The following is a 60948-nucleotide window of genomic DNA, read 5'->3' as shown; positions in this document are numbered from 1 at the left end:
TTCTCATTGATGATTAATTGAAAATTGCACATTTGCATTATTCATACACATTTCATCCACTTTTTCTTTCTTCTCCACCATAGGTTAGCAGTGAGATGACCGATCCGCGATGCCGTTGATCAAGCGAGAGGTCGAGCCTGTCCTGGTCAGTCGTGTGGACATTGGCCAGGGCATCCAGAACGAGTTGGAATGTGTCACCAACTACACTCTATCAAGTATCATCCGTCAGCTCAGCAACCTTGGCAAGCATGCTGAGGACATCTTCGGGGAGCTGTACAGGGAGGCCATGGGACTGTCCGGGAGGGCGAACATCCTCCAGGACCGCATTGACAAGCTGTCAGATAAGGTCACCAAGTTGGATGCTACAAGGGACCAAGGTGAGTTTTAATCTAGGTCAGGTCATCCTCGAGATTATTATCACAAAACCTCTGAGGAAAAACTTAAATGTTGCCCTGAAGAACAAGTTTGTCTTGGTGAAACTAGTTTTCAATTGATGTCAGTCATGTCCTTCCTGTTGATCTTGACCTTTCACCATTGGTGTTCCCCAGGGATGTGCAGAAGTGTTTTTGGTTCTTTTTTATTTTGGAAAAAACATTGAAAGGAAATTCTGTTTATCAGAGAGGACTGTGGCCTGTGATTTGTTCTTCCTTACAAATTGTTTTTGGGCTTTATGGAACATACACAACCCTAGGTCCTGTACTCACAATCACAAATCTTAGCGATAGATTGTAGGGCTGCTTTTATGATTAATTGCATTGCTTCTTTAATACATCAATCAGTAATACAGAACAGCAGTACACAAAATTGCTATATACAGCTTTCTGTTCATGGCCAATGTCATTTTGTTCTGAAGTTTTTCAAGTGATAAATACAAATTGAAATTCAATCAAAATGCAAAACCGAATTTTAAAAGCACATTCTCACGAGGCTGTTGATAAAGACAATGAAACTGCGAAACTGGCTCTAAAGCAATTCTGAACCATGTTATTCTTTGTCTTGCTGGGAAGTGTTACATTCTGCTTGGTTCCTTGCCAGGTCAGGGATCTCTTTCTACGGAGCGATGGAGAATTCCAGGGGTATACATGTACAAGCACACGTAATTGCTTTGTATAGTAATGGGCAATCACAGAGTCTATGAACACTTCTATTCATGGTCAAAGTCATTTGGTTTTGAAGTTTCTGAAGGACTTACATACCTACTCAAAACATCTGTTTGGTATAAAGAATTCATACTAGGACAATAGAAAATGAACTTGCGATAGGTTTGTGAAAGCAGTCCCTTGTGGAAATCAGGTGACAGGTCAAGATATATATCAAGCAACACTGCTTAAAGTTTCAGCCCAACATGCCACATAAATCTGTCAGCATGAGAGTGTAACCACCCATTCTTGTGACCAACATTTTTTTACTGCCAATTTGCTAAAAGACAATTCACCTTCATTCATACTGAAAGTATGAATGTAGGCCCTACAGTGCTTTGTAGAAATGATGAGAGAAAGTACCAGCAAATACAAAAATTAAGATGTCATAATAAAGCGACTTTAATACATGTACCTTGGCTATTGGGAATTAATGTTGTAGATTTATTACAGCTTTACTACTCACCCTCAATTTTGAACAAGTAGGCCTACTGATTTTAATCATTCTAAAAATGGGCATACTGTATTGGAGTCATGAATATTTTGTGAAAGGTGTTGCAGGTTTTCTATACAGGGCTATTTCAAAGAGCTCTTCTCATCATTCCAAATTAACTTTTGTATTGAACCAATCAGTAATTCATTTGGTTAATTGCTACATGTATATGGGCTACATTGTCAATTGCCCTTAGTCCCTGCATAGTCTGCAGGCAGAGACACTGACTTCACAGTAGTATACCATAATAAAAAAGGTGGTTTCAAACTGCCTCTTTCACAAGAATCCCTGTTAAATTACGATAACTTTTTCAGGCTAAAAAATACCTGTTAATTATTCTCGCATTCACGACACCCTGAAACATACCCTTTGTAATATAGGTTCCTGAAGTTACGAGCATGTGCTGTATGGTCTGATATAAAGCAAGCAAGGCGCGAGATTCAAAGTCGCTAGCTCAGCAGCCACCCACGGTGCCTGCGCCCAACTACACACTGGGCTAAAAGTTCCCGTAATTTGCTTTCACACTGCCAAAACACCTGCGACCTTGGAAAAATCCCTTGCGAAAGTTCTCGTAATTTTGACAAGTACCTAGCAGGTATTTTCTTTCGGGGAGATTACGCGTAATTTGCTTTCACATTGCCAAAATACCTGGAACTGACAAACTTCGAAGCGGTCTGAAACCACCTAAAATTTTCTGCAATAGTGATTCTTTTAATATGAAATGGTCACCAGGAATGTGAGCTGTGAAAAATAAAACTGAAAACAAAGGCACATTGAAGTTTTATTTGAAGTTTGTAGCAATCATATTCCACTCACCATAAATAATATGCTCTATAATGATACATGTACATGTATGGATCTTTGTTTCAATTTGAGATCAGTGACTCTTCGGCTGTATCATGACTGAACTCACCATAAAAAATGAGAGTGACAGTAGCCTAATTTCATAAACTTATCATTGTCAAGTTACTTGTGGTTTCTCTCTGGAATGCAAACTTGGATGGGTTTCGAGCTGTAATGTGGATATCTCATGTCCTCAAACCTTTTTACTGAAAAATCACAGAAGAGGCAGTTTCATATTTCTAAAATATTTCTCCCTTTATCCATTCCATTGATTGCCTTACGGCTGCCCAGTGTGGTGCCACTTCAAGACTTCATAATTGGAAAGATAGTTCTGATTTTGCTATAAAATGCGAACATCTTTTTAGAATAGGGGATTCAGGGGAAAAGGTATTTTGTTAGAACAATCCTTTGTTGTTTTTTAGGAGGGGGGAGGGGATATCTAAAGGCAATTTGGGGGGCTATGAAGAAGAAAAAAACAGTAGTAGAGTACCTGTAGTTTTATTCCTGGTAATGTTTTATAGTATTTTCTAATAATCTTAATTTCTTAATCTTCAATAGATAAGGACCCATTTCATAAATGCCTTCAGTAATAAATAATAAATTCTGATGCAGCATATTTTACTTTGTCATTGCTATTCACCTTGCCCATCCAATTATATTGGCTTATACATAAAAGAAGTTAATGATGTTCAAGTCTTTGAATCCGGGAGAAGAAGGAGAACATGCTACCACTTATGTAATTTGAAGCTATAGGTTTGCGATTGCTTGAGGTCATTGACCTCATCTCAGATGCCTCTCTAGTCAGTCTTCAATAATGAAAACAAGGGGTGTTCTTTGCATTTTGGGGGCTGTGAACTTTCATAGGCAATCATGTGCAATGTTGTGTCATGTTGTAGGACATGAAGGCAGCATGTACAGTAATTGAGTCATTAATTACATTGATAATTACAACACGTTAATTACAGTATCTCCAAGTAAAGCTGCCTGCTAGTGCCAGTTCAAATGTATACTGTATATCTGAGGGGATTAATAGGGAATCAGAATGTACAAGTTCACTCCAAAAAAGGAATAATAAGATCAATAAAAAATAAGAATGATAATAATAATGATAATGAAGTAAATATACATGTATATATTAAAGTAAATGAGGAAATAAATAACTAAGAAATGAAAATAGGATATGAAAAGTAGAAAAGTAAAATATACATTTACACAAATGAATGATGATAAAGATGAGAAAAGATCAATGAATAGATATGAAATAAAAACCAAAAAAAATGAAAAAAAATGAAATAAAGGGATAAAAAATGTGGATGCTTCAGGAAAGCCTTTAATAATAATCAAATCAATTTTTCATCAGCACTTTGAACAAAATGCATGTACAATACATTGAACTGGAAGAAGATTCAAGTTGTATTAGAATAATTACTGAGATATTGTTTTCAGGCCGCGTTTGACAAAGTTCTACATGTACATGTATGATTTTATATAATTGCCTTTCAGAGGACATTATTCTCAAAGTGTTTAATAAAAAGATGTTAATTTTCATGACTGACAAAAATAGAATGCTTGAATGCAACATGGTTCCAATTGTATGCATTTGAAACTTTGTTTCTGTTATCAAAGAAAGAGCTGATTGAATGCAGTCTTTATATCAAAGATACCCTTGGAGTCTCTTCTTACAGAGTAGTTTAATTAAAACAAGGCAGATAGATTATAGTTTCAGGAGTTGATAAATGTCAAGACAGACATGTGAAAGGGTCATCTTACCATTATCCACAGGCATGGACTATCAATGTATGGGGGGGGGGGGGGAGTGGAAGGTGCAGACACCAGGGTTGGGCTCAATTACTTTCTTCAATTACAGTTACGTAATTGAATAAATGTTCAATTACATTCAATGAAATTTCATTTTTTTCAATTACAATTACCAATTAATTTTTTCAATTACAATTCAATTTCTTTCTATAAGTCATAAATCAGATCAATTTATTATTTGTTTGTAACGCCACCCATTTTGTGTACTTCTTTATAGCAATAGTGTCTCCTCTTTCCTCCCTATTATGAGAAAGGATACAGTTTCATGCAATAGATTAGAGCTCTACATGTATTACAAATACAATTTCTTTCCCTTTAATAATTTCAGTTACAAATTACAATTACAATTACTCAAAAAATGTAATTAATTAACGTAATTGATCAATTACTTTATAATCGAGTCCAACCCTTGCAGACACACCCAGTAAAATATGAAAGTAGAATTGCGCACCATGTAGAATGCCTTCACATTGCGCACCCTGTATTAAAAGATGAAATATCCTTCATTTGCATATGACATTTTTATTTTCTTGTCAATTTTTTAATACAAATTTGCACCTCGTAAATGTCTGGTTCTGGATCCACACCGGGGGAGCATTTCATGAGAGGACTTGTCGGACTATTTATCCGACAAGTCCTATTTCATCCGACAGTTACCACAGTAACATTGCTTCTCAGCCAATCAAAATCGAGGAAAGTTGTCAGATCTGACAACTTGTCGGACAAAATTGTTGATGAAATGCTCCCCTGATCCACCTCTGTGATATACTTGCAGACAAGATTTTGTGGATATTCTTCATCTTCACATTGAAAGAAAATGAGACTTTATGTCATGAGAAAAAGAAAGACAAAAGTTGGATATCAAAACTTTTTTGGGTCAAAATATGTACATGTAGCAAGACAAACCTTACTGCAAATTGTATTATTAATCTATATTTATAATATTAAATAAGGAGATATCAAATAGAGCCGTTAACTACTCTGTGGCCATCAAGTTAAAAAAATGACATATAAATATTTAAATATCCTAGTCAATCTGAAATGTGTGTTGAGAGCACAGAGCTGCCAACCAATATGTATAGCATATTCTGATATTGTTACTGCAAGAATATTCACAAAACCCCTTGAAGCTAGCCTAACAGTCAAGAGCAACTGAAGTTGCTCAATATCATTTTCGAAGGGGGTACACCCTTTTTATCAAGTTGTTTTTGAAAGCAGAGAAGAATATTCAAGAATAATATCACTTGAAAGTTCAATTGAAGTTGAAGTCTTCATGCGTTATTAAAAAAAGATACATTTCCATGTAAGAATGTTTGAGTTCATTATAATAAAATCACTCTTTACTACATGTACATGTACTTTGGGAATTGATGTGAAGTACTTCCTTTTTGCTTGTAATGCCACTCAATTTTTAGTATAATCAGTCAATTATATTTCAAGTAAATATTCATAACTTTTCACATTTTTTTTTACTTGGAAAAAAACTGGGAAAATACATGTAATGCTGTTTGAAACTTTAATCACTTTGTTTTATAAGCCTGTCACTCTAACAGCTATTGTTTGAACTTTTAAACAATAAAAACAACTTGTTTAAAAGTTCAAACAACAGTTTTTACAGTGACGGCTTAAAATATGTGCTTGAAATTTTAAACATCGAATTTGATTTTTACTGAGCAAATTCCTCATCTCACCAACATTTGGATGGTATTTAATATTCAGAAACAAAGCGCATTGTTGTACTTGGTCTGTGTGCAAATTTGAATGCAAAACACAATCATGAGAATCGCAAAAATAGATTTGTAACATAGTAGAGTAGTATCTGTTTTATTTGAGATAGAGACCTCTATTTATACAGGCACGTAGGAGAATAACAGAATCAATGAAATATTTTGTTCATTGATAAATTTCCCATGATCACTTCACAGTCCATTTCTCAAATTGCGGAACTGGGATTTTGTGGTTTTGATGATCTCATAATCCAATATCAAAACCTCTTTATCGGCCATTTGATTTTGAATTGTCACCCACGTGTTGATTTTTCTGCTTTTATCAAAATGACAATTTGGGATAATTTGTTGTATGGTATTCTGTAAAATTGTGTTGTAACAGGGGATTTGAAGCCCTGCTTTAGTAACAAACAAACTGGTTTATACACATTTATGCTACAGATTGAAATTGCCAATTTTTACTTCCCCGAGGTCATATTCTGGCGACAAAAAAATAGGGGACAGAATGTGTAAATAAATCCAGCGAAAAACTTGTTTAGGGGGTTATTTTGCACACAGAGAAAAAACTCATTTAGGGGGTGTTTGGAAATAATTTGGTCATGCATGTATACAGCAATACATTTGACTGCCCCCCCCCCCCCCCCCGGGTGCTGTATCAGGAATTTGTGCAAGATAGTGTTTAAGAATATTTACAGAAGTAACATAAACAAACAGTACCATACTGCATCCAAATACATGAGAACAAACAATCAGTCAAGCTAATATATAATATATAGAAGTAGATTACTCAGGAAAAAGTGTATTAAAAGGAAGTTTTGAAGGCAAGAATACTAAAAGGCTCTCTTTAATATTGAAAGAGGCCTTGTCTCTGCTGTACTCTTTCAAATATCAAAGATCCTGCTCTTATAAAGCCTTTCAATGACTTTAATTAGATTGGCACCAATCTTGGTCGTTGACAGTTGAGGAAGACATCGCTTATGGGTATTACAATACCTTTCTTTAGTCCAGGAAATCGAATCTCTTCTCCGGCTCTAGAGTACCGTTCTTATTTACACATGGCTGCACCATGAAGATTGAAAGCTCGAACGTATTTCCGGGTGACAAACTTTTGATCACTCGGATTCTAGGGTAATCATTTGTACCCTTCACTGTATGTAGTTTTATGTTAAGAAACAAGTATCCCTGTTTTTAGGCTGAATCACAGGCACATCAGCTACATGTACATGTATTTCACATCTTCATCTTCATGTAAAGTACATGTATATGTATGAGCAGGTTTATGGTGCACATGTACAAAACATGTAGGCTAACATGTAGGAAAACGAAAGTAATCATTTTAAACTTTGTAATATTAATAAATCTTACCTTAATTTGTCTAGTTTTTGTGCTATTGTTTGAAAGCCCTTTATTCTTTTATTAAGGGGAAAATGAATTATTTTTTTATATTATTGTCCCAATTAGTCTGAATTAATTTCCATGATTATTTGCCTGATCTGCACTTCAGGACTTGGTCTGGAGTCTCTGGACTATTTGTTCCTGTTCATGTTAATTTATGAAACAAAAAAATCTAGCTTTTTTTACCGTAGCAAATATCCTATCATTGCATTCAGTGCAATAGGTTTGGAAGTTTGATGTTAAAACTTTTGAGTTGCCAAGCAAAGTGACAAAATCACATGTAGGTGACATCATTTGCAAATATAATTTCCTGTTTTGGGGAACAAGGTCCAACTTTGCATTCAGAAACTTTGAATTTACGACAGATAAAGCCTAAAGAACAAGGTGGTTTTAAATGTATTGCCACATAAATTTGTTGTTTACTTTTGCATTTAGCTTGCAATTGCACACGTGTACATGTACAGTACATGTATTTAGGCCTTTATGTACTGACCATCTCATGCCATCAGTGTGAGAAAAATTAATATGGAAAATATTGAGGGGAGCAAATCTTTTAAAATAAAAAAATTTTATATCTAAAAATATTGATCAAAGTACATGTAGATGTATGTTTTTTGTTTTATTGTAAATTGAATATAGCAATTCAACTTTCCTGGGAGGCTTAAAACATTTTTTAATAGATTGATAATTTTTAATCTCTAAATATCATATTTAAAATGGATGTAGAGAAATGGGAAATTTATTGCCCATATTCTGAAGTCGGGTTGAACCTAGACCAGGCCTGGTGTAAACTCTGTGCTAAATTTATAGGAAGCCAGAAACATCAAGATTTTGCCTACAGTACCTTGTATACTCTTTCTTCTCTTTCCTTATTCCCTAAAAATGGTGGAGACAACTGTCTTTATATCTATCCAAGACAGAATTTAACAATAATTTGACAGTGATATGAGCTGATAAATTAATCTTTTTGCCTATCAATAATAGATCACAGTTTGGATTAAACCTGACTACAGAATATGGACCCCCATGTATATGTGTAGGCCTACTTGTATAATTTGATGCAAAAATTTGATCCCAATGAGAAGGTACAAATGTAAATTAATTTTCATTTGGAGTCTATGGCATCAGAAGGACACCAAGCTCTGACCAATACAGTTGAGCAACTTGAGTTCAAGAAGAATGGGAATTGTAGTCAAGGGGATGGGGGAGGGGGTAGGGTGGAGGAAGATGGAATGTTATATTCATACACTGTAATTGATAATGGAGTTGACATCAACTCATATTAGGGTTGAAATATCACTTAAATTATGAAAGCCCCCTCAAGACATTGTCTCTTTTTTCACGAAGTTGATATCCTCTTCAGATGTAGATTTACAAATGTCGTCTTCGGTGATTTTACAAACCTCGCCTGGCCTCCAAAACATGATTTTGAGATAATTGCATTCAAAGTGTGGATGTTTTTCAGATGCTCAAAACTTAACACTTTTCTATCCTTTTATGATATGCCAAATTTTTGTTTGCATATAAAAATTTATTCTTTTTTTCTTTATAATATGAATTTTGAGACAGTCTTTCACGAAGAAAAAGCATTTTTGAGAATTAAAAAAAGGTCTAAATGCCAGTTCATAGGCTTACATGTACACCTTTAAAGCTAAATGACAGTATTTGCAGTAAAATACTGATTTTGTGAGAAAGTCTGTAAAACCAAGGTTGAGTATTACTTTATCATCGTGGATCTAGATCTGGTACAGTTACATAAACTGAACTTTGTGAAATCATAATATCTAATACCCCTTTCATAAACCTATCCTCCAATTAGCCGCCTAATAGTAATGCGGATAATTCAATAAAAATTGCGTTCACAAACTCCGAAAATTATCCGCATTATTTTTACGAGCGCCCGTCCTGAAAAAGGCGGATAATCGTCATGACACCTGGACACGCCCCCTCCGATGCGGTTGTGTTGGAAAAGGGTGACCTTGTGACCGCACCATGGCAATTATCCGCATTATTTGGAAATACGTTCATAAACTAAAAATCTTGTCTCGATGCTGCTATTATGCGGATAATTGCAGCATCAAAATAATGCGGATAACTTTTGTCCTCCTCCGATTTTACAACCAAACTATGCTGCTATTAGCCGCATAATTGGGTTTATGAAAGGGGTATAAGCTAAAAAACGATCACACTGAAGATCGCCAACACAGATAGGCACACGTGGGACAGTGTATTATTATTGCTGGAATAAAGACCAGACGGAAGTGACAGAATCCGCGCTTATTTTGCTTATTTCTCAGCAATTACACAATTTCTTCCAGAATCCTTTGGCACATATTTTTTATTCATACAAACAGACACTTTGGTGATCATTATATTAAATTCCGTAAAAAGTTATTATGAGATCGTCCCCAAAACTGGAATTTATCTTTAATGTAGCATAAATGTAGCCCTAATTTATTGTCTGGAGTACTAGATTATCATGGGAAATATATAATGCGTATTGAATGAGTTGCCTGTGAACTTTGAGCCTTTCAGACAAGTGTTTTCAGTATTTTCATTCTGATGATGGATAGCTATCAATTGGTGTATACATGTTATGTTTTAAAGCGTAAACATACTGTTGAAGGGGCCTGGAAACTGAATCTGTATCAGGTGGTCCTTCTCTAAAGGTGGCCGCTGAATCAGTTTTGACTTTAATAGGCCTATGCAACCGATTCAGGGTTTTTCTATGTGTTTATTTGCTACAACTGGGCTTCTACATATGCCCCATTCACATTGCACGATTTTTCGTCCTAATGGAATGGGTTTAAAATTCCATGTGAAAACTCTCTTCATGTTCACGTCAGTGTACATGTCTGTTGGGACCAGAGAGCATTCATTTTATTTTTAATAGCTATCAGATATGGTTGAGGTTGCAAGGTGAAGAGATGGGATCTCCAAAACATCTGGCATCTGCCATGAAAATTGACATTTTCCACATCTGTTTAATTGATTGGTATTCCACTCAGTCCATGGTCTAATGCTATAGCGTGACGCACACAATGCACGCAGCACACAGGACACAAAGCGTAATCTACAATGTACATGTACATGTACATATTTTGGTTCCAACAATATTAAAGTTTGAGGAAACATGCTTAAGCGTCAATTTCGATCATTCCATGCGCTTAAAAAAAACCGCTTTTTTATTTTATTGATAATTTTGATAAACACTCATGTATGAAATGCTATTTCTTTCCAACTGTTGTACATGTATTAACAAAATCATCTCCCCTTTTTTTCTGTTTGGAAGGTTAGGAGGTATCCTCTATGCATGTTTTAATACTCTACAGGAAAGAAAGGAAGTGCTCAGAAGAAATATAGGGGCCTACTGATGAATTGTAGAATATTTCAATATTTGCAGATATGACAAATTTTTAATAAAATTGATTCAAATTTTATAATAGATTTGTGTAGGCCTACATAAATTGCCAAACAATAAAGTGGAAATTGAACATGGTCTGGTATAGGAATAAGAAAAAATATAAATATTTCATATACATAGTAAAAAAATAAAAGTGTTAAAAAGAAATAATGAAACATACATATAGTTCCCTCATTTGTATATCGACCAGGATCTGTGCAAATTTCAACCACATTTTAAAATCAAGCAAAACTCTAAAATAATAGATATTTCTTAATTTTAATACATCCAATGTAATGATTAATGAGATAAACCTTTTTGTTCAGTGTTATTCCTGTTAGATTTTTATTGTACATTCATTTCAACTTTTTGTTGGGATGGGCTTGGCCTTTGATTAGAGAAAAGATAATGAATGCAGCTTCTTTTAAATAGTGTATGAAAAGTGTGAAATACCTTCTAAACTGTAAACATTTTCCACCAATTGTGGAAGAAAAAGAGAAAGAGTTGTGAAGAAATAAAAACGTTTTGAAAAGTGAAAGCAAAATGATTTAATTTTGTGTATACATATAATGAAAGTAAAGAGTTTCATCCTTCCTGAGTATGAATGTCAAAGTCATGTTCTCATTTTTCTTGAAGAGGAGAACTGAAGATCTATATTCATTGAAACACTAACTATTAATATTCCTGCAACAATGTCTACTGCAGTGTACATGTGTATTTTCAGTTGCGCAGTGCACGTAGCTGTTTGGAGGTTGAAATTGGGAACATGGTATGCCATTTTTTCTTGCAGTGTCAATGCATCTTTGTACAATACATAGCAGTCTCTGACTCTCATTATAATATACACATGGGGCTAGTGGCCCCTGTCCCTCACCGCAGGGATAAAATCACATGGGCGGGGGGGGGGGGGATTTAGCCCCGAAATGCACAGAAGAGCACTGGAAACTCGAAAAGGTGCCCTGGATATTCCCATTTATTGCAATGATAGAGCTTATCCAATGTTGCTGATTTTGGCAGTAAATTGTTAAACATAGCCCCCCCCCAAAAAAAAAAAGGGGGGGGGAAATGCCTGCCTCACTCCAAAATTACCAAAATATTATTAAAAGCTGAACAAAATTAAAGCCCCTGTAAATAACCACTTGGGTCAATACAAACCAATTTGGAATGAAGAGAAAAAACAGAATCCTGTTTTCAGAAAGCATTTGTCTTTCCTGCAACATAATTTGATTTGTGACTGATAAGTTTGTTAAACTTTATTCCTTTTTATTGATTCAATTTCTCTCAACAGATTTGATTATCATTATGTCATGAGTTACTGTATAACCCAAATTTATCATTCTCATTGTTATTTATTCATTTCTTTGTCTTTAGGTTTCATATTAATGTTCTCTTTATTGCCATATTTATATTCAAATTGTTGATAACAATCCATAACATTGTCTTTCCTTTTCCAACTACAGGTGTATTTTTTCAAATTTGTAAATAATAATGATAAAAAAAGTGCAGCATTATTTTGAAGTATATAACTACCGACAAATGTTCATTGTTATCATTGCATCTCATTTCCTTCCATTGGAATGATTATCCATCGGGCTTTCTCTGAATTTACGATCTATCCAAAGATTATTTGGTTTTTGAGCTTTTCTGTATCTCAAATCACATTTTAAGTTTGTATTATTATTTTTTTGTTCCTTTTCTTTTCTTTTCTTTCCACGATATATTTCCATCTCTATCCATCAGTGTCCCTCCAAGACATTCATATGCGCAAAGCCTTCAAAAGTTCGTTGGCCCTGGAGACAGAGGTGGTCTCCTCCCCCACCATGCCGTCGGCGATGAGGGAGACGTACATGAGATGCGAGAAGCCGCCAAAGTTATCACTGCTCAACCAGTTCAGGTAGAGGGGGCTTTTCAATCTCATTTCAGAGTGGTTTATTTAAAATGAGAGTGGCATCGGTGGAAAATGTCCCCTTTTTTTTTTCGTGCTGCCTGCGGTTGTACAGTCAGCCTGCAGGGCCAGTTACCCAGGATTCATCACATATCTTCAGGGGGGTGGGGGGCTGGGGGGTGAGGCACCCCCTTTTTGGGGTCTGCTTTGTGCAACACAGCAATTTACAACACCAGGTGGGTGTTTCATAAAACTGTTTCTACATGTAAGTTAAGAACGACTGGTGAACCTTTCTTACGCACTAAACAATCACCAATGAACATTTAATAGTGAATATCATTTACCACAAGAAAGGATAACCAGTCGTTCTTAAAGTCACTCTTAACTTTAATACAAAATTTACGAACAGCTTTATGAAATGGCCCCTTTGCTGACTACAAGAATAGACATTTTATTAACCCTTTATTATGGTGAGCCATATAGATGTGTGCTAATAATTTCGCTTTTGGCAGATTGCAGAGTAAATTCTCAATTAACATTTCTTATTTAGTGGTAAGGGGTGAAAATTGAAGGCAAAAAGACAACAAACTCCATTTAGATAAATTATGTCTTAAGAACAAAATAAAAACTTAGCCCTTGGACTTATGATATCTGGCAGAGGTCTTGACCTTTGACCTGTCCAGTTTTGTGATATCGAAAATCATGATCAAATATTACAGTGGTTTGCACAAATTCTCAATTAACACCATTTCACATTAGTGGTAAGAGGTGAAAATTGAAGGCAAAAGGCATCAAACTCCATTTCAATAAATCTTGTGTAAAGAACAAACAAAAAAAACTTAGCCCTTGGACTTATGATATCTGGCAGAGGTCTTGACCTTTGACCTGTCCAGTTTTGTGATATCGAAAATCATGATCAAATATTACAGTGGTTTGCACAAATTGCTCATTTATTTTATGAAGCCTGAAATATATCTTCTACCGATTTATATACTGGCTCAATACATGTATTTTGGCCATAGGCATGTGGTTATAAACTAACATGAAAATAAATGTATGGTGCCACTCTCACTTTATATCCACTCTGTCGCATTGGGGGAGCTCTACACTGTTGCCACTTGAATCAGTGTTTTCCATATTTTATCGAAATACATGTAGATGTTGTGGTGGTAACATATTCTATAGACAGTTGTCTGATGGTTGTGCAATACTGCTTGCAATAATTGCTTGATATTGTCAGCTTTCGTAAGGTTATTTTGGTGATGGGCAGTCAGTTGGCATGCTTTATTAAAACACTTATTTACATACATGTGTATTAACAATGATGCATGTACATGTAAGGCTACTAATATACTTTTATTAGCAACAGCTGATAGTGAATTTGTCATAGAAATGTTGGATTTGTTATTGATAAACATGCTTTGTGAAAAGAAACCCTATTTGGGTGAATACCGGTACACTGTACATCTTAAAGAAGGGAAAAAAGGAAAGTTAATCCATATTCACATTCCTCAATCTGGACAAGTGGTCTGTAAATATCATCCAATAGAATCACGGGTTCGGTCAAGTGAAATGTAAATATGAAGGGGAGAGATAGTGATTGAATATTGGGCTCCTACTACCAGTCTACATAAACTTTTCACTGTAAAAAGAGGGTTTGGTGTAGAAAAGAGGATAAAAATCGTTTCCAAGCTTTCTTGTGTCTTTCCGTTGATTGCTAAAAAAAGGCTGCAGTTGAACTGCCAAACATACATGTACAAAAGAAAGAAATTTTTACTAGAGTTTGGTCACAAATTTGATCTTGTTTTTTAAAACTATGAGAAAATGAAACATTCAAAATATCTTTTAATGCTGCATGTCCAATCTAATATCAATTGAACAGATTTTTTTCATGACTTTGTATAGTTTATTAGTTTCTGTTCATTATTTTTGTTTCATTTTCCATTTTGGGCTAACAGCAGTTTTGATATTGGAATATTTTTGTGTACAACATAATACCAGTGTATGACTGCCACAAAAATCATAATATTCCCACGCTACATGTACACTTCATGTCGTTGCCAAGTATTCCTTTGTTAACAATCTTTTCTGGGTTTTGTTTCATTTTGCAATATGAGAAGGTGAACAAATAATTACAAATTCTTTTCGTGTCTGGTTAAGTTGGGTATATTAAATGTGGCATGAATACTCTGACATTTGCTATAGAATTGACCTCATTGAATAAAAGCACATGCTTAGCACATGCTTTCCACCAATGTAACATGCATGATACAGGTATCTTGAACTTGTACTGGTACTTCAGGGACACATTTTTCCAATCAAAAATTTCCTCAGTCACTCATTTCACATCAGCATCATGGTATCTTTGTTGTCAGCCATTAATGGATTCATAGTTTATTTGATTGATTTACATGACTAAGATATACCTTTAAAGAAAGTTATATCCCCAAATAATGAATCTAAAACAAACACATGCTTTACAATCCCACCGCTGCCACAAATAATATGGAATAGTTTTCCTGGATGAGGACCCTACGCCATACCAGTGTTCTCAGCAGCCAGACACTATGCTGCTTACACCAGAGACACGCCCTCCAGCCCTGGCCACCCTCTATCACCAAAGTGATCCAATCCCCGCTTTAGAAATGCTAAATGTGTTCAGGTAATCCTTGTCTTGGGATTAGAGGATGAAACTTGTTTGGATCGATACTTGTTAATAAAAGAGGAGAAAACTTGCACTTCAATTGATGACAACACTTTCGGTTGTACAACATTGACTTTCTGAGGTTTTGAAAATAGTTTATTGATTTGTGCATAATATACATGTGTGAATGATAAGGTCGATTTAAACAAAAGTTAATTGACCTACGAATATTCTTGAATTCATCCAAGAAGCGCTGCTTTATGCAAAATTTTAACTTTGAGACATGACCATAACTTTACTGATAAATGTTATTTCCTGAGAGTTTTACACAATACATTGACTTGAAATCTCTTTGCCTGAACATAATCCTCAGTCAAAAATCTTTCAGTTTCAAAGGATAGAACACTAATAAATGTACATGTAAGCCTTCAATACTCAAATACATTTACACAGCCAGCCTAGGACAGCTTGTTTTTCCATATACTCTAATTCTAAAACACATGGGTGAGAGAGAGCTTGGTGCTATTCAAATAATAAACAAAAGCGGTATGTCTAGTTGTAATACAACCCTGGAATACTACATATTTATAAATGGTGGTCTTGCATGAACTATGTATTGATAACTTTGTAGTTACATGTATCCATAACCAGCAAAGTAGTTAATAATGCACGGGAATGCCGAGTCTAAATATCGTATCTGAAAAAGATGATCACATCTAGATTGACGTCATGTCAATTTCCTCTACGCTTGATGTTAATACATGTTTGTTTTTCGTTCTCTTCATCGATTGCAGGGAGGATGGAAAAGACGGTCTCAAATTCTACACAGATCCCAAGTTCTTCTTCGAGAGATGGTGCAACGAACAACGGAAAGACATCGAGAATAACATTAGGAAAAAGAGGAGGAGAAGAGTATGTTTACTGTTCTTCTGTGGATATTTCTTTGGTGACAGTTGTTTCTTTGATAAATTGCCATCTTGGTCTAATTTGACCTAGTCTAATTCCCATTTGGTCTAATCAGACATGGTCCATTCTCCTTTCATTCATATCCAATATGTGTAATGCTTTGTGCTATTTCATCCAGTCCCTCTTACATTATTCCCATTTTGGTGATTACACCCTTGGTCAAACACATACACATGTTTGTGACATATTAAAGCAAAAGCAACTCCTATATTCTGCCCCCTATCCACCTACCGTAATTATTCATCTAAAGAACTATCCAAGTTCGGATTCGTTGAAATAGTATAATGGGATGGGTGGAATTAAAGATCTGCTAAAACGAAAATGTTCTCTTGAGTCATGTTATAGAACAATGACATGTCAGCCTTGGAAAGGTGGAAATGATGTCAACTGCCATATTACTTTTGTATTGATTTTGAATTTGAGATATACTGTAGATGAGGTTTAGTTTGCATTTTAAAGGTATTTAAATGAAAATGGGATCAGTCAACAAAATATATTTGTATTTTCTTCTTTTTTGAACAGCAAAAGAAGCCAGCAACAGACAAGGGTTCAGTGCCAAAGGTCCCTGTCAATACGAGGAAGAATCGTTATCAGATGTACGCAGACGGGGCAGAGTTTGCTAAACAACAGAGACCGCAGCAGAGTATAACAAACACCCATATATCATCGAACCAGGTCAACCAAGATCCAGCCAAACAACGGATATCACACTCCGACTCCATTATCTCCAGTACGCCATCCGATGACTCGGGCATCAACGGTCAGTCGATGCGAAGGAAACCGACACAGGGTCCACCGCCTCCTCCGGTATCGCAGGGTGGGGAGCCTCCCATGAATGGGGATGTGGTGTTGAGGCCGGTTAGACCGGCGCCAGCGCGCCCGCCCAGCCAGCAACAGCAACCACAACCACCACCCATGAACAACCACGCCCCGATGATGCCACCACCCCCGCCACCCGATGTGCCTCAACAGCAGAGCTACCTCAGCTCTGGGACGTCCGGTTACTCGAGCGCGAGCGAACTCCCACCTCCGCCACCGCCGCCGCAACCCGTCATGATGAATAACCATGCCCCCGCCCAGCCGCCGCAGCCAGTATTGTCGCAGCCACTTCCAAACAACATTCCCCCGCCACCTCCCCCTCCCCCCGTGGGCGGCCCTGCCCCGCCTCCTCCACCGCCCATCGGTGGGATCCAGGTTCAGAAGCCACCTGTCACCAACAACAATGTCCCTGCCGCACCCCCACCACCCCCTGATCAATTCAGGCTACCATCCATTCAACCAGATTCGGCTGCTAATCCCAACAATACTAGTCCTGTTGTCAACTCGCCCAACAAGCCGCCACCAGTACAAGCCAGTGATCCAAGAAGTGATCTATTAGCAGCAATCAAAGAAGGTTTGTATGGCTACTTTGGCTCTGTGAGATGTATCTGCTTTCCTAAAGTGGAAGTTCGCCCTACATTAGGGCAGAAAATTGAGAGAACATATGAATGAATCCTTTGCAATAATTCATGAATGTATAAGAGAGTTCAGCATTTAAAGTAAAGAATTTTGTGACATGTGAACTAGCAGCTCCTGAATATGTCGTCTAATTCTGATTAAAAAAAATCCTGAAAGTAATCTCTCCCACCCTCCCCTCCCCAACAAAAGTTAAAGATTTTACCTGTGCATTCAGTATATAATCACAAATGCTGTTTTTACACATTAAAAAAATACAATTAATTGAATTCTAATTTCATGATTTTATTGCATGTGGGTGAGCTGCTCGCATATAACGTCACAAAATTAAAACTTAACAGTTTATATCTCTTATTCTTTATACATTCATACATGTCTGTCTTTTTTCTGCTTGTATTAAAATCAAATTATAATCAGGATGAACTTTCCCTTTAAGAGAGAAAGAAAAAAATCATGGCATCACTGAGTACTGTAGAGATTTCTTTAAGAAATGAATAAAATTTGACTTTTCTTTTCCATTGTGTTGTGTGATCTGGCAAATTGATGATTTTTCCCTTTAGGAGAGAGAAAAAAAAATCATAACATCACTGAGTACTGTAGAGATTTCTTTAAGAAATGAATGAAATTTGACTTTACTTTTCCATGGTGTTGTGTGATCTGGCCAATTGAGTAATGTGCCACGTACTAAAATTCAACTTGGAATTGAATTTGTAATTTCAAAGATTAATACCTGTTGTGGTGACAATCTGAAAATGAGTTCGAACAGAATCCAATGAAATTACCAACAAAGTGTTTGTATGTTTAAATAAAAAATATGTGCCAAACAGCCTCTGGAAGAAAAAGGTAATTGCTGAGAAATGCGAAAATAAGCACTGAATTCCATCAAATGTTTGGTATTTTCGAGGCACTATTTATACACTGTTCAGATATGCTTTTCTGCGTTAGTATCATCAGAGTTATCAATTTTGGGCTAAGATTTCATGATTTTGCAAAGAGAAGTTGACATTATTGTACCTAAATCTAGATGTACATGTATGATAATATTTTGACAATTAACCTTGATTTAAAAGACTTTCTCATGAAATAATTGCTGCAACTACTGTCTTTTACCTGTAAGTCACACTTGATTCTATGTCAAAAACCCCCTGAAATGAGCGAGTACAGAAAATGTCATTAAAACAATTATTTCATCATGGAATTTTATTTTGGTTTCCTTTCAGGAATGAAACTTAGGAAAGTAGAGGTACAAGAAGAGAAGCAGAGACACAGCGAACCCGCACCAAACAGCGTAGAAGCCATCCTACGACGTCGTATAGCGGTCGAACTCAGCTCCGACGAGGACAGTCAAGTATCTAGCGATTATGAGGCAGAGTGGTCAGACGACGATTGAGCTCATTTTTTGTAAAACCGGAGACGTATCTTTTTCAGAGCATTTGCTATCGTAGGGTTTTGATGATCAATATTGCTGTTTAGCCTGAAAGATCACCAGGGCCCGGTTACATAAAGCTTATCAATTGATCGTGGGGCTGATCTCTACGATTAATTGCATTGATTATTGTGTATGATCAATCACAAATATCAGCCCTGTCATCATTTGCTATAAAGCTTTGTGTTACGGGGCTCAGGACTCTGTAACACAAAACTTTGCAATTGATCATCAAACTATTTTTATGATTGATTGCATTGAATCAGTGTACAATCAATCAGAAAAAACAATTGTAAGATCAGTCACTGAGCATTTTGATTTAGCGCCCGGGAATATGTATAGATATGAGGGAAACGTTCTTTTTATCACAGTCCAAGAAGACATCGTCTATCCTTGAAAGCTTTTGCCTGCAATGCTGTGAGCTTCATCACACTTTGGTTGTAGCTTAGGAGTAGGTCCGATGGAGCTTGCAGTGTCGCCGGAAAAATCTCACAAAAACGGTGAATTTTTCCAGCTTTGTGTTAAAAGACATTTTCATGTTTTGTCACACCAACTGGATGAACCTCCTCAGTGGTCATTAGGTTCAGACTAACAGCTTATTGCGACTGGATGTGGAACTAAGAAAACTTGCTTTTAATACATGTAAACAAAATGTGAATTTCTTGGAGAAACAATTTACAAATCGTACAAGAGGATGTTTTGCCAACCAAACGATCTTAGAATTGATTGTAAGATTGAGGAAAGCACCCGAAACCATGTTTAGGAAATCATTTGAGAAAACTTGGAATATAATTTCTAGACTTGGCAATGATGATGGTCCATGTTGCATGATCTAAAAATTGATTTTATAATTAATTTTAAGGTCGATAAAACATTCAACGAGCATGCCTAGCACTGTTGGAGGTTTGACAAGTACATTATTTAAGCATGTATCTTGCTGCTGATGATAATTTTCTTTTTGAGTTTGCGTTAGCTCCTGGAAAAGCCAAGCTGCTTGTATTGCAAAGCTTCCGTACTCTTGCATCATCGCAGTTTCATGGCTATGATGGAAAGCGGTGAAGTCTCTGGTTTTACAAATCGCTTTAAGTTTTTCTATTTGATATAACTGCATTATCAAGTTAGTAGTATGATGTTGTCATAAAGTTACAGTATCACATTGCAACCATATTTTATTATATTGCATTTAGATTGAAATTTATTTCAAACAATGCTCAAATGTGCCCTCATAACGTAATAATTTCCTCCATTGTTTGGGGGTTTTTTGCGAAGGGGGGTAGGAAGCTTAGGAGATTATTCAAATCAAAGTCAGAAAGTGTATTATTTCTATTTTTTATTATATTGTAAGCCACTTTTTTACAACATGCATGAAACTTGATATTTCATAATTGTAGATTTGAACCTTTGCCTCTCCTATTCTTAATATCACTTCATTTGGCCAAACACAATTGATTTTCAATAAAAGATGCATACATCCTTGTTCGTCAATTTTAAGGCAGTGCGAAAATACAAGTAACTGCAATAACTTATTTCCTCACCATAGATAGTAATCAATACATTCATATAATCAAATATTCTATTAAATCATCTTCACTTTCATAATAGGTATTCCTTTCAATCGTAGTTATAATAGATCATTAGAATCACTTCCTTTTTTGTGTGTGTATAGTAATCTTCAATAGTTTTGATAGTATTTTGAAATTGAAAAAGATTGTGGCCATACAAGAGTCAGGATCCTTCTGATTATATTACAGCTTAATATTCTTTCAACACTTTCAGGCACAAGTGTTGTTCTCAGCAGATGACTTTTTTTTTGCTGGCTTAAATTACTGATTGATATATATATTTCTATTTAATGATAGTCATGCAAGGTATTTTATTTACATTTGGCTTGGCCAGCTATGATTTATGACGTGTAATTATGCTATGTAAATTATGTGAGATAGCAGATATGTAATTTTGAGTATGAACTGTATTGTACATAGGAACATATATTTACATTTTTGGTGAAAAACTTTCAAAAGTGTCAAATTTTTTGTACATTGGGAATTTTCTATCACTGTCTCGTCCCAGAGTAAGGCTAATATGTGACACATCCTTAAGAATCATTGTCGACTTTGAAGTTCAGTTATCGCCCAGGCTTTGACAATGACAAACACAGCACGTTCTTCATTGAAAGTGCCAGTACCCTTGACAGACTCAATCTCTAATCCCACAGGGTAAACATTTTTTCAGCCTTTGCAGTGCAGCAGAATGCCTACCCCGAAGAAAAGTTCCAACCATCCAAATTCAGGAAAATTCATTGCATTGATATCAGCACAAAGTAATTAACAGAATTTGCGGAATAGAGGAGGCGTAATAACTTCGGTAGAGCAACGTGATGCACCAGTGCCCATTGGTAAGACATTAATCCACATTACCAGGTCCCTCGGAAAGGACCACAAGCCTTCGGTCCACTGGTTGCTTGCTTTTAAGCATTATGCTTTCTTAGCAATTTGGTAAAAAATAATCACGATCATTGCATGGTTATTTGCCACATACTTCCCTCGTAAGACACTTCTCCATTGAACAAGTTTGCTCAGACAGTGTTCGACAACCGCAAAATCACGTTCTCTTGCCATGGGTGATATCAAGAAAGATGACCATGGTCTGTTAATGTCTAAATATATGTCTATTGATTAGCCACAGAATGGAAAAGTCAAACGGACATGCAAATTTGTTTCTGAGATGTTATTGATAGATGACAATTTGCAGCAGGGCCCTGATATATTTTCGAGGATAACGTCAAGAAGTATGTGTGATGTATTAACGTGTACCAACATGATCTCCCCAAACTGACTAAATGAGGGCTCATAGAACATGCTCCTGATGCCAAAACCCATAGGCAAAGTCATTATAGAGTGCCCTACTAAATTTCCTAAATCTATACAATAATCAAATCAAAGGTAACCCATAACAAGAAGTATATGCTCATTTAGCTTAAATTGTCAAAAGGAATCTGGGATATCAAATTTTGGAACCTACTGGTAATTAATGTCGATTTGATCTTTCTCATTTAAAAGGTATCAATCTCACTTTTCCTTGCTTCCTGGGTATGTTTCAGTGGCGATATTTTGTTATCTTTGACCCATACTAGTGAGTCACTATTGTGACAGATGTTGACAACTAAAACTGCATACGTTGAGTGGATATATAGCACATACTTAAATACGTTATATAGTCTACAATATCACTTCTTATACGTGCATGCCGATTTTAATCCTCTATAATGATATATTTTGAGAGGAATTTTCACTTCCTGTCTTCGGAGTATGGGGCCCTGTCTTACGAACAGTCATGATTGATCTGATCATCTTAAACTATATGGAAATCCAACGACGTCATAATTTTTTCTTCAGGAAATTTACATGATTTTTTTTGTAAGCAAAGAGAAGCACACTGAGTTTTTAAGGAAACAATGAAATATGATTATACATCACGTCTAGAAAATATTTTGAACAAACATTCATTGATGTTGACGTTGCTTGCTTTCCATACATGTAGTTGTGGTTGGTTGGTTCAATCGTAACTCTTTGTAAGAGGGGGGGGGGGGAAGGGTCCATGTCGAATCTAAAATTAAAAAAAGGCTCAATGCATGTGATCACCCCAAGATGAACTTGACCCATTCATAACAGATAAATCAATCAATGAAGTTCTTTTTTACTTGTATTGTACATACAATGAATATATTAATAATGTTGTTAAGAGACAGAAAATAACTGTGCTGTATTTACAGATTAACTATGTAAATTTATTACTCTTATTTTCCAATGCAATTGGGAGGGGGTGTAATTACGCTCTATGTGCTCAAAGAAAGGCCAAGTGATTTCATTAATTAATTTGAATGTCTTATTTCATTGGAGCTACATGTATTGTTGATTTTGGGTTGGCAGCTCAAATACAGGGTGCCATAAAAAAATGTGATAAGAATTTGATTTGTGTCATTGTTACTCATTAACCTTTTTCAGGATTTTTTTTTCTTGGGGGGGTACAGGTGCCTCTTATACAGTGCGTATCAAAAAAAAGTTTACACTTTGAAAAAGCCCTGGGAATTAAAAAATATACATGTGGGTAATTTTTTCACATATAATCTTGGGTTTGGGTCTCATCTATCCTTTGAAAGTAAAAGTTTTGACAGAATGTTACACTTGAGTGAGCACTGTCCATGTTTGTAAAGCTCGCATAAATCTGTTTGCGCAGAAATGCTCGTTTTCACGCTGTGTCAAGGGGAAAGGGCGAAATCAAACTTCCCTGCGAAACATTTCTCATACATTTCCCTTGCACTTTTAGTCAATTATTGAAATAAAATGGATACATTCAAGCATTTTGGAACAATTTTGCCACCCAAATTGAAATTTCAACACTTAGTAAGCACAACCTTTACCCTTTTTTTGCCAGCTGGATCTGAGGACATACATGTAACTGAATCTGAAAAAAAAGTTTATATCGGACATCTCCAGCATTTTTTCACTAAGTTTTTATCGTTTAAAGTGGGTTTACATTTCATTTACTTGTTTCTCCACACTTTTCCCAAGCTTGACAATGATTAACAAAATGAAAATCAAGCCTAAGCCATTTCATGTAAATCACAGCTCAGTGTAAAGCAAATATCGTCACAATGGCATCAGTGAGTGGGGTGGGGCGCATTGCACTCTTCAAAGTGTTTTGGGCAAGGAAACAAGTTCAAAAAGGTAAAAGATATCTTCAAATCAATTTTACGAGCTAAATTCCATGTGTTCTTCATGATTAAGGTCTACTTTTATTCACATAACTATTTCAAAGTTCTGCGCAAATCATTTTTTCACTAACTTTTCAAAAGTAACTGGTGCTCACTCAAGCGGAAATATTTTTTGACAGTTATATCGTCATTTGCTTAAATGGATCTGTACCAAATTAAAATGTGGAAAAATCTTCAGGATATTACAAATGTATAATTTTACAGGATTTTTTCTTAGTGTAAACTTTTTTTTGATACGCACTGTATAAGGAGAAAAAGACAAGAAGTTGCTCATCAAAAAATTTCTGGAGGAATTTTCATAAAGTTTTGTTACAGGGCCCAGGAAACAATACAGGGCTGCATCTTACAAAGAGTTGCGATTGATCCGATCAAACGCAACTATGGGAAGCCAGCAAAGTCAACATATAAAATGCATGTTTGTTCGAACTTTGTTCTAGATATGAATGTATATCCATAAATTCATTGATTTCTTGACAATTTGGTGTGTTCTCTGTTGTTTACAAAGGACATTTCACAAATTTCCTGTTGAAAAAATTATGACACTGTTGGATTTCCAGTTTCGATTGATTGGATGGATCGATCGTAACTCTTTGTAAGATGGGGCCCTGCTATCCTAGACACATTGATGTGCAAATTTTTTTTTAGATACCCTGTAATTGCATGATTATTTTTTATTTTGAGAATAATATACTGTATGAATGAGAATGGCTTTGTAGCAACTTCCGTAACATCTGCTGTATCAAATTGGTAAATCGTTTGCATGTATAACTTTTTGAAAGAATGTATTTATCCACCTATGGATATCAATAAAGAAAAATTCTGACTTGTGATCTACATGAGGAAAAGAAACTTTAATAATTTATACCAATATGGATCATGGTGTCGTGTCCTTTTTTGAAAAGGAAAGATAGAGAGGGTCTCTGGGACAGTGATATTATAATGAAAATAATAATACAATAATGTCATACATGTATTTACCCAGGCTAGCTGCTTCAGTGCCGAAGTCTTCTCCCAGCGGGCTCTGCTTAACATAGTGTTATCATACTGGTACTTCATATTTTAGTTTCGGCGACCAAAGTCTGTTTGCATCCCGCATTGTTTTCATATGAAGTGTTCATTTTTGTTACCAATTATTTTGTTTTGAGCAATACAATGAATGATATTTTGAAATATTTACTTTTGTTTGGATTGCACTCTCATTTTTATAATTATTTACACTGTCCTATTGGACAATATTTGTTTTCTACCATGTAGGATTTTCATTCATTTATGTTTACTATATTTTGATTTCTTTTGATTTGAGTCATTCGTTTTATTTTCTAATGTATTATATGTGGTGGAAGGCTTAATCTATCTTTCTGTATGAGCAAAAAGGAGGGTTACACGGAAGTTCCTTAATGCTACAGCCACATTTATATAAGTTATCGGCCCGTATTCTGAGCTCCGGATTAATTAAAACTCTGGTTTAAGTTGTGGTTTAACCGTTTAACTATGGAAAACACATTGTGAAAAGAGTCTCTAACAGTAATGTTCAGTTCACCAGCACATTCGATGCCCAGTTCATTCAAATTATTCAAATAATTATTCAGATAAGAAGCATACAATGAAAACAAAATTTTGTCATTTTTGGCTTCCCATGATTTTAGCACCAAGTTATGGTCTTTAATAGTTAAATTGGATATTAGAATTTGGGCCATTGTCTTTATGATTGCTCCTATTGTCGTGTTGTAGGTTGCACATTGCGCACAAAAGCATGAACAGCTGTGGTAGGCATATCCTACTCACACGCACAGCATGAGGGCGTTACTTACTCATTCGCTCTTTGCTTTGTAAAAGCAGCATTTATTACCAACTTGCGAACTGAATTCATGATAATGTAACTTTCAAGTTCAAATTTGCGTCATGTAATTGGGATGTGGTTTTGTATTCATTAGAGCAGGAACACACAATATACATAAAAAATATGTGACTATAGCATTACATGCATAAACTCTGGATTAACAATGCATTTTTTCACTTATCAATAATCAAACCTCATTTTCATTCACAACCACAGAAGATTACCAGACCATATCAACTTAATTCCTACCCCCCCTCCCCTTGCAGAATGATAGAAATTTGATTCCCCCATTGAAATATTGATGAAATACACCACTATTAACAACTGTTAGTTGAGTGAATGCACTCATGCACATCGATCCAGACACCTTTTAAAGATATAAAGGTGAACTTGTATGAGACGACCCTTCCATAAGTTGAATGTTCGCCCAAATCGAAGTAAATGTTTAGACCCGATTCTTAAATAATGTTCTCTTCTTCTCTGTTGAACAGATTTCTTTGACCCTGGTAGATTTCATGAAGACAATTTTATCTGTACTTCAAAGAATAATTTTGGCCTAATGATATAAATGAATTAAAATTTGCTGCAATTTTATGTATTGTATTCTGCAACACTGTTAATGTGTGTTAAAGTCCATGTCTACAACTTGGCTGTCTTGGTCTCTCTCTCTATATATATATATATCTCTCTTTACATGCTCCTATAATGGTTTCTGTGATTATCATGATGGTTTGAATTTTTGAATTTCTTTGCTCGCTCATTTGTACTATTACTACTATCATGCTATTGTAATAAAAGAAAGACTAACATTGGGAAATATATATATCATGCTTTTTGAGCTGTTTCATTTTTTTTCCATCTGCATGGATGGGTTGGAAAGATGGTGGAAGGGAAGGGGATGAATAGTTATTCAAGTGCACACCTTGATTTTTTTTAAAAGGGAGAATGAAAGCTTTAGAACAAGTTGTGCCCTTGTGAAAACAGAACAATCAAAGAAAAAAATCAACAAAGATTGGAAAATATTAAGATAGTTTTGTGCATTTGAATGTCAAGAAGGCTAATCTAATGCTAAGGAAATCTGACCATTGGCAATGCGACCAAGATGTGTGATGTCACACACGAGCAACTCTCCCCTTTGGACTCTGAAGAAAATGCCCCCAAACATATCTTTTTGCTGCAAGTTCTTACTCTTCCTCTCTGATATATTTTTGGGAACCAGTATTACATTGTCCACCTGTAAAAAGAACACTTGATCTACGGATAGACATGAAAACAATTTAAGCGCAGTATGTTCAAGAGTAATGGAAATATTAATGTGCGACACGACACATCGTCGTTGCATGAGGATCTCCAGGGCATTAGTGATTTCAATATTCAAATGTTCATAACTTTCTTGATGATCTTTGAAGGTTAACACGGTTTTACAGATAACAGAGGAGGTTTACGCTTCACCATGTGGTTATTCTGAAAAGGACTGTTGGATGGTGGAGCATTAGAAGGGAGTTTTCGCTTGGGACATAGGGAGGGTTCGAGAGCAGAGAAAATATATTTTCAAATGCCCTTCATAACAAAAAACAACCAAGAAGTCTTTGTCGAAAATTGGTGAATCAAAACAGCAGTTTCGTCCTGGACTCTGGACAAACATCATATTTGCAATTTTTTGTCAGCTGCGAAACTTAGGACCTGCTGTTCCGGTTCACCAATTTCCAACAAAGACCTCCCAGCTGTTCATTGTCATTTGACAGGCATTTTCAATACATTTACTGTGTTCTGGAACCCTCTGTACGTCACGGAGTGAAAACTCCTTAGAGATGACAATTGAAATGCGAGAAAGAGAAAGACAAGAGTGAGAATGTATATTGATATGAAGTGTAGTAGTCCTTAAAAGGATTGTAAACTCGACAAGTTTTATGACTTTATAGATGGAGGCAGTAAATGGAAGCTTGGTTTAGATGAGTTGAGAAGTTCTGGCAGTGATAAGTAGATGCATTCGTGTACTGATGGAGAAATGGCCCCCCCCCCAAAAAAAAAAATAAATAAATAGATAAATAAATAAATAAAAAATATAAATGAAAGGGGGGGGGGTATTGATGTAAATTTATAAATTCTCATTTCAATCTTTACTATACCAGCCATTGCCTTCACGAAGCTTACAGAAGAGGGTAATAATAATAATAATATAGGTATATTTACCCAGGGAAGCCACTTCAGTTCTGAAAACTTCTCCCAGCGGGTCACAAAACATTTCCTGTCACAGTAACAATCTCTACAAAAGAATTGTCTTTATTCCGTGGTTATCAAAGCGAAATCACAATGTACATACTGTAAAATAAAAAAACATCACAAAAGTACAATAACTTGAGCATCTTTCAAGCTTCTTTCTCATACATGTTGCATGATGGATTCATAAATCCAAATAGGTCCAGCATTCCATAATGGTCTTCACAACTGGTATCTCTTCAGCTACTCAAAAAGCATTCCATAACCATTTTCTACACTTCCCCCCATAAAGCATCAATTTATCAAAGACTGCTTTGTGAATAAATCTGTGCATTTTTGCACATTTTTTCCTGTGTATACTATCAGACCTCGGAAACAAGATTTAGTGGAACAGAAATTCACTTTCTTCTAAACTGATTACACTGTATATGCACATCTCTTTGATTTAATTTGATGTACACTTAAATAGGCTGAGCCCCTAAGGGCAGCTATACTACAATGATTTTAATGCTCCTAACTATCACTATTGTGTAGGCTGAATGATGACATACTGGAGACAAGTATTAAACTTATTTACAACAAGGTGGTTTTATCGATACTGATTGCATATTGTAACACTAACAAAGCCTGACGTCGGCAAGCTGTTATGTACCTCCCCTTTTCTTTATATAGAAAGATGCAGTTCAATCTATAAAAGATTAGTCTACACATAGACACACAAATAGATAATCATACATGTACATGATTGCTTCATGTCTCTAAGAACCACAACGTGAGCACCAGCAAGAACTTATTTACGACTTTTGAAGTCAAAGATGTACATTACAACAAAAACAACAACAAACATTGTATCTACATTCCTATTGTCTAATACTGCTTCTACATGGAAGCATCAACATTCATGAAGCTTTAATGAATTATTAATCATAATTTTAGTTTAAAACAATCCCCAAATCTTCTTGAAGATAGATAAGCAAAAAAATATGTAAAAGTTACTTCTTCCAACATATTTTCTGTTTTCTCATGCAGTAGTATTTCAAACAATCCTAAAAATTGATGAAAATAGCAGTCACAGAGACAGCGGATAGGGATGCAAGATATGATATTAGAATATCACGACAGTGAAACTTCATGGTAGGGCTACATGTTTACCTTTGGCACAACAGCTAAATACATACAGCTACTCTAATGTTTGAAACATCTAAACTACTCATGTATACACATGTATGTACATATACTAATGGCCAGCACCATTCAATCAACAGTACATAATAAACTATTGATCAAAAGAGATTCATAACTACTGATTAATGATGATGATTTATTGCTTTTATTCTGAATAGTCTCCACAGCTAGTGATCCTTATAAAATGACATGCATTCTCACATCACAGACACTAATTCTGTGATGCTTATGGTTCAAAATCACATCAAAACCTCATGTGGAAATACTGATGAAAAAGGTACTTTTTGATCATATGGTAAACATTATTATGAATCATAGTGAACAAATATTTTCAGACATGATAAAAGGGATTGTGAAATCATGTAAACACTGGGGGAAATAACAAATGTTTAACAAAACTTATGGCAATACAGTGTGAGCTAATTTACCTGGGGGCCGTTTCATAAAGCTGTTCGTAAGTTAAGAGCGACTTTAAGAACGACTGGTGATCCTTTATAGTGGTAAATGGTATATTCATTGGCGATGGTTACGCGCGTAAGAAAGGTTCACCAGCCGTTCTTAAAGTCGCTCTTAACTTACGAGCAGCTTTATGAAACACCCACCCGGTCGCATCAGAAATGGTGTCTGAATAGCTAAAATGGCTGGATATGTAATTAATGTAATGGGATCTTATTTCAATGTAGAGTAGAGGAATCTATTGCTTTAGAATATGTATTTCCTCTACGTCATTCTAGATTACTGATTAAGTCATTTTGTTGGCAAAAGATGACAATGAAATGAAGCAAAACAGAAAATTTCAAGCACTTTTGGCTCTTCCGTAGAGGGAAGTAGTCCGGGAGAAATAGCCGTTTAGTCACTTCCAAACGTTTGTGTTCTGTCTGTTAATCACTGGATGCCAAGATAGAAAGCTCATTGAAAGGTTGCTGACAGGTCACCGATAGGGTCATCGAAGATTGTCATGCATGATTGCATCATGGATACACACAGGGGCCACGGAACTGGGGGGGGGTGCATGGTCAGCCACCCACCCACTTTCAAAACCGTTACGAAGACCCCTGAATGGCAGCATTGTCATTTGTCTATCAGTGAAAGGTCAATGGCAGGTTGCTTAAAGGACGGAGGGGTCATTGAAACGGGGAACCCTGCTTGATAGTTCTTGCTGTTGTTATTACTGTATATGGCCACACAGACATGTAGTGGTCACTTAATACAAACATTAGTATTCTGTCTATCATAAAAAAATTGGTTCTGCAAGGATAGGCTCAGTAAAAGATTGATGACAAGTTGCTGGAGGGTCATCGGGCAGAGGGGTCATCGAAAGTTCTTGTTATTGTGTGGCCACACAAACCACTTTATTGTAGTGGTCACTTACAAACATTAGTATTCTATCATAAAAATTTGGTTTTGCAAAGGATAGGCTCAGTATTAAGATTGATGATGGAGGGTCATACAAGGGGTCATGGAAGGTCACATGGCCATGTAGACCACCATGGGGCAGTGGTCACTACCGAACGTCTGCGTTCTCATCTGGTTATCGCACAGCTTTGGCACGAGCGACTTGGAAATCACACCGTAATCTAGCCTCCTACATAAAAAAAATAAAAATGAAAAAAGATTTATGGGGGAGGGTGGCACATACAGAAGTTACAAATTGGACTATGGCAAGCTAAATGTGTACCTATATCTCAGCCTCAATTAAAATCTACAAATGTATAAGTTTTGCCTCATTATAAATCAAATTATTTGAATAAGTCATAGTTTGTCAACTCGGTGAACGCGATTTGATCTTAAATAATGAAATACACAATTTCCATAGAACCTAGCCAAAGTTATCTCTGCTACGGGAACAACTCAAAGGGTCAATATTTTGTGAAAATCATGGGCTTCAGACATTTTGGCACTTTGCATCCCAGTAATCGGTAAAGCATAATCTTTAATAAACAAGTGTGAAAAAAAAATAAAATTGTTGTGACTTGTGAATGAACGTGTCTCTTGCCAAACAATTCTCCATAGTCATCTCCCCCCCCCCTCCCGAAAGAGAAGAACTCGACCTACCAGCCAACATTCTTTGCTCTGCAGTTTCCCATGTAGGTCCAGAACGAATAAGCATCTGCCTGCTCAGGGTACAGGTGACGGAAGGAATCCACAAAGCCTGTGTCAAGGAGCGCAGTGAAGCCCTCCCTCTCTTGGTCAGTGAAGCCAGGCGTCTTGTTGCGGTTGCTCTTCGGATTCTTCAGATCTGTTTATAAAAATGGAAAAGATGTCAAAAACGGTTCCACAACATTTGCTACGGCGACGATTCCTCCACTCTAAATTCCACATACTAATTGAATGACCAACTTGCTATATGACCGCTGTAGAGCAAATGCGACTGAGGTATTAGTTTAATGTCAAAATCTGCTTAAAATTTGAATTTCATTATAAAAAGGTCAAAATTTTTGCTTGCTTGCACCTTTTTTTAATGAAATTTTGCCAGATACACCATGTTGTGCTCCCTCAAGTTTTTCTTGGGGGGGGGGGGGGGGCTCATTAGGTCACTGGCCCTTGTAACTTACCTATCTCCTCATGGGCAACATTCATGTCACCACAGCATATGACAGGTTTCTTGGCGTCGAGCTTTTTGAGATAGGCCATGAAATCTTTGTCCCACTCTTGTCTGTAATCTAACCTGTACAGCGACCAAGATAAACAGCAAAGAAACATTGTTTAAAAGAAGCTTTTGGAGTGGACACAACGCATCATTCACTATCAATTCAGTTCTTGCATAGTGCATACCACGTCATAGTCTGTGCTTCCATAGGGAATAACTTACAAACTGATTGGTAAAACACCACCCATACAAAATATAATTTGCCAAAATGAAATAATGTCATCTGAAGATTGTCAGTCTTACATAGCATTTGCTCTTAGAATTCTATTTTCAATCCGACATGTATGTACAGTATAGGTGTTGTGGCTCAGTGGATAAGACTTTGAATCACAAGGAATGGGTTCGAATCCAACCGCAACACTTGCATTCTTTGGCAAGGCATTGATCTGCATTGCCACTCTCTATCCAGGTGTAGTAAATGGGTACCCGGAAGGAAGTAATTTCTTGAATGCTTGAGCCTCTGATCAGGGTAGCTGTGTTAAAGCTGGGGTAAGAGTATGCAGCACTTTAAACATTGTATTAAGCACTATACAAAAATATTATATATTATCATTATTATTTTTTAATTATTTCTTTTTTCATCCATAAACAAGTGTAATTTTATACGGCAATTTAAGCCATCATGAAAGGAAATATCAAGGAATATCTAATTACCTGACAAGGCCTCTGCTAGAGTTGGGAACATCTGTGTGGAAAATGAGGGAAATAAACTAGTAAGTTGTTTGATGGTATTCACTTCCTCTCACAATAGTACGTACGCACTGAAATAGCAGAGAGAGAGCTCAGGATGACTTATTAAACATGTTACTACTAATATTATCATTATCAACATTATAAAGCGTTGCAGTCATTGCTGCCACCATCATCATTATCATCATCATTATTCTCATTTATATTATCATCATTAAAATCAAACATAAAATATTGCACATACTGTAATGTACCTACTGATCAAACATTATTTATGCCGCAGTCACATTTTACTTACAGTGTCCGCATGGTGAGTCGAAAATTTCTATATGAACCGTATACAGGAGGCTGTACAAAGATGATAAAAACGGCTGTTTCAACTCACCGTACAGCCATCTTAGGCAAAATATGACTGTACCATTAGGCATGTACTGTATATATCAATCACATTGTAAACTAAATGCAAAGTGAACATATCAAAACACATACTGTGCATATGAATTAAATAAATAATCCAAGACATATCACAGGGAATTGTATGAATGAGACAATTAAGATAACACTCCCCCCCAACATAGAGAATAAAGGAGGAATACATCCATTATAAAGAATTACACAGGCCATAATTACTTTTAGTACAAATCACCCCCTCCCCCTTAAGAAATAGAAAATAAAAGGCGGGAATGCATTCATAATCAAGAAAGATAATTATTTTGGCACCTGAAGGAAATACTCTATTTTACAAGATAAACTATAAAGGAAATGCTCTCTTGAAAGAATTTCCAACTATGATGATATGAATCAAGGTTTCATTCAGCATATATGTTTTTTACAAGAAATGCCAAACTGTACGTGGCTTTATGTAAGCGAAGATAAATAAGAGATGGGGATGTCATCAAGAGGGATAGCTAATATAAACAAAATTCTTTAACGGTTTCCTTGCAAGAATATATTTGCTTTTGGTCAATGATAAATGAAAAAACAGAATTGTTTTGATAGTCCTTTAATAAGGTAAAAATAATTATTATACTAATAATGATAATTATTATAACAATAATAATAACAGCAACAACAATAATGATAACAAACAAGTGGAATGCCTCTGGCCGTCTCACCTGCATCACGCGATTCAATATAGCAGCAGTGCTGATTTTGAAAACTACTATAACTCGCACAAGATGTTCAGTGATACTTGGTTACTCTTATTTCCACGTTTTATGAACTAGACCAATACACTTATAGAGATATGATGGCAATTCAACAAATACCCCCAACGTGGCCAAAGTTCTTTGACCTTACATGACCTTTGACCTTGATCATGTGACCTGAAACTCGCACAGGATGTTCAGTGATACTTGATTACTATTATGTCCAAGTTTTATGAACTAGACCAACACACTTTCAAATTTATGGCTGTAATTCAACAAATACCCCAATTTGGCCAAAGTTCATTGACCCTAAATGACCTTTGACCTTGATCATGTGACCTGAAACTTGCACAGGATGTTCAGTAATACTTGATTACTATTATGTCCAAGTTTCATGAATCAGATCCATAAACTTTCAAAGTTATGATGGTAATTCAACAGATACCCCCAATGCGGCCAAAGTTCATTGACCCTAAATGACCTTTGACCTTGGTCATGTGATGTGAAACTCATGCAGGATGTTCAGTGATACTTGATTAACCTTATGTATAAGTTTCATGAACTAGGTCCATATATTTTCTAAGTTATGATGACATTTCAAAAACTTAACCTTAGGTTAAGATTTTGATGTTGATTCCCCCAACATGGTCTAAGTTCATTGACCCTAAATGACCTTTGACCTTGGTCATGTGACATGAAACTCAGGCAGGATGTTCAGTAATACTTGATTAACCTTATGGCCAAGTTTCATGAACTAGGTCCATATACTTTCTAAGTTATGCTGTCATTTCAAAAACTTAACCTCAGGTTAAGATTTGGTGTTGACGCCGCCGCCGCCGTCGCCGTCGCCGCCGCCGTCGGAAAAGCGGCGCCTATAGTCTCACTCTGCTATGCAGGTGAGACAAAAACAATTACAATAACAATGATAATGAGTTACATTGCACACAATTATCAATGATAATCCTCTCTGTTTATGAACATATTAGAATGACATGGTTTAAACCTCAAACCTCCCTAATTAATAAAGTGAACAGAACTGATAGTCTACTTACAGACTCCTACAAAATAGAATGAGTCATACTCTGCCGTGATCATACGCCCTTCTTTATCGTGCTCTTCAATACCTGTGTAACACGGAAATAAAGTCTGAACATAAGACTAATTGGGCATATTCGTTGTTGATTACAACAAAATTAAAATATGAAAAATTATAATAAGGCACATATATTCACATTTGAATGGTACAGGCCTCTAAACCCAAATCAACAACAACAACATCCAACCTAAACAACAGGAATAAGATAAAATGATATACTTGTTTGTTTCTATATTCCACATAAGAATGATTTTTGTCCAAATTGATTAAGCCATTCTTTAGCTATGGTAATTCCCCAAATACATCAATCACTATTCCAATTCATTACTGACATTTTATGAATGTGCATGCCCTAAAACTGTTATGATGTGGAGGAAGTGAAATGAAAAATTTGAATTTCTGATGGTTGAAAAATTTGAATTTCTGATGGTTGAAAAAAAAAATTAAATGGCCAATTTATGTATTGGAATGCCAGATGATACTGTGCTTGACCAAACTTAAGCCAGGTTATCATTATAAATCATATGATAAATTGTAGCTTTGCTAATCACTCACTGGCTGGTATTATGTGGTCATAAATTTCTCGATGAGTGATCACAAAACAATGAATGTATCACACATTCTGTACAATCACCAATAACAAATGTTGCTTTGAAAGCTTTGATACTTAGGATCACAAGGCTCATTACCAATATCTGATGTATGTGGAAAACTAAACTGAAAGTGTGTTGCATTGTGTACTAACTTGGATAAAAAGTATGTTGCACCGTGTATTACCTTCAACGACAGTTTTTCGCAACATGAAAAAATATCTTAATAGCCATAACTAAGCATATTAACCTTGTACTTGGAAAATTCAACCCTGACAGACTGGAGTAAAAATTAAAACAACTTTTTATGTGTCAGTGAAAGAAGAGTTTTTGTAGATTAGGATAATAACAATAAAAATTATCCTGATAATAATCTGCTTCAATATAGGGGTTAGTACAGTTGGACAATATGTCTCTCAGCGCTTTAATAGATATACATGTATTAATATCCCGGTCATCAGACTCTAGCTTGAATGCACACAAACACTTTCTCCTCTTCCTTGGGAGCACTCGCAACGAGAATTCCTACACTCAACTGCAAGGCATACTACATTCACTTCACATTTTCCAGGTACCTATTTAAAGGTCAAGTCCACCCCCAAAAAATGTTGATTTGAATAAATAGAGAAAAATCAAACTAGCATAATGCTGAAAATTTCATCAAAATCGGAGGTAAAATGTCATAACTTTCTTATTTTACATCTGATTTTCATGAAATGTTCAGTGTTGGGGTGGATTTGTCCTTTAAAACCTGGGTGGAGAGTGGCAAAGTGTGGAATGGAGGGTACACGAAGACTCACCCATGCCTTTGGTGACACTGATGGGCTTCTTCTTGGAGAACAGGGCCACACCCGAATACCCCTTCTTTTCCGCAGCGTTGTAGGTGATGTGGTAGTCGTCCAGAGCTGCCTCGGGAGGGGGCTTCGTTGCATCGACTTTGGTCTCTTGGGCAAGGAAGATATCAGGGGATTCCTTGGTGATGTAATCGATCCCTCCTTTCTAAATTAATGATAATAATAACAATAATGATACTAATACTACTATTAATAATATTGATAACAATAAAAATGATAACTATAATAATAATAATAATTATAGTTATATTTATATAGTACTTTCTACTTTGTATTTCTAAGCGCTTAACATGTACATGTATTATCATTGGATCCATCCAATGTTCCAGACATAAACTGAACCATCTCCACTCCCTGGGGAGTATCCTGGCCAGGCAACCGTCTATCGGTGCACACATGCCAATCTAATCACATTGACGTTCACATCCTACCGGGAAACCCATTTAACACCTGGGTGGAGAGTGACATAGATAGAGCATAGAATTGAAAGAGAATGAAGAGAAATGACAGAATGAGGACCACATTGATCTGGAGACAAGATTGCTGAGCAAGATAGGATGGAGGTCAGGGCCCCGTCTTACAAAGAGTTGCGATTGATCCGATCAATCGCAACTATGGAAAGCCAGCAAAGTCGACATATAAAATGCATGTTGGTTCAAATTTTTTTCTAGATATGAATGTATATCGATAAATTCATTGATTTCTTGACAATTTGGTGTGTTCTCCTTTGTTTACAAAGGACATTTTGCAAATTTCCTGTAGAAAAAATTATGGCACTGATGGATTTCCATAGACTAACAATTGATTGGATCAATCGTAACTCTATGTAAGACGGGGCCCAGATGTCCAGACAGTTACCCGGTAAGCATAAATATTGGCCTTTAATGTTTTTGTTCATATTTTGGGGCAAGCCAAACTACATCCTGGATAACAAATGTCGGTGTTCCCTCCAGCATGAACAAAAATGTGCCTATGTAGATATCAACTGATAGAGCAGACTTTTAGGCATCTGTCGATATCGACACATTTCCTTCATAATCGGAAACAAAAAAATTGAAAGATTTTCTAAGACTGAAAAGTTTTTATTGAGAGCTGGGAAAGTTTTGACCCAAGCATCATACCTTGATCCATGCTTTCATTCCTCCAATGTTCCATGCTGAGATTTTCAAGTTGTATGATCTGAAAATAAATGAGGATAATAAAAGCTGAAATACATGTCAATTCACACAAAATATAATGTAAAGCATTACTATAGACCTTTTCTCTCTCTGGGCCCAAAGGTGGGGGTGGGGAGGGGGGGGGGGTGGTGGTATGTAGAATTGAGAACTGAACTGCATCCTACAAAAGAAATTAGATAAAGAGGTGATTTTTCAGTATTAGGTAGGTTATCTGGATGGCCTGCTTAAGGTATCAAAAAATACTTTAAAAGAAATCCTTTTTTGAAAAGAAAAGAACACAGAAATCATGAATTAGCTTGCATCTGCTGAGCATGCATTGATTAACGTGATGGGAATTCAACTTCATTTATCTCCATTCCCCCCCCCCCCCCCCCCCGGTCTGTTAAGCCTGTCCCACACTATGCGATCCGGGGCGCGACACGATTTTTCAAGAAATCGCATTTTGCATTAAATTCAAGTCCAAAGAAGTAAAATTATTTTATTTAAAGTTCGGCATATGAAAACTAAAATCATATTTTACTTTGCGGCAAGCCCTATGGTCGGAGTAAAGTCCAAATCGGCTTCCGGTCGCAGCCGATGATGACGTCATAACGATTTGGAATTGAATTTGTTTTTATTCATTCAGGGAGGCTCTAACTGGACTGAATTTCCATTTCAGTAGTCCTACCACTATTCCGAACTCTGATTCGTAATATTTTATTAGTTGGAATATCCATATCAAATGTTATCACAATTAATTTGAAATTCGGATCATCGCAACGAATCACACAGAGTGAGACGGGCGTTACAGAAAGAGTTGCAATCTTACACAACCCTCAAAATCAAACACAACTTGATTGTCAGCCAATCAGAAGGATGCATTTGTGACATGTGACTGATCTGTTTTCAGTTGTGTCCTAATTCAACAGGACCAAGAGTAGTAATTCTCGATACTCACTTTCCCGACTCTGATTTCCTATCCGTGGTGTAGACCTCTTCCTTTGGCTCCGATTCCTATTGTTGAAAAAAGAACAATACAGATACTAATGATATGACTGATGATGATGATACTGATGATGGTGGTGATGATGATGATGATGATAATGATGATTATCATGATCCATGATGATAATGATGATGGAAAATACAATCACTGGTGATGATGGTGGTGGTGATGATGATGAAAAAGACAATCATTGACGATGATGATGATGATGATAATAACAATACATTGTAAGGTTGTAACAAGACCCTAAATTTTGAGTCAAGTCATTTAGGCGTTCAAAAAGAGTCACGTATAAAGTGGAGCCATTGAAAGTCAATGAGACCAGCCATTGAATGGGATACTGCTTGAGTCACTTCATAGTAGCGAGTCATGACTTGATTACAACTCTGACACATTGTTTTTATATACTACATGAAGATACAATAAAAAATATATAGTTCAAGAGGTGAATGTACATGTCACAGTGAGCCAGACTGGTTTGGGTGACTCGCCATTTTTTCGCCGTTTTTTCGCTCTTTTTTCTCCCTTTTTCCCCACAGGAAACGGCTAAAAAACGGCGACAAAAAAAGTGTACCTACTATGGAAAGCTAACTGTACGCAACAATAATTTTCATCAGAATAAAATGGCGAATACCTCCCTTGTGGAAAACGGCTACAAAACGGCTAATAAAGGGCGAATACCTCCCTCGTGGAAAACTGCTACAAAACGGCTAATAAATGGCGAATACCTTCCTTGTGGTAAACGGCTACAATACGGGTAATAAAGGGCGAATACCTCACTTGTGGAAAACGGCTACAAAATGGCTAAAGGGCTAATATCTCCCTTGCGGAAACGGTAAAACGGCTAATATAAGGGTGATACCTCCCTCGGGGAAAAAGCCTTCGAAACTGCTAATAAATGGCGAAAGGCACAAAAGTAATAATAAATAGGACTAAACAAGTACAAATTAGCAAATAATGTACCACACAAGCGAGTGAGTGTACAATTGTGACAACTTGGAATAACATTGATACTGCCGTAATGTATGGTGATATACACTGTATAATTCCGAACAATCTTCATTTTTTTTCAATCATATCAAACCTTTTCTTAAAATTCATCAAACTTCCACCATAAAGTAATCATAAATACCTACAAAATATGAAGATCTAAAAATGGCTGAAATCAATCGGCCTATATCTAAAAAAAAAACTTATCAGATTCCGATTGCGCCCCTCTTCGCATGTGACATGATTTTCACTTGTGGTTCGTATACCAAACATGTGTTTGGTATATTAACAAAAATCTATAATTAACTAATTTTTACCATATTTTGTTATTTTTAGAAAATAGATACTTCATAAATATGATTTTTTTCCATCATCTTTTTCTTTTGGAAAGATGTTGCAAAGTGCTAAATGTATGCAATATATACTGATACTGTACTGTATTATTTTCTTTATCTTCTTGGGCTTGTTACCACAAAAGACCACAAATAGTAGACAGGGATTTTATATTATGCCCCCCTTTCCAAAAAGTGAGGGACGCGTCCCCCTCGGGTTCCCGCCCATGAAGAAGGGAAAATAAGAGTAAAGAATAAAGTATTCAATGAAGTTTCAATCGAATTCAATTAAATTTTATTTTCTTCTGATTGACATTTTATCAAATTTCACATGAAATATAAAAAAATATTGAAATAAAACAATGAATGTAGGCCTATACAATATGTAAATTAGATTTATGAAAGAAGGCGTAACCCCCCCCCCCCCCACAGAAAGCAGGTATGTTATGCGCAGGGCCCGATGGGAGTATAGTAACGTTCATAAGAGCTGAAATGGCTACCCCGGGTAAAATAACAATATTTTTATCTGTATGAAATGAGAATTATTACTAAATATTCCCCATGAAAACGAGAGCTTATTTCCAAAAGGAGTTCTTAAGAAAGTCTTAAGTTTATAGAAATGTTGAAAATATATATTCTACGCTTTCTATAGTCGCTTTTTCCCATTTTATGGAATGCATATCACACATTTTCACAATTTTTTAGCCATTTTATGCAATGCACGTCGTACTACCCATTTGCCCTTTTCTTTTTTTTCTAACCCTTTTTTTCTCCGTTTCATGCTCTCCCCTCTTACTACCCATCCGCCCTTTCTGTTTTATTCGCCCTTTTCTCTCCATTTTATGCACTGCACGCCTTACTACCCATTCGCCCTTTTGTCTCCGTTTTCTCGCCCTTTTATCTCCGTTTTATGCAATGCACGCCTTACTACCCATTCGCCCTTTTGTCTCCGTTTTCTTGCCCTTTTCTCTCCGTTTATTAGCCGTTTTCTTTCAGTATCTTCACTCCTCTAACAGGATCCTTCGCCGTTTTCTCGCCGTTTTCATGGGGAAATAAATAGCTCCGCTTATATTGGACAATGATGGCACTTCATAATAATTCAATGTTTACGTAGGAAACCTAATGTAGCCGTTTTTTCTCCAAAAATTCTCCCTTTCATCGCCCTTTTCTAGCCGTTTTCAAAACGGCGAAAAAACTGCAACTTTGAATTTCCCATAGGTTATAACACACAAAACGGCTAAAAAAGGGCGAAAAAACTGCAGTGGCTCACTGTGTGTGTGCAGTGTCGAGGGGCCAGGCCCCACCCCCATTGGAGAAACAAAAGTATGAAAAAGTATGAAATTGAAAAAATAATGACAGAAGAAAAAGTGTACAAAACCATGTTGCTTCCTCCTACCCTCTCATTTGCAGGCTTTTTTTTCAGACAACTTTTCTAGAAAAGTGTGCCCAAAAATGAGCAAATTTTATCAAACAAAAAATGTTGCACAAATGTCTTTTCTTGTATGTTCAAGCAATGAATGATAACATTCTTTTGCTTCTCACTTGAAAATCAAAATTTCTCTCACAAAATGAAATGAAAAGCAAGTAATTACAATACCTCTACTTTGGTTTTCTTCTGATCGACATCTTTGTCATTGCTTGCTTTTGATTCTTGCTGAAAAAGAAAATAATAATTTGTTATTGCATTGCATGTCATATCCCTCAAAGCAGGAATCATGCTTTGGTAAATGTGACAAAAATAGAATAAAAGATATATATATAGGTTAAAAATGATAAAAATAAACTGGGTTACAAAAGAAACTGATAAAACTGTACAAAGGCACTGCACAAATTCTACTCAGTCAAAATGAACAATATTTTTACACAGACTGGCTTTAATAAGCACATATGTCAATTATTAAAGGAGAATGAAACCCTTGAAACCAGCTGAATCCATATCAAAGAGAAAAATCAAAGAAACATATTGTTGAAAGTTTGAGGAAGATTGAATGAATAATAAGAAAGTTATGAGCATTTGAATTTCGAGATCACTAATGCCATGTAGATCCCCCCATTGGCAATGCGACCAAGATCTGTGATGTCACACACGTACAACTCCCTCATTACTTTAGTACTTATTTCACTTATATTCTCACTTTTATAGTCTATCACAAGGTGAGGTGTTCTCTTTATGAGAGGACAAGTACAGAGGTTTCACAACATTATATCATTGATTAATCGTTTGTCATATGATTAGAATGAGCAAAAAGAGAGGTTTTGGGGTATATTTTCAGTGTCCAAAAGGGGAGAGTTGTTCATCTGTGACATCATAGATCTTGGTCGCATTGCCAATGGGAGGATCTCCATAGCATTAGTGATCTCGACATTCAAATGCTCATAACTCTTCTATTGCTAGTCCTATTTTACTCAAACTTTTGTTGATCTTATTCTTTGATTTTTCTGCTTTCACAAAAGCTAACTTGCTCCAAGAGTTTCATTCTCCTTTAAGAGATTGTTTCAATCACAGAGAGGCTATAGCCTCTCACATCAATTGGTTTCAGAATCCAAAGTCACAAATCAGTCTTTCTTTTGCCCTTTTGTGACTTTGGATTCTGAAACCAATTGAAGCGAGGGGCTATAGCCTCTCTGTGATTGAACCAATATCTTATAGTATACAAATGATGCACAGATTAGAGTGGGTCAGTAGGAACTGTGTGCACAAGGTAACTTTGGCATGGTTTAACCCATGAGGCGCATCCGAGTGGGTTTAGACCATAATGCCAAAGTTACCGCGTGCACACAGTTCCACTGACCCACGATAATAAGCTGTGCATCATATGTTTTATAGAATGGGGGCTTCTATTAAAAAAAAAAACTCAAAAAAAAGAAGGAAATTACCGGATTCAATTCAGAAGCCGCCCAGCCCCACTCGCAAGATCCTCGTTACGAGACATCTCAGTTCCCCAGCCCTGCCAAAATTGTCAAGAGTGAGCACCGCGTGCAAGAGATGCAAGTACGGTTTCGCAACTCTCTACATAACTACTAGCCGCTCCATGCATGGCTAGCGCTTGCAGTGCTATGGTGCAATGTACCTACAGTGCCGTGATCCCGTTCCATAGACCCTGTTTTTCACACCAGGCGGTATATATTTAGTTCCCAAGACCTTTTACTTTACCCTTTTAGTCAGTTCCTTAGACGCCATTTAAGAGTTTTGTGAGGCACACTCCCATCAAAAAATAATTTGAGTGCCCCCCCCCCCCCCCCCGGTTCGACCTTATAATTACCATCTTCATTACCAACCTGCATATACTCATGTATTCAAATGGATCATCATTCCTGATGACGACCAGAACACGCTGGTCGAAACGATAACAATTCTTTAAAGAGCTATCAAACAACCAAGAGAGATAAACAAACAGTCTTTTTCAGAACTACATGCATGGTGTTTACCTCAAAAGAACTTCCATTATTCTCTCCACCATGAAAACCTTTAAAGATCATCTTAGTCCCAACACCTTTTGAGAAAACTTTTCTATTCACCCCAACATAGACAGGGAATAATTTTCCTGGTATCGCATCGCAATTTGCTCCACATTTTTGAAAGACTGCTATGCTTCTTTTGTATAGCATACATGTATGTTTACATTGGTCTGGACATTACTAGTTTAGAGCTTTTCTCTTATGACCAAAAATTCTATTCAAATTTGTAAAGCAAAATTATTCCCTGATAAAGAACAGGATGTAAAATCCTCTCAAGTATCTTTTCAGGTCTAAACCACCTTTTGTTCATCATTTTCACACTCTTCATAGAATACTTGATATCAGTTTAAATCACTATTTACAAACAATTCACAAATAACCAGGGTGAGGGGTGGTTATAGGGACGTGCCACTCGAGCTGGGTTGCTTTCTTGCATTTAACATTTCTCAAAACTCTGGGGTTTTGTGTGCCAGAAGGTCCCCTAAATGGCGCAACGTTTGGAGTATAACCTACAAGTTGCTACAAAATATGGACATTCTTGATCTGAATAAGTATCCACTCATGTACATGTATTCTCTCTTATTGTCACAAAATATATCACAACTTTAAGCAAGTTCCTTTATTTTCTGTCAAATTGACCCTTAATGCAAATATGAAACAGGAGTCAAATCAAGTCCTCAACTACCCCTACCTGTGGCCTGTCAATCATCATAAAAGAGAAAAGAATACCACAATGTATAATCTATCATCAAAATCAAGCGTACGATCAATCGCTATTGTGTTACGGAACATTGGCCAGGCTTCTAATCCATATCATTCTCAGTAGTGGACTCTTGTAACATAAACCCACTTAATGGGGGTACTTCAGGCTGAAAATACTTATTTGAATTGAGTAGAATTCACCGAGCAGAATGCTGAAAATTTCATCAAAATTTGAAGAAAAATAAAATGTTGCCAATATTTTGTGAAAACAATTAAATGCATGCCTTCATGAATATTCATTAGGTGGGCTGATGTCATGTCCCCACTTGCCTTTTTCTTATGTTATTACTTAAAATCCTAATTATTCCATATTTCCTACATCTGTGTATGAAATATCTACCTTAGTTATAACAAAAGAAGTTGCAGCAATAATTATCTTACATATTGAATAAGATGTCAATCCGCTTTTTAAAATTTTTGGTGGACAAAGTTTGAAAATATATAATTTCATACAATAAAGTACAAGAATAAGTGGGGATATTGACATCAGTTTTATGTACTTACATGTATTGCATATTCAATGTGCATACATGTATAATAAATAATGCAAAAACTTTGTCATGACTTTGTTATTCCTTGTCCGACTTTGATGACATTTCAATGCTTTGTCTTCTTCTACTTCAACTGTTCAAATGGTGACAGGACATTTGCTCCTGCGACAATTGCTCGGGGCATAATTTTTGTCTAAGATATAGGGTTAGGGTTGCAATAGGGTTTTATGTTAACTTTAGGGTTACTAGGTTTAGGGCAGGGTAGTGTTAGACCCAGGGTCGAAGTTGGTAATTCGTTTAGAGTGTGGAATTTAGAGCGGAGCAATTGTCGCCGGAGCAAGTGTCATGGAACCGTTCAAATCATATTATTTTTAATAGCCTGGAGTACCCCTTTAAAACTGGGTATGAAGGACTATTAAATGGCACCCTCCCTCTGAAACAAATTATCTGTATGCCTCAGCAAAATAAATCAAATACCACTTGGAAAAAGTTATGACCACTTTATACCAATTATGACTTCCATATATATATCAAACTTTAAACTTTACAATATTGTGTTTGTACATGTTGGTGCAATGGGAAGTAGTATCTCATTTCATACATCATTTTCAGCTTCATGAAATACAGAAACAGATGGACATTTCAAATTGTATTGTTTCAATAAAAAACATTTTATTTAATATACAAAGTATATCGTTTTATGTACAAGATCAACGCCCCTTCAAGTAGCACTAAAGTATTTGACAAAATTTAATTACTGCTATGTACATAATGGTACATCTTATGAAATGTGTTCGAGTACAAGCCCTGTTTTATGTTTTCATGTGCTGAACTCTAACCAAATGTCACTCTAATAGCAGAGCTGCCAACCTAAACAAGAACATTTCAGTATTTTAAAGATGAAAATTCTTATTTTGGTGAGAAATCAGTACATGTATTTTCAAAGAAATACCATAGGACAACACGTAAAACTGAAACTTTAGAAATCAGTATTTTGCATGAAACCTTCAGTATTCTTCTCATTTTTCAGTACTAACCACGGAAAATCCGTACTACTCGGCAGGTTCGCGATGGGATGTTAAATGGATAGTCCGACATAGAGAAAAGTCATCACTTTCAACAGTAAGATCAGTACCTGCTGCACATCTTCCATTCAAAGGCCAAGTCCATCTGATCAAACAATTGATTTGATCAACAAAAGAAAAATCGAACCAGTGTTTTTATTGCAAACTTTGATATTTTCAATTGTACACGGATATATGTGATTATATTCTTATGTGTTTACTGTACCATTATTGTAAATATTACAAATCGAAGGTGGAAAATAAAAATTATTTAATTGAGTTGATATTGTTTCCCAACATTGCAATATTTATTATCTTATTTTGCTTGCAATGATGAAAAACAATATCTTCTCGAATATTTAAAATTACAATTTATGTCATTTATTGCGACTAAATCACAATATCATCAACTATACAAAATTGAAAATAAATAGAGTGCTTGACAGTGTCTCATTAGCTCTTTCATTTTCATACAGATAACTCACGCACGCAACTGCGTACCATTTTTTTTTGTCGTTCTCACTATGCAAACTTTTAATGCTGGCTATAAATGGTGCCAATATTTTGGCAAGAATTCCGTCAAATTCAACCTGAACCCTTATTAGCATCGAATGGCAACTTTGCCACACAATGGTAAATACTGCATAATCAATTTAATATTCTAATTGGTTAAATAAACATAATGTCATGATAATTTCAATGCATATCACAGAAATACCTTACTAAAATATTTCATGCAATGGGGCCCAGGTCAATTAATTTTTTTTTTCTTTTAAAAAAAAAAAAAAAAAAATTCGAATGGAGGCAATAACCATAAGTGGTGCCCATCGCTGATAGAATTGCGTTTAAAACAGAACTTGGTAAAATGAAGTGAGAGTCCAAAATGTACACTTCTCATAGGCTGGAAATCAAGTTGTTTTAATTCTTGGTAAATGTATTAATTTAAACTCTTTCTGCAACTTGGCCCACCTTTCCTAAAGAAAAGTTTTACCATCTCGGTAAGATACAACAAGGGTCTGTTTCACAAAACTTGTTATAGTAACAAACTTTCACTAATAGTTTCAAGCTACTGAAATCATTTGATTTTATTGGCCGATGGTATACTTCTTATAGATATTTATGTTTTGTATTTATATAGCATTCAGCAGGATAAAGCACGTCGGTGCCACTTAGCAGGTCAAATGATTATTGAAATTTTCATACTTCATATCAAAAGATTTCTTGTGTAAGGCTGTAAATACATTTTGCCATTTTACATTTTCGCAAACATGTAATAAATCGTTATACCATAATTTCATTATAACAGACGTACACACAGGTGGGGCTATGAGTGTATAAAGGGAATGGAAGTGAGAAGGAAGGGAACATTATATTGAATGTAGGTGAAAGGGGCGGGGTGGGACAGAAGTACATTGGGGATGGGGGAAGGATGATGAAAGGAGGTCAACCCTCTGCATTCCACTTTCTAAGCAGCGCGCGACACTGGCACCGGTCCGACGGTCCCAGACCAGTAAAAATTGCTGTCGGGCCACTTGTTTTTCAGAAATAGCCAGATTTACTAGCTCCGACATGACCAGTAAAATATGTATCAAACTGATACAAATGATATTTTCTCCTCTTTTGTAAATTATAAAAAGGCTCTGGCATCTTCAACAATGGCCCTCCAAAATTGAGAAATGGCTCTCATGAATTATGTTGTGGGGGGGGAATAAAAGCAATTAAAGTCAGCAAAATAAACTCAAGCCTCTTTTTATATTTTTCTTTACTTTGAGGGACCAGTAAATTTTAGGTTCGGACCAGTAAAAAGTTTGCCATCTACTGGTCCGACATGAACAGGTTGGATCTGTAGGAAAAAAAGGGTTAGTGTGGAGCCCTGTTCTAAGTATCCTCTGGTAAAAATCAATCGGTCTTGAGCCTTCATGTGGAGTAGATTGATCTGCAAACATCAAACTCTGAGAAAATCACTGGAAATGCCAGTCCTGTATAAATAAATGTCTCACTTTCAGGCTCACCACATTAATGCCCAACCATTGATTGAAGACTAGTCAAAACATATCCATGCTTGCTGCTGGTTTTGTCAGGCAAGGATGATGAGAATTCAGAGCTGCCAAGTTGTATTTTGCATTTTCAGTATTCTTATCCCCCAAAATCAGTATTTTGACAAAAAAATCAGTATTTTTACCGTGTGAGATAAATATTTTGTATTTTTCCCCCAAAAAAGTGTATTTCATAGTAAAATGTTTGGCGCACTCGCCCATCACGGCGCTCAAGCTGCATGCAGGCTAAAATGTGCACTGCTCTTGCAGATGAAAAAAAAAAAACATTGAAACTTGTGTATATCTCACCCTGGTTTTTACAAAATGATTGAAAAAAAAAACAAGTTACCTGAAATTACATTGATCTAATAAGCATATTTGTGTAAGTTTGATGAAATAGAGACATATAGAGATGATTTTTCTCAATAAATTTCGATTTTGTAAAAAAAAAAAAATTCAAAAAACGTACTGCCGTATTTTGGTTGCAAATACGTACTAAATACGGAAAAATCGTACTACTTGGCAGCTCTGTGAGATTATATATATTTTGTTTTTATAATACAGGACAATAGGAGAAATATACAAAGGAATACATAATTTTCATAAAAGTTCATTCTTCTCTGGGCGATCTTCAACACCAATTCCTTGGTAAGCACCCTATGCCCCAGATTCACAATGGTGGCTTTAGTTCTCTGGTTTCAAACTATGTTTAAAATGCATATTTCATCCTCAATTATGCTTAATTCTGCACGTATATTGAGAAGGCGTCCAATGATGAATGCGTGCTCTTGCCACAGGGAGCTAAGTTGATGCTTGTTACTATGGTTACTGTTTAGTCTGAAAAAAAAAACACCCCCAAAACAAATGAGGATTCATTAATGCTGCAAACTTTTGTTAGTATAAATCAGTGTCAATTTAGTGCACGGTGATAACAGCGTGTCTTCATTACTAATGATTTCTCAATAAACGTGGGGAATTTAGAGTAATAAATGCAAAAAATCTTCATAAACCACAGTTTGAAACTGCAGAGTCAAATCCACCTTTGAAAATTCAGGTTTACTGGTTTAAATTTTTCCACAAAAGCTGGCACTTGGCAGTCTTCAAAACATCTCATTAACATGGTCAGTCACAACACAATATATAGACCTTCAAAATTCATCATTCCTGGGGCCCGTAGCACAAAGTTTAGCAACCATCGCAGAAGAATATCTTTACGATTGATTGCATTGACTACGATGTACAATCAGTCGTGAGAATCAAGCGTATGATCAATCGCTATTGAGCTTTGTGCTACGGGAGCCTGATCATTTTGAGTTGACAAGAAGTTCATTTCAGCCTTGAAGACCAGTTCCGTGATTTCAAATCTTAGCTGGGCCTGGGTCATGGGTGGCAATGTCCGCACTGTCGCACATATCGATTTGAAAAAGGTGTCCAGTCCGTCCTCTCGCGGGGCACTGTTGTGTGTGACGAGGTATTGCATCATGCTATCTTCTTCAGGCTCTGACCGTTTCTTTCTCTTGGTGGGTACCTGGGGGCGGGGGAGAACTTGGGTGGGTAGATCTCCACAATCGGCATCGTTGACATCGCTTCCCTCTCCATCAACTTTCATTAAATCTTCCATGAATGAAGGCCTATATGGAGCATACAGATCATAAGTTACATTACTTAAGTTTTATAATAATAATCATTATCATAATCATAAAAACAATACTGATAATATCGATCGCAATCTATCGATATCAGGTCAATTCTAAAGTGGATTAACTAAAAGTGGAAACAATGCAAACAGAACAAAATGGATGCGCCAATGCAACTTGGTTAAAGGTTTCATGGCGATGAATTCAAGCAAGATAATTGAGAAATCCTGCTCCAATACTATAATTTTCATTGCTCTCCTTAGTTGACTTATTATTTAGAAACATAGGTGATCTAGATAAAGAAATAAAGGCCTGAAAAGTGGTTGATATTCATAGTCTTTGGTGACACTGCACTTCTCTATTTTGGCAGTCCACCGGTTTGGGCAAACATCCTGGCGGGCACCAGTCAAAACAAAAACAAAACAAAAAAACTGGGATTACTAAGACTTATTATAATCTTAGTTATCATTATTATTTCATTATTATTATTATCATTATTCCTATTATTATCATCAATCATTAATTATCATCATCATCATTATATTTACATGTAATTATTACTAATACTATGACTATCACTATCATTATTACTATTAATACTATTATTATAATTATCAATAGCATCATTATCATACGATCATAGTTAAAGGACAAGTCCACCCCAACAAAAAATTGATTTGAATAAAAAGAGAAAAATCCAACAAGCATAACACTGAAAATTTCATCAAAATTGGATGTAAAATAAGAAAGTCATGACATTTTTAGTTTCGCTTAATTTCACAAAACAGTTATATGCACATCCTGGCTGGTATGCAAACGAGAAGACTATGACGTCATCCACTCACTATTTCTTTTGTATTTTATTATATGATATGTGAAATATTCTAATTTTCTCCTCATTGTCAAGTGATACAACGATTAATTCCTCCCTGAACATGTGGAATTAGCATTGTTTAATACTATATGGTTCAGTCAAGTTGATCCTTATTGTCAAATCTATAAAAAATGAAATATTGTATAATGCAAACAATAAAAAACCAAAATAAATAGTGAGTGATGGACATCATCGACTGACTCACCTAGTTGTGCATATCACTGTCTTGTGAAAAATAAGCAAAAAATTCAAAATGTCATAACTTTCTTACTTTATATCCGATTTTGATGAAATTTTCAGCACTATGCTAGTTTGATTTTTCTCTATTTATTCAAGCCAGCATTTTTCTGGGGTGGACTTGACCTTTAATGGCAAGAAGCCATCATTGTCTTGATGCAAATATTTTTGAGAGATGCGTCAAAAGAGAAAAACTCACTCCAAAGACATGTATGGTAGATAGAACTCCAACTGGTCAGCGTATTTGTAAGGGCATCTAAAGGACTGGGACGTTTCCCTTTTCCGGTTTCTCTTCCAGCACCTGGTGAAGCAATCCCGGATATTGATCCACCTCAGCTTGGCATCCATGTCTGCGAAGACGATGACAAAAAAAAGTATTAACAATCATCGCAATGTGGATTGACTCGAAAGAATCCATGCACATTAGAGGGATGGTGAAATGAGAAGGGGGGGGGGGGGGGTGCAAGGTAAGTGTTGGTGGTAGATGTGAGGCAGCCAGGGAAAACTTTTACTTTAGTCACAGGGCTCCACATTAACCCTTTTTTCCTACTGGTCCAACCTGTTCATGTCTGACCAGTAGATGCCCAATTTTTTCATTTTTTTCTGGTCCGAACCTAAATTTACTGGTCCCCCAAAATAAAGAAAAATATAAAAAGACACTTAAGTTTATTTTTGTGACTTTAATTGCTTTTAATGCCCCCACCCCACTCCACAACATAATTCATGAGAGCTATTTCTAAATTTTGGAGAGCCATTTCTGAAGACGCCAGAGCCATTTTTATAATTTTCAAAAGAGAAAATATCATTTGTATCAGTTTTATATATTTTTCTACTGGTCATGTCGGACCAGTAAATCTGGCTATTTTTGAAAAACTACTGGCCCGACAGCAATTTTTACTGGTCTGGGACCGTCGGACCAGTGTCGCGCGCTGCATAAGAGAAGAAAATTGTTAGGCTCAAGTTAGGTGAGGAGGCTGGTGTTTATTTTGCTTTTTGTGTACACGCTTCAGGGGGCCACAAAACTGTTTTGAAAGTGGAGGGGGGGGGGGCTGACCATGCAATTTTTTTTGAAATTATGTTTTCGTACACTGGTTCCACAGCCTCTCCACTTATTAAACCTAACACCTCCTTGTCCTAATGTATTGCTCACACAGTGCAACACTGAATGACACTGATTTTAACACCACACCTTCCCTCATATTGGGTGATGCAGCTAGTGTAACATGTAGTTTTGTCTGGACACCAACACTGCATTTAACACCAAGGTGTTTGAAATCCCCTGTGGTATTACTTACCTGATATGCCCACTATAGCACCGATTTCTTCCCATTTGTCCTGCCTCATTTGGTGGTTGCCGAAAGAGTCATGGTTTCTGTCGTAGAGAAATGGATGCTTCACGACCTCTGCCAAGAGAAGGCGATCTTTCTCAATTGAATGCTGCAAAATTAAAATCGTATTTGGCATGATTTATCGTTCATCACCAAAGTTTCTCAGATAACGTGTGAAATAAGTTCTAGAACTGAACAGCATTAGAAAATGAGAGTGATTTATTGAAACAGTAACAGTTTCAGCAAGTAGCAAATTAAATAACAAAGTTAGGAATGTATCAATTCCACGCAAATTGAAATTGATTAACAATCAAGTGGGGTGTGCATTAACTCCATTATCGTGATTTATTTTTAATCTACATGTACATATGTATGTAACTGCTACTAATTGTAAACAAAATATAATAAAAATTCAACTTAATTCATTAAAACAAAGAGTTTCAGCAAGCATCAACAAAGTTAGAAATTAACAATTCCACACAAATTAAAAGTTGTGTGGGGAGTGCATTAAATCCATTATCATGATAACTGCATATTGTAAACAACATGTAATACAAATTCAACACACAGTAATTAAAAAAAATCTACTAATTCATTTTTCTTTGTGACTTGCAAATCCATGCAGCATATTGCAAAGCCTCATGTGCCACAATTGGGCATGCTTCGCCTAAGTGGTCATATACAATGATCATTCTCCATTCTAAACAGTGCGATTTTGTCCAATTCAAACTTCTTTTTTTCTCCTTTTTTTTATACTGTTATACAGTATCTTACTACAATATGAAAAGCTGCAAAAATCTCCACATTCACCAGCCAGGCCGCTGAATTTTGTATCAATAATATTTGGGGGGGACCTATCATCTTTTCCAAAGGTAGAAGTGTTTCCAAAGACAAAATCCCAATGTTTACAGCGGACAATGAATGGTTAGAAATAACCAAATTTCCAAGGATGATTTATTACAAGAAAAAATGTGTTCTCAGGACTAACCTTTTTTTGATTCACCGAATTCGATGGCGAGACAATCCCTAGTTTTGTGATGCCTGGCTGGGAATGTGGAGAGCTGGGCTTTTTTTTCTTGAAATACATAAAATTGACTGTGCGCTGCCGCTGAGTACGTCGGCTGGAGCTATAAAAGGCCTAGGGTTATAAACTTCATAGCTCTAGCAACATACTATGAGATTCATATCTATCTCTTTGTTTTTCCTACTTGTGGAATGTCATACTTTTTCCCATATTCAGATGTGATCAGTCATAGTTGCGAAGGTAAAGGCAACATACTCCAATGTCCATGAATAGAAATACGAACTAGATCTAAATACAGGGGTGTGAGTGGTCAGAAATAAAAAGATCTGAAAAAAAAAGCTGAAGAGTGTTGAAAAAGTCTGAAATAGAAAGAGCTCACATGCTTTTTGTACAGAGGAAAGCCAAAAATAAGCAGAAATTAAGCTGAAAATCAAAACAAACCTGAAATCAGCTAAAAACCTGAACTCTTACACCCCTGTAAATATTATCTCTTTTTTATACTACTTTGGGAGGGGGGTGTTTCACAAAGATTTAAGCACTTTAATTTCAAGCCGCATGTGGTATAGAAGGCATCACCACATTGGTCAAATCATGCTCAGAGAAAGCACACTACTGTGCATTAATCAATAAGATTGCAGATCAGTATATCATGTGCATGTCAGGATATTACAAAATTAGCATGAAAGTCACACATTTTTTTTGAAACACCACCATGATTTGGTACTCAAAGTGCAGAATTAACAAACCACAGAGGACTGAGGGCAGGATACACAAGTGAATAATTGATCACATTTCTGTGGACATCGATATATCCAATGGTTTACCAGCAAGACTTGTCCAAATCCAAGTCTCTGACACTCGTCCAATTTTAAAAGGAAAACAATTAAAATGAAATCTAAACGCTTGGTCCCACTGCACTTAGGGATGTAGAAAGGAAATAAAACGGAAAAGAATCTTTATTTAAGGGGGAGGGAGAGTAGAAGAGTTATGGTTAGTGTCGCGATGATTACCATACTTAAGGCTTATATACCATAGTTTATTTAATGAATAACTGTTGGCTTCCATTTCAAAAGAAACCAAATAAATTTAATCCAAAACATTTAACATATGAAAATATCATCCATCTTTTATTTGATTTTGTCAGTGATAACATGCAGCGATACCGACTTATTTGTTTTTCTTTTGAAGTTTGACAATCTTCCTTCAAGAATATCATCATTTTACTGTTCGCTTTCAATTATGCAATTTTTAAATCGTCTGAATTAGGTCAGGTGGCCGACCACTGTCTATAAGTGACAGAGAGAGAGCGAAAAAAGAAAACAGCGTCGTGATAAAAATTTTGACCATTATTTTGACCGAGAAAGGTAGGGAGAGTAGGTGAAAGCTTGTTTGGGGTGAGAGGCAGAGAGAGAGAGAGGGGGGAGAAAGGAGAAAGAACTTTATTATTATGATGCAATTGCAAAGTTTTAAAATTTGTACAAGAATGTTTTGAAAGAAACGGTAGAAAAAGAAAGCCCAGTCAAGATTTCAAAAGAAATAAATTATTCCATTTCATTTTATTTTGATATCGTGGACAATATTGCAACAAATAAATCTTACCTATACAAAAGAAAAATGAAATAGGAATACATGTTGAAAATTAGTGGGATTTTTTCTTTCTCCAGAGCGAAAGATGAAAAGAAAGTATATCCCAATGCTCTTCCTCGTCTTAGTTTTTTTTCAAACTATATTTCAATCATTTTGTGATTAGTTTAGTTCATTGACTTCACTCACGATGAAAAATCCCCTTTCCAATTTTATGATCACTATTAGCTGTTAATAAAGTAATAAAGTACCCCAAAAACCAAAACCCATTTCTAATCAACTTTGGCTTCGTTCTACTGGAATTTCCATCACCCTTGGTTATAATTTATTGACAAAAACAATGTCTGGAGAGTATCTGGAATTAGGTCACCACGAAGAATAACTTCGACAGCCGGGTATAATAAACAATGTAGTTTCAGCGTTCCCACATTCCAAAGCATGTTCATCTTTTATTCAAGACCATGTGCTTACGGCCGGAGAGTGGTTCCTGTATTTGACAGATGAATGAACCAATCACAGCTCCCAAAGACTAAAGTTAACTGTTATTGGCTGGTTTCGGTGTGTTGGTGCGATTATAGATGGATTGGGAGTGGTCGTATTTCTTGTTTAATTTACGCGTTGTACTACTGGCCTAGCGCTCAGCCAATGGCTGATGAACGGAGATGCGAGTCAAGGTATACGTACGTAGGGAGCGGAGGTGCGCAGCGGATGAGGAAAAAGTCTGAATTGCATGCCCTCATGCTACGAGTCGAGTACGGTGTTGACAGTAGAGAGTTTGGTGATAGATTAATTATCAAGACAAAGTATTGGTAGTGGCGTGTAAACAAAAGATAAGATTTTCTGGCGTGTGTCCTCTTTTGAGGACTAGGTCAGAGGGGTGATGTCAGTCACAGTAGTTAGTCAAGTAGGTCAAAACATTACATGTTTTGCACAACGCACATCAAATTAAACTGGTCCGGGTTACCGAGCCAAACCGAGACGGACTTTGATTCTAATAAAATTTCTGAGCCGATTTCGGGCCGAGTTGAAGGCTCCGAGCTACAGCACAACTTAAGACCCAGCCTAACCCAGGGAGCTCCGGCCCACTTTGGGGGCCGGAGCCCAGGAGTTGTCCATGTAATACTAGGCAGACATGGGTACTCTCCAAAATGGGTAAGAATGGGGTCGCAATAGCACTCAAAATAAAAGGGGAAAAAATAAATTATGCACTTACCTCGATTATATGGATGAAGGTCTATCGGGACACAGAATCCTGACATCGAGGCACAAACTGGACACTCAAAAAAAGGAAGTTAGACCTCCATGACGCGTTCGTTCTCAGTATTGATCGGCTATTTTTTTTAAAGAAGAACGAACGAGACAGAACTTTTCCTTTTTTGAGGGTCCAGTTTTGTGATGCCTGGATGGGAATGTGGAGAGCTGTGTCACGATTGACCTTCATCCATATAATCGAGGTAAGTACATAATTTATTTTTTCCCCTTTTATTTGGGGTGCTATTAGTATTGCAACCCCATTCTACCCTATTTTTGGGGAGTATCCTCTGCCTAATATTACACAGATGAGTCTTGGGCTCCGGCCCGCTTTGCGGACCGGAGCTCCCTGGGTTAGACCCGACCCTATCCCCTTCCGCCGCTTCTCGCTCATCACTCAGTCAAGAGTCTCAGACTCAGACAGTCAAACTGACTCAGAGACCAGCAGAGTCTCGACTCAGAGTCATAGTCATTCTTATTCCTGTCAAGTACAGACTTCCATCACTACAGGTATGATGGGGGGACCTAAAGCTACGCACTTTGTTTTCAAACAATAACAAGTGGAATGCCTCTGGCCGTCTCACCTGCATCACGCGATTCAATATAGCAGCAGTGCAGATTTTGAAAACTACTATAACTCGCACAAGATGTTCAGTGATACTTGGTTACTCTTATTTCCAAATTTTATGAACTAGACCAATACACTTATAGAGATATGATGGCAATTCAACAAATACCCCCAACGTGGCCAAAGTTCTTTGACCTTACATGACCTTTGACCTTGATCATGTGACCTGAAACTCGCACAGGATGTTCAGTGATACTTGATTACTATTATGTCCAAGTTTTATGAACTAGACCAACACACTTTCAAATTTATGGCTGTAATTCTACAAATACCCCAATTTGGCCAAAGTTCATTGACCCTAAATGACCTTTGACCTTGATCATGTGACCTGAAACTTGCACAGGATGTTCAGTAATACTTGATTACTATTATGTCCAAGTTTCATGAATCAGATCCATAAACTTTCAAAGTTATGATGGTAATTCAACAGATACCCCCAATTCGGCCAAAGTTCATTGACCCTAAATGACCTTTGACCTTGGTCATGTGACGTGAAACTCATGCAGGATGTTCAGTGATACTTGATTAACCTTATGTATAAGTTTCATGAACTAGGTCCATATATTTTCTAAGTTATGATGACATTTCAAAAACTTAACCTTAGGTTAAGATTTTGATGTTGATTCCCCCAACATGGTCTAAGTTCATTGACCCTAAATGACCTTTGACCTTGGTCATGTGACATGAAACTCAGGCAGGATGTTCAGTAATACTTGATTAACCTTATGGCCAAGTTTCATGAACTAGGTCCATATACTTTCTAAGTTATGCTGTCATTTCAAAAACTTAACCTCAGGTTAAGATTTGGTGTTGACGCCGCCGTCGCCGCCGCCGCCGCCGCCGCCGCCGCCGCCGTCGCCGTCGGAAAAGCGGCGCCTATAGTCTCACTCTGCTATGCAGGTGAGACAAAAACTATCCCAATTTTAATATTTCAACAAATATCTTTCACTAATTTGTGACAAACATTCTAAAGATCATTAACCAAGAAGAAGATATCGCAAAACTCACTAATACGAAAATCCCGCCGTGTTTTCCAAACACCTCTTGATTTCGCCACCCGATGTAGAAGGGGTCCTAAAGTTACGCACTCGATTTATCATGCAAAAAAATAGTATTTCCTGTGCCTCAATTTCCAAAATATATTCATATTATTACAGGATAAAATGAAATTTAAGCGAATATAACTCCAAAATTCCAAACAGTTGTTGGTTTCTCTGCATAATTAGAGATTTTACTGCAGCCTCTGTAGAAAAAAATTGAATAGGAATCGTTCGTCACTCTGCAGTCACAGTTCTACACACACAGTGTGCGCATTTGCCATAAAAACTGTACTCTGTAGGCCTAGGCCTATGCGCTATGACTCAGTATGAGTAGCTTTAGGACCCGCGCAGCTTTAGGACCCCCTACCATACAGGTCTACAGTACTACAGCACAACACGGCTGCCCACAACACAAGTCAGTTGACACCCACACTGTCCACAGCCACAGATTCATGATTGGCGCAACTTTTACAACTAGCCTCGGATTCGGAACTAGGGCCAATCCAGGCACGCCACGAGATGCTAGATGCGAGACAAAGGCAATGCCAGCGCCACTCGCTCAGGTCAGCGACGCACGCCAAACGGGCCGCGCCGCGGGGCAAGCTGCGGCACAGAAAAAACAGTGACAAAAAATGAGGCACGATCCAAACTGGAGTCTATATTCTAACTACAAATAGGCAATCTTACCTTTCTTTTTGGCATTGCTGCGGTGTGAAACCCGGTCCCAAGGAGTTCAAAATGTGGAAATAAATGTTTATCTTTCTTGAGGTCAACAGTTCTTTTAAAAAGATGGAAATAATCCACCCAGTCCCAGGTTCTCACATTAATTCTTCGCAGCATTCGCGATTTTGAACATTATTGTGTCTCAAAAGCAACCAATTCAAAGAAAAAAAAAACGTTATTCTCAGTCTCCTCAGCTCCTCAGCCTCTGGCATGAAGCTTAGGGAGTTAGGGGACGGTGGGAGGGGGGGGGGATAAGGGCCGGTGCAACCCTGGAATAATTCAAGCAATAATTTATTTCAGTGTGAGCTAAAAAAAAAAAGAGACATATAATGACATTTCCTATATGCCTATATGAAAGACAAAACTGTGTCAGAATCGGATGGACATGTATTTTTCCTGAATGAAAATTTGAAAATAGAATTTTAAAACACAAGTCAGCACAAATACGAGGGCTTCTGACGAGATTGCACCCGAGATAAAGGGGAAGATGGGGCATATAACGGACCGTAGGGGCAAAACGGAATTTTGAAAGAGACATATATATGCCTATATGAAAGATAAAACTGTGTCAGAAAGATGGACGTGTATGAATTCTTTTTTTTAATGAAAATTTGAAAATACAATTTGAAAATGCAAGTCAGCACAATTTTAAATCACACAAGGGCTTCCGATGTTATTGCACCCGAAAAAAATATAGGGGAAGGTGGGGCATAACAGACCCTAGGGGCAAAACGAAATTATTTGAAGCAGACGACATGGCGGCAGAACATCAACCATGCATGAACTTTCATCCAGAAATTAATATCTGAGCACATCCAAGAAACGTCTCTTCAAAAAATTGCATTCTCGTGATCTAAGATAAGGGATGAATAATAGAGCTGTAAATTGATAGTTGCTGTATCAATTTTAATAAAATATTCGTAAATTATTAATCATAAAGATATCAACGTTAGACACACGTTTTTGCATGCCTTCATTGCTTCAAGGATTGCATTACAAACCTTGTGTAAGAAAATATACCACTGGGGCAAATGGACTATAAACGTAAGGAACAAAATGGAACCATATCTTGCTCTAAGTATAATTTTATGTTCCATTTTGCCCCAGTTCAAAATTACAATTATTTTTTAAATCTCGAGCTTTAAGATCAATTGCATCGTTTGTGGAAGTTGGATAATCTCAATAAGAACGTTCAGATGGTCATGAACTATTGAGCGGAAAACGACTAGACAGACTTAGGATGAATTAAGAGGCAATAAAGAGTGACATAGAGGGGGGAGAAGGAGGGGTTCAGTGTCATTGTCTTTGTGTCGTTGATGACGTCATAATGCAAGTTTGAAATTAAGAATTCCATTATGCCCCACCTTCCCCTAGGCCTGCGTGTTCTTATTTCATTTTTATCATAGCATAGGTGAACAAAATACGCCCGATTTATTGTCCGCTCATTGATGAAGACAATTAATCTCTGTCGTATCTTTCCCAGAAACATCATTCTTCCACTCTTTCATTTTACATCTTTATTCCTCCTGTGCCCCCTCTCCTCCATTTCCCCCTCCCTGTTCTCCCCTCTCTTTTTGTTTCGTTGCCCTCCCCAAAAGACTGGGGGCGTGGCCATAGACGGAATTTTTACGGGAGGGGGGGGGGGCGCAATTAAAGACGCGTAATTTTTTTTTCGGAGAAACCCAAACGGGTGCCTTTGCATTTTCTTACGTGAAATTGATAAATTAAGTGCACATATTTTTGTGGATTTTGTAAAAGTTTTCTCGAAAATGTAAGTTTTCAAAATTTCAGGGTGGGGGTGGCCATTTTGTCTTAAAGACAGTCGTTGAAATTTCAACCCTCCATCATCCACAGTCAAGGTACTTTAACAGGGGCGGATCCAGCCTTCGCCAATAGGGGGGCCCGGAATTTTTTTTCAGCCATATTTTCCCCGATCGGCCGCTCGAAGTTAATTTTTGTTTGTTTATATATATATATATATAATATCATAAGCCTTATTTAAAAAGTGCGAGCGCGAGCTTTTTTTTATATTATGTATTTTGTCTTAAAATTTAAACATTTTGGGCAATGTTTATGATCCTAAACGAGATGTATATCCAACTAAATAATTGCTGCGAGCGCAAAGCGCGAGCAGAAATTTTTAATATACGTTTTGGTCTGATAAAAAAGGGATATGTCAACGGCAGCTTGTTAGCCAAGAAAACGTTACATATTTCAACTATCAAATAATGCGAGCGCGAAGCGCGAAGCGCGAGCTGAAAATTTTGACATTTTTACCCGATGAATGGAAACGGAAATGTTTATCTAAATAATTGATGCGAGCGCGAAGCGCGAGCTGAAAAAATCGAGATATTTTGTAAATCATGAAAAGGATGAGTGATTGGAAATCTTCCAACATTAATAATGCGAGCGCAAAGCGCGAGCAGAAAAAATTGTTTATTTTTAATATACGTTTTGATCTGATCAAAAAAGGATCTGTTAACGGCCGCTTGTTAGCCATGAAGACGTTACATATTTTAACTATCAAATAATGCGAGCGCGAAGCGCGAGCTGAAAATTTTGACATTTCTACCTGAAGAATGGAAATTCTAAGAACTTTTTGTAATCGTGAAAAGGATAAGTATATAACTAAACAATTGATGCGAGTGCGAAGCGCGAGCGAAAAAATTCTGGACACTCTATTCATGTTTTGTAAATCATGAAAAGGATGAGTAATTGGAAATTTCCCTACATTAATAATGCGAGCGCAAAGCGCGAGCAGACAATATTGTGATCTGTAACTGGATAATGATTTAAATAGAGAACAATTTGCAGATCTGAATAAACGCGTTTCAGATTTCGACCTAGAATTTGGGTATTCTAAATACCTTTCTTATCAGCCTTTAAAAAGGCTAAGATTGTTCCTGTACCGAAAGGTGGGGATTCGGGTGTATTAAACAACTTTCGTCCAATATCATTATTATCTTGTGTATCTAAGATTCTCGAAAGGGCGGTGCACATGCAGCTTTACGAATACTTACAAAAATTTGAATTACTGTCACACAGGCAATCAGGCTTTCGCCCTAAGCATTCAACAGCCACATG

The 60948-nt window shown here is 36.5% G+C and overlaps 3 protein-coding genes across 4 annotated transcripts; 1 reads left to right on the top strand and 2 right to left on the bottom strand.

The window, feature by feature from the left end:
• The first annotated feature begins 12549 nt into the window (after positions 1-12549).
• LOC129258898 (actin-binding protein WASF2-like) lies at positions 12550-25135 on the top strand. Its single transcript, XM_064098549.1, has 4 exons — positions 12550-12712; positions 16142-16259; positions 16836-17706; positions 18989-25135. The coding sequence occupies exons 1-4, from the start codon at positions 12579-12581 to the stop codon at positions 19156-19158; spliced, it is 1293 nt and encodes a 430-aa protein (XP_063954619.1). The 5' UTR covers positions 12550-12578; the 3' UTR covers positions 19159-25135.
• Positions 25136-28075: 2940 nt separating this feature from the next.
• Positions 28076-42907, bottom strand: LOC129258353 (exodeoxyribonuclease-like). Its single transcript, XM_064097972.1, has 10 exons — positions 42881-42907; positions 41324-41380; positions 38357-38412; positions 37363-37420; positions 36188-36386; positions 34754-34825; positions 32518-32548; positions 31769-31881; positions 31269-31452; positions 28076-30798 (listed from the first exon to the last, which is right to left on the bottom strand). Exons 1-10 carry the CDS (start codon positions 42905-42907, stop codon positions 30681-30683), a joined length of 915 nt encoding a protein of 304 aa, XP_063954042.1. The 3' UTR covers positions 28076-30680.
• A 2192-nt stretch (positions 42908-45099) lies between these two features.
• On the bottom strand, positions 45100-58014 carry LOC129259418 (uncharacterized). 2 transcript variants are annotated; one of them, XM_064098547.1, is made up of 5 exons: positions 57653-57995; positions 52603-55297; positions 51582-51723; positions 50486-50636; positions 45100-49169 (listed from the first exon to the last, which is right to left on the bottom strand). In XM_064098547.1, exons 2-5 carry the CDS (start codon positions 52699-52701, stop codon positions 48782-48784), a joined length of 780 nt encoding a protein of 259 aa, XP_063954617.1. In that variant the 5' UTR covers positions 52702-55297; positions 57653-57995; the 3' UTR covers positions 45100-48781. The 2 variants fall into 2 exon arrangements, with proteins under 2 accessions (XP_063954617.1, XP_063954618.1); XM_064098548.1 differs by lacking the exon at positions 52603-55297 and having other exon boundaries at positions 57829-58014.
• Between the last annotated feature and the right edge of the window lie 2934 nt (positions 58015-60948).

Source organism: Lytechinus pictus, chromosome 4, assembly GCF_037042905.1.
Source record: "Lytechinus pictus isolate F3 Inbred chromosome 4, Lp3.0, whole genome shotgun sequence".
NCBI lineage: Eukaryota > Metazoa > Echinodermata > Echinoidea > Temnopleuroida > Toxopneustidae > Lytechinus > Lytechinus pictus.
The sequence above is the reverse complement of the archived record's forward strand: the minus strand, read 5'-3'. Positions and strand labels throughout refer to the sequence as shown.

Coding starts and splice junctions, on each gene's coding strand:
- LOC129258898 (XM_064098549.1), top strand. CDS start 12,579: ATGCGCAAAGCCTTCAAAAGTTCGTTGGCCCTGGAGACAGAGGTGGTC. Junction 16,260..16,835: donor GGAAAAAGAGGAGGAGAAGA/GTATGTTTACTG, acceptor TTTTTTGAACAG/CAAAAGAAGCCAGCAACAGA. Junction 17,707..18,988: donor ATTAGCAGCAATCAAAGAAG/GTTTGTATGGCT, acceptor GTTTCCTTTCAG/GAATGAAACTTAGGAAAGTA.
- LOC129258353 (XM_064097972.1), bottom strand. CDS start 42,907: ATGGCGTCTAAGGAACTGACTAAAAGG. Junction 32,549..34,753: donor ATTCTATTTTGTAGGAGTCT/GTAAGTAGACTA, acceptor TTTTCCACACAG/ATGTTCCCAACTCTAGCAGA. Junction 31,882..32,517: donor TCTAGCAGAGGCCTTGTCAG/GTAATTAGATAT, acceptor GTCGCTGTACAG/GTTAGATTACAGACAAGAGT.
- LOC129259418 (XM_064098548.1), bottom strand. CDS start 57,981: ATGCTGCGAAGAATTAATGTGAGAACCTGGGACTGGGTGGATTATTTC. Junction 51,724..57,828: donor CAGCAATGCCAAAAAGAAAG/GTAAGATTGCCT, acceptor TTAATTTTGCAG/CATTCAATTGAGAAAGATCG. Junction 49,170..50,485: donor CTACCATACATGTCTTTGGA/GTGAGTTTTTCT, acceptor TGCTCCATATAG/GCCTTCATTCATGGAAGATT.